This window comes from Cydia strobilella, chromosome 22 (genome assembly GCF_947568885.1).
Source record: "Cydia strobilella chromosome 22, ilCydStro3.1, whole genome shotgun sequence".
NCBI lineage: Eukaryota > Metazoa > Arthropoda > Insecta > Lepidoptera > Tortricidae > Cydia > Cydia strobilella.
This window is the reverse complement of record NC_086062.1, coordinates 9,557,442-9,627,761: the sequence shown is the minus strand read 5'-3', so window position 1 is coordinate 9,627,761 and position 70,320 is coordinate 9,557,442. Positions and strand designations below refer to the sequence as shown.

Genomic DNA, 70,320 nt, shown 5'->3' with positions numbered 1-70,320 from the left:
AGGTTTGGTAGTTACATAGAATTTTTGGTATATGCTAGAAATTGGCATAAAGGATTTAAGTGCCAGGGTCTAAAGCACTTAAGACCATTGTGTGTTTGTTGTGATAAGAACTTTTTCTTTTAAGCTTATGAAGCTTATTGCGAGATCTACAGCTCACAGAACCACTAGTTATATTTTAATAAGTGTGTAATCACTATTACTATGTAATAAAATACTCAATCAACAAGAATGTAGGTCTCTATAAAATGTAGACCAATACATTTAAGTACCAATACAAAAGTAGGTATTACCTACCTAATGTGAACCTAAATGATACATAACACTTCTAAATGATACAGCTCTGTATCAGTATTAATTATTTATTAATTACTTTTACGATAATACTGTACCTTAAACATTTTATGGATATCATCATCATCTTCCTCGCGTTGTCCCGGCATTTTGCCACGGCTCATGAGAGCCTGGGGTCCGCTTGGCAACTAATCCCAAGAATTGGCGTAGGCACTAGTTTTTACGATAATCATGATATCATGATACATTTTTAAAACCTATAACTGAATTAGAATATAATGAGGTTTGTGTGAATATGCACAAGTATGCAGTCATATCATATAATTTTAATGACCTAATATGGGTGTCGTGTAGGTTAACAAGTAATGATAATAGGATAAAACGTTCTACATACAAATAATAAAAAAATGTTATACAAAGAGTATCGACTCATGTACATCTCCGAAATTGGTAATTATGTTTCGTTTACTTAATCAAATAGCAATTAAACTGTTTACTATCACATACCAACGCGATATGTGAACCAGGAAACCGGCATAGCCTAGCTAGACAACGAATTTTTCTAGAAAATAGAAAGTTTACAAACATCGCTAACTTACCAAAGTGTTCTGGTAGCCCAGTCCCGCCTCATCGTCCGATATCTCCTCCTTCCTGTGTATTTCCTTCATTCTGAACAGTCCTGTTTATAGTTTTAACACACAAAACACTAGATTTGCGAAACAATGCGAACGAGATCCGTGGATCGCTCACTCGCGGATCAACTAAACTTTTTTTTAACCGCCGGCGTTCAGAGTCCGACCATGGTCACATGGTCAGCAGTCTCCCCGTGACTCAAATAAGCACCGGTCGTCTGTAATAAGTTTATGTAATTGAATAAGCGCGATTTAATGCAAATTGATGGCGCGCTCGGACCGGAAATGTTTATTTACACACGTTCAAACCGCCTGTCAACCAATGACCGACTGAAGTTGTCAAACGAGGTGACAGTTCGTAGTGCGTTTGAAATGTCCCACTATAGCACAACGTCCCTGAACTTGAACTTTATAACAGCTGTTTTTGTGCCTGTTTTCGGTATTATTATCACGTCATTGATTGATCTGTAAAGTCGGCGTTTAATTTGCTTGTGCTATTTACGGAAAATACAGTAAAAAAATGTCGCGACAACATACATTCATTCGTTTCAGAACGAGACTAGATTTGATTAACGCGTTTTATTCCGCGCGACGTGTAAGTGCGACATGACAATGACTTATTCGATGTCTGATAAGAACACTATACTATCACTACTATCAGTTACAGAAAGTTTGCAAAAAAAACATGTGACTATAATCCATCGGACTGGTAAAACAATAGGCAACTATGCCGGAAGGATAAGCATCGCCCGTTGCGTTGTGAAAGATTGAAACAAATGTAATTGCGACCATTGTTTTTGCGGGGCATGTTTTTGTAAATTAGTCACACAATTGTCGCACATCTCTTGTCTCGGAGTAGGTAATCGAGTCGTTATTTTAATGTTCACGGGCATTTAACGGGCTATGAATATTCATTCATGGTTAATCGCAGTTTAAATAGATTACTCATTAACGGTCGTTAACTCTTAAACATGGTCAGTTACACTTGCTTTTTCTTACACATTAATATTATAGAGGGGTGTTTGAAGGTGTCATTTTTCGGTTTTTCGCTTATATCTCGGAAACTATGCATCCTAGCGTGATCATTATACACAAAGAAAGCTGATTAAATTTTCTAGTTTTTCGATAACTTGTTTAGTTTTCGAGATATCCGCTCTTAAATGTCTGTAATTTTGCAATAATATTTACGGTGCTTTTTGTCACAATTTGCCGCCCCTAATATCTCGCCGCCCTAGGTCCGGGCCTACTGGGCGTTAGGACAAATCCGCCATCGCATGAACACAAACATTTTGTTCCCAAGTCATGGATGTTTTCTATGTATATAAGTATGTAAATCGTCGCCTTAGCACCCATAGTCCCATAGTACAAGCGTTGCTTAGTTTGGGCAAGTTTGGGGCTAGGTTGATCTATGTATTGTCCCCTTATATATTTTTTTGGGAACGATAGCTGCATATTACCTACCTACCTTTTTTTTTTTAAAAGTATGGTGCATTTTAAACAAACTGTAATATTGCAGAGAATGAATAAAGGTTTTTTATTTTACTTATTTTAATGACACCACCACACTTCGTTGTATTAAAGTATACTCTACATACATTCTAATGGATTATTTTTGCATTCTCGTATAAACTGCTTAAAGAACCACTTTAATTGTCTCTATTTTTATACTAGCACTAGTGAGCGTACCTACATTCAAGGTCGTAGGATTACAAACGATATTGCGTTGAATTGAATAGTTTATTTATATTCATTTTATATTACGTCGTGAGAGTATGTTGACCAGTACCACAATAGTACATTATTGTCGAGGCTCGGAAGTAGCCTTCCAGCCGAGTCATATATAGTGCTTTTCTCAAAAATGGCGCAATGAATACAAATATAATAGAAATATTTTACAGAAGCAACGTTCTTATGTATATATTTTCACAGAAAAAAGTAATAAGATTTGCTTTGCCGCCGTTTTATTTTTTTAATTAAAAATAGAAGTGTATTTTTCTGCTAAAAATACGCCAACCTATTTGAGACACCTAAATAGTCGCGGTACCAACATTATAATTATAAGTACTGATCATCTGTTTGGCTGTTTAATGGACCTTTGCCTGCATTTGATATGGCCACTTCAACTTTTAAAAAGTTTGGAACTCGACAAATAATGGAATTTGTATGCAACATTGCAGTCCCGAAATCGAGACTGCAATGTTTTTAACTTTTTAATTTTTTGACTGACCATAAACAACGCACTTCGCGACCTACTTTTTAACCGGCAACGTCGACTTTGCCGTCCATTTTTGAGAAAAATAAATAATAGTACTACGTACCATACAGAAAGGAAATTTCCTACAAAACCGATGTTTGACAGCGGTTCAGGGACGAATCATAGGTGCAGCGGGGCAATCCTGACTGCGGGAAATTTCAACTAATCGAAATATCTTCGATTTTTTTTTATTGTATTATGCGTCAAATGTTACAGTTTTTATTATGGATTCAAATATTTAAAACTATTTGTATTTGTATTTTTGTACTATTTAAAAAGAAAATAAGATCTGATAACCTGTAGATACATTATATTTATTACTATTACATTTATTATATTTATTATTATTTATTATTATTATGTGATACATTATATTGACTGATTTTTAATAAACACGAGTCCCATCACTACTTACTATGGAGACCAGTTGAAATTACCCCTCTAAGATCTAGTAAGTCTTTTTTTGAAAAAAATAACCTAGCTATATTCATATTCATATTCATATATTTATTGATAAAGTAAATTACACGTCCAGAGTACATAAAATAAAATTACAAAAGTAAACATCGTTTAAACAAATCATAGCGTACATATATCTTAAAGCGAAAACGGAAATACAATAATATATCATGTCAGTCGTAATTATAAATTCAAATAATTCTAAATTTGGTCACATAATTTTAAATAGTGTATAGTAATTCATATAATAATGAATAAATTAAAAATAAAGATTCACAATGAAAATAATGTCCCATGAAAACAGCGAAATTAGACTTTTACATCGTGTGTGAGGATCGATGACACCCTATATATATAAATAAAAGGCTTCAATTTAGATCCCTTACCCCATTACTAACCACAGGAGCTCAGGTTTAGCAGTGCAAGTTCACTGTAACGAAACGACGGGATAATTACAACTATTTTTGCCTTTTAATATAAAAAAACGGATTTTAAAGTATACAGACTCAACAATTTTGGGTGTAAATCTAATCAAAATAGAACCTACATAACTGTAGATAAGTAGTAAGTAGTTTTCGGTAGTCAAAGTTGTACTTTATAACTTAATAATTACCAGTCGAAATTGTCCCGCTGCACCTTACAAAAATAGACATAATTAACGCAAAGGAAAACGCTCGTCGTTACACTAAGGTTTTGTGAAATAAAACATTACCTCAAAACGAATCATTATTTATTTACTTAATTACAACAACATTTGTCATATTTCCATAGGAATGCAAATAAACAAAACATAAAATATTTCTTTACGCAAAACAATCTAATACGCTTAGGTATAGCAAATTGTCAGTAGGTAAGTAAATAAGAACAAAAAATAAACTAAGTACTGATCCTTTTCTTTTGGGTGCTAGTACTCAAAGATAGTATGATTCTCTCTGTCTATGTTTGAAATGAGACAGTCCTTTGACAAACTATATCTATTTAGGATGGACTGAAATAACCCGACCACTTCTTGATTTGCCTAATTAAGACGAAAGTGGAGGACCCGCGTGAAATCGCCTTTTCATACAAACGTCTCATTTTCCTCTCTGGATATTAACATTATTGAAAATATTTGGACAATTAAATTTGTTATATATTAACCACATTACGCCCGCATTAAGTACGCCATTTGTACAATTTTATATCGTGCAATAAAGTTTAAATAAATAAAATAAAACCACGGCTATACCCCTACGTTTGATTTTTTTCGAATTTTTAATTATTGTAAGAGCATATAAAAATTAGTTTGAAATCTGTTTTTCGCTCCTAATTTTTACCATAATAAAAATATCCAAAAAAGTCAAACGTAGGGTCTAGCTATGGTTAATATACATCCAATAATGTAAAAATATTTTTCATAATATGAATATCCAAAGAGGAAAATGGGGACTACGTTTGTATGGAGAAACGGCGGTCCCCTTTCTTCTTAATCTCTTTTTATATATATTTTTTACACTTCATTGTACATAAAAGAAACATAAAACAGGAAAAAACACAACATTAGTACAAAGGCGAACTTATCCCTATCAGGGATGTCTTCCATATACCTGTCGCGTCAAATGATGGTCCCTATAATATGACCTTTAAGACTTGGTTGGGCTTAATTTAAAAAATAATTGAACCCTTTCTACCCTTAAAAGAGCCAAGAACGCTAATAACGCATATCTGCGTCTACTAATAATATTTAACGATTTTCAAGTAGGATAATAGCGTATTAGTTAAATTGTTGTAAGGTGCGTTGGGGTAAGATTGAAAGGGTTTTTTTTTATTAAAACTTTATTGCACAAAATATATACAACAATGTACAAATGGCGGACTTAATGCCAAATGGCATTCTCTACCAGTCAACCATAGGGCCAAACAGAAACACTTACAATTGGTGCAAGGAGAGAAATAAAAAACAATGAATTGAAGGAAAGGGTTTTCATGAGGGGTAAGATGAAAAGTCATCCGTAATGCTTTAGCATACGGACAATTTTTTGTCTTACCCCTTACCCCTTAGCTTACCCCTCATGAAAAGCCCTTTCAATCTTATCCCAACGCACCTTATAGGAAACATCACGGTTAAAAGGTTATTTTTATTTTATTTGAGTGACGCATCTACTCTTACGTCTTATGTAATTGTGAGTGTCAACATTCTAGATAGAAACTACATAGTAGAATTAGTTATTATGTATTAGGTAGGATACTTAATGTAAGCAATTTCTAATACACTAACTAGAAAGAATAAAGAAAACTGCTACATTTTGTAAGCCCAATGTGGAGAAGACCAGCCTATTGAAGAGCCTGGAATAATAATTCGAATCTGGATTCGGATCCGCGGATCTTCCCATACATTTATACCTAATACTTACCTTTTTACGAAGTTTCAACTTCCTAGCTTAAACTAAGACGAACGCCATAAAAACTTTCATCCGCTTTTTAAGCCCCATAGGGGATGAATTTCGCAAAATCGCTTCTTATTTCTTTGTACACTTTATAAATGCAACCTTGTGTGCAAATTTTAACTTTATATGGGGCATTTTCTATGAAAAGGGACCTTATTGTCGATGGCGCTTACGCCGCACAGCGTCGCTCGGCATTGTATTTATATCGGAGCATGTTTATAATGGCGTAAGCGCCATCGACAATAAGGTCCCTTTTTATAGAAAATACCACATATCATTTGTAGTTTCGGCTCTGCGTTGATGAATCAGTCAGTCAGCCAGTCAATAAGGACACACACATTTATACATATAGAAGATAAAAGTAATTATGAACGAATGAACTAAACAAATAATACTATAAGCGCCTGATTATTTTTAATAGCTGTATCTATTCTAGCTTGCTACCGGAATGTAATAGATTGTACGGTCAAGTCGACTCGCCCATCGAGGGTTCCGTACTTCTTAGTATTTGTTCTTATTTATAGCGGCAACAGAAATACATCATCTGTGAAAATTTCAACCTTCGAGCTATCACGGTTCTAGAGATGGAGACAGTAGTGATAGACAGACGGACAGACGGACAGTGGAGTCTTAGCATGTAATAGGGTTTCGTTTTTACCCTTTGGGTACGGAACCCTAAAAACTAAGTTATTAAAGACACTTCGAAAAACGCCTTGCGTTATCCTTTTTTACACGTTATATTGGCTGTATACATTGATTTCTTAGTCTTTTTTAACATGTCTTTAAAAGGTATAAAACAATACAGTACCTAATTACTTCCCATCGCCGCCGCTATAGCGTTTACTTACTCAGTTTTGCACCGTTACGCCTTGGCCACAAAACATACGCTCGACACTAACGCCGCCATACATTTGTTTTAACCAACGCTCCAAACAATAACAATAAGTGCAACAGATAGACCTATATGTCATAGTTAGGTAGTCAGATGTACTGCGCGAAGTGGATCCAGTATGTAGCGTTAAGGACTGAGAAGAGAAGAGGGAAGAAGACGCGAGAGAAACGGTCTATGTTGATCGCGCGCATGCGGGCTTTGGCCGCCTCGGCTGGCTCCTGTAAGAAACACAATCACTGGTATTCATTTAGTTACTTAAAAATATAAAGTTCAATAGAGGCATTTTGACACTTGATTCTGTTAAAAGACCTAGCACAGACGTGCAGATTTAGAGTAATAGTGTCTATTAAACATACTCGGGTTTTAGTGTCACGCGGACCCTTGTCCGTTAGTTAGTTGGTCCGCACCGGACCAATATTTCAGGGAGCGTTTTAGAGTGGTTCGCGCCGACGACCGTCCGCGCGGACAGCTTTCTCATACAAGTTGGCAGAGCGGTGCGATCCGCACGGACGGTCCGCGTGACACTAAAACCCGCCTAACTACGAGGGTAAATCAAAAAGTTCTTAGAAAACGCACACTCCACGCTGACGCCAATCGCAACAAATGTGTTGCGGTCGGCGCTTGCGTTTCCCCTTTTTGTGGCTTTCCACCATAAGGACCCTCCTTATGATCCATATGCATAAGAACCTTCTCTGTGGAAACGTTCCTTATTCACATAAAACATAAGGCTTCTCTGATGGAAAACCACAATTAATGCTTAAACCTGTACCTTTGGTTTTCCTGCGCCGTCGCCGAGCACAATGTTCACAAGACAGTACTCCATCAGCGCCATGAACACGAACCTGTAACCAAACAATTTAAGTTTATCTTTTCTGTATCTTAATACTAAAAATGTTATATGTACAGTCTCTGATTGGACAGGACTCAGTCCTCATTGTCTTCACAGTCAACATAAGCAGTATTCGATCAATACGTCTTCTGCAGAACTCGTTTTTAGGGTTCCGTAGCCAAATGGCAAAAAACGGAACCCTTATAGATTCGTCATGTCTGTCTGTCTGTCTAGCCGTCCGTATGTCACAGCCACTCTTTTCCGAAACTATAAGAACTATACTGTTGAAACTTGGTAAGTAGATGTATTCTGTGAACCGCATTAAGATTTTCACACAAAAATATAAAAAAAAAACAATAAATTTTGGGGGTTCCCCATACTTAGAACTGAAACTCAAAAATTTTTTTTTCATCAAACCCATACGTGTGGTAACATGAATATGTCTTCAAAAATGATATTGAGGTTTCTATTATCATTTTTTTCTAAACTGAATAGTTTGCGCGAGAGACACTTCCAAAGTGGTAAAATGTGTGTCCCCCCTCTCCCCCTGTAACTTCTAAAATAAGAGAATGACAAAACAATGACACAATGACAAATGACATTACCATGCAAACTTCCACCGAAAATTGGTTTGAACAAGATCTACTAAGTAGTTTTTTTTAATACGTCATAAATCGTAAACCGCAATTTACCTTTCACTCACGTTACGGAACCCTCGGTGCGCGAGTCCGACTCGCACTTGGCCGGTTTTTAAGGTAAGTACGGTATAGTAAGGTACTTTTAATATTTGACTACTGGACCTTGTAGCTGTTTCAAAACGCTTCAGTCACGAAACACACGCTCCGAGCAAGCACGGTCACCGTTGACACCGACAGCCGTAAATTGGAACATATAGCGATCGGCATCAGCGTCGCTCGTGCCCATCCCGCACTAGCATATTCTGAGCGTTATGGAATTGCGTCGAGCAGCAGTCAGTGACTATACGGCGTCGCTCGGGAGACGCTAGTGTGGGGTGACCCGTAGTGTGTGATCCGTAGCCATCGGGTACGATGATACGATACAGTTTTACTCACACGCTGTAAGTAAAACTGTATCGCTGTGCTTACGACTTGGCGTGCTGTGTCGATAGAGTGAGGAGTGACGTCATAGTACTCACACAGTGCACACGGACATGAAGGCGTCCACGGCCTTCAGATATGACACGGGCGGTAGCTGTGCTTGCGACTTGGCGTGCTGTGTTGATAGAGTGAGGAGTGACGTCATAGTACTCACACAGTGCACACGGACATGAAGGCGTCCACGGCCTTCAGATATGATACGGGCGGTAGCTGTGCTTGCAACTTGGCGTGTTGTGTCGATAGAGTGAGGAGTGACGTCATAGTACTCACACAGTGCACACGGACATGAAGGCGTCCACGGCCTTCAGATATGACACGGGCGGTAGCTGTGCTTGCGACTTGGCATGTTGTGTCGATAGAGTGAGGAGTGAAGTCACGCCGAGCGTCACGCGCGCTGGCGCAGCGTCGGGCTTTATCCAAAAAGATACCCACTGGAAACATACAGTAAATAAAATATTTTTCACCACAGCAACTCGAACAAGGATACTTGGTTCCTTAAAAACAGTGAGTAAAATGCGATTTTGCTCACTGAGTGAGACAAAATGACATTCAAGTTACCTTTACATTCGAATGTCATTTCTACATGATGGGCCTAAAAATACAGAAGAAGGATTAAATTTTTTCAGGTTGTATTTTTCCTTCTAATATGTTCTCAACTTCTCACTGCTGAAGGTGAAAAGTCGTGTGTTCTACACGAGTTGAAAGTTATTTACATCTCGTGCGCTTTTGAATCCCTTACTAACGCTTGCACGGGACTTAAAACACGCACTTGAAGAAATATCAAATTTTGCTCTCTTGTCATACAAATAACTTTATTAAGGATCGGTTTCTTCAACCACAAGAATTGATACAAGAGGTAGAGGGTCGGTCGCTAAGACAAAACTGTGACTTCATGGCAAGCAGATTTCACACGAATAATAATGTTTATTTATTTTGCGTCATTCAGCGCTAGGCCCATAACATGGAGACTAGATAGATAAAATTGCAATACCCTTACAGGGTGTCATGTTGTGATACATTATCGATTAAGAACATCTGTAATTTTACCAATGTGAAATTAATAAATATATTATTATATTATTATATTATTCTCTTTATTTATTATTTTTCTTACGTTAGGTTTTTTATAATATGCATATAAAAGTAAAATATAAAAACACTTACAAAACAGTACAAAATACATATAAACAAATTATAAAAAACCTAACCTAGGGTGCCGCCAGCAGCGGGGCAGGGCCCAAGCTGCCGGTGGTCAGGGCCGCAGAGAGAGGAACCGGCGGACTATCCGCGCCGTGTCCAAGATCACCGCCTTCTGCATCTGACCCTTGATCCAACCACCTAGCGAGAGTCTCTCAAGGTGTTGGTCGAGACTCTTCGCTATGAGACCGTTCGCTGAAACGACTATCGGGACAATGATCGTCGAATCAACATCCCACATGGCGGTTATCTCGTGAGCCAAGTCTAGGTACTTACTGGACTTGTCCTTCTCGGCTTTCACGAGATTCTCATCATGGGGGATGGTGATGTCGACGAGCACGGCCCGGCGCTGCGATCGATCTATTATCACAATGTCAGGCTTATTGGCTACAATAGTCCTGTCAGTGATAATAGATCGATCCCAATAGAGCGTGGCACGACCATTCTCGAGAACTGGCACAGGTAAATACTTGTAGTACGGTACTTCGCAGTCCACAAGGCCGTATAGAAGAGCAAGCTGCTGGTGAATAATCCTGGCTACGAGATTATGTCTGTGCAAGTACTCGCCGTTAGCAAGATGAGAACAACCGGAAATTATATGCCTGAGTGACTCTCCGGGACGGCGGCATGCCCGACAAATGTCGACCGTACCGTCCTTCAGGATATATTTCCGATAGTTGTTCGTCATCATAACTTCGTCCGCAATTGCACAGGCAAAACCCTCGGTTTCTCCGAAGAGGTCCCCGAATCGTAACCAGTTCACCGACGCGAGCAGGTCTACATCGGGTCCCGTGAGGGCCTTGTAGAACCGCCCGTGTAGCACCTTACTCTCCCATACCGCCTTGCGGCCCGCAGCACTTTGTACCACAGGTTTGTGCCAGTTCTCGTTTGCCAAGGAGAGCGGCGTGAAGTGCCCGTCCACTGCCACCACATCACGATGCATCCCACACTCGTTGTTAAGGAAATAATTCCTGAGATTGCACACCTCGCGGTTGTGGAGATCTTTGGCGTTAAGGAAGCCTCGACCTCCACACTTCCGTGAGATGTACAATCTCATAACTGACGAGCGTGGGTGTAGCATACGGTGTGTGGTGAGTAGTAGACGGACCCTCCGATCCAGCCGGGCTATGATGCTTTGTCACCATTTCATTTATCATTGTATAAGTGAAAAGACGGCATATCTGATAAGTGATTTAATTCGGTATAAAGTCGCGAGGATAACGTATAAGTGACAAATGATAGCGATAAGGTTTTGAAAAATCAATTTTAAGCTCGATGACTTAAGGTGTATTTTAAAGAATAGATTGTTAAATCACATTCTACCACTTATCCATGTACAAATGACATAGACAGTTATAAATTATCCATGGTTTGAGCTTTTGAAAAATCAATTCCAAACAAGTTTACTTAAAGTGTATTTTAATGAATATTTGGCTAAATGACATCCTATCACTTATCTATGTACATGTGATATTGATAGTTAAAAATTATCCATGGTGTAAGCTTTTGAAAAAATAAATTCTAATTGAGTTTATTTAAGGCGTTTATTAAGTATATATAAATATTGTTTAGTTATACATAATTATATACTGTGGTTTGTGTTTGTTATTTGATAAGTTTCTCATTTACTATGTTACTATTTTATGGTGTTAGATGCAATGAGTCGTCGCGAGTGTTCACGTCCCGAGGTCTTAAGTCGCATATTACTCGTAAACACAAAGATGTTCCCCACCTTAAGCCTCCGCAACCCGCCGGCGAGGCCTCTGTTCGCTTTAATATCACACCACCAGCTCCAGCTTCACAAACACATAGCTGTAGCCTGGACCAACTTGTTTCATTAAGGGTCAGTGCGAGTTTTTCCCCACATTCCAAATGGGGCGAGGAGTATCGCCGCTAGTAACTGATGTAGTATCATTGATAATTGCATTACAATTAATGGATTGAACGAATGGTTCGCCCTCCTATCTTTTTCCTACAGAGCCCTACGAACGCCTGTATCAGAAGAAGCAGGATTTCTTACCGCCATGCCATTTTAAATGCGTCTATCTTTCTCAAACATGCATGAATTAGGTATTTTATTTAGTAACTAGCTTTTCCATGTGACTCTGATCCTATTAGCAGATGCTTTTAGGGGTAAAAGCTATCCTATATGTTAATCTTATGAATGATACTTTTTGTTCCGCCATGTAAACAGTAATCTTCATTTAAAGAGTCCCGGGCAAGATCGGCCGAATTTCACCTTCCCATACAAGCGGAGTTTCGTTCTCATTTTAAAACTAAGTGTTGGATTTTAATCAAACCTTGCATATTCGATAACATATATATATATATCTAGGTCTGTAATTAGTTTATATAGCTCTCGTAAACGTAAACGAAATAGAGCAAAAACAAGTTTTCTATAAAAAACTTTTATTCGCTGTATTTTTTTTACTATGGTATCTGAAGCTACATAAACTAATTACAGCCGGGCTAGCACATGTTTGGCGCGAGAGTATCTCGTCACGACATAGAATACCCGACCCCCTTTAATTCATACAGAAAGACGGGTAGTCTATCTCGCGGCGAGATACTGTCGCGTCAATCATTAGGTAAGGGAAATTAGCTAAAATTACGGCATAATTAATGGAAGACTTTTTTAAATTGGGATATGTACGTTATGGACCGAAGTTATTTTTCATCAACCCTCCCCATCCCTCCCCCCTCTGCGTCACCCCCCCACCGGGCCCGTAACCCGGTTTTTCTCAATTTTTAAGGAAACCGTTCAAGATACAGAAAAGTGTGTAGGAACGAAGTGATCCTTAATAAATTTGCTATTAATCTCTCATACACACCACAGTGCTATCACTTATAGTTTTTGTGCAATCTGTCACCAAAGATGCAAATTTTCTAGCATTTAACGTTTTTTTCTTTTTTAAGATAACTTTTCTCAAAAAATACTCACGATATCGCCCAATTTTGTTTTATTTAAGTAAATAGTTAATATGTTCTTTAAAATGAAGTATTATTTATTATTAAACTCCTTCATTTGATGATTTTATGCCATTTTGAAAATACATCCTCGTCAAACATATTCAAATTCAGCGAATATCCTTATTAACCACTTGTCTGTATGAAACGGACCCTAAACGAAATTCATACCTAAAGCACAACCCGAGGGTGAACCCACGATTTTCGACCACCACATACATATGAAAAGTAATGAGCGAAAGAGATATAGATAGTTGGATTTTGCTGTTAGGACACTCTTTACAAATGGGAAACGTAAACATTTCAAAAGTTCCCTACGTGTGTCCAATGTATATGATTCCGTGGTTACTTTTTAGGTTTCCGTACCCAAAGTGTAAAAACGGGACTCTATTACTAAGAATCTACTGTCCGTCTGTCTGTCACCAGGCTGTATCTCATAAACCATGATGACAACACGTGCGCTTGTTTTTTAAGAAATTCAGCACCTGAATAGATATTCAGGTCAATTTGGTATAAATTCAGATATTCTTTGTCAAATAAACTGGTCGAAATGTCTATCCTACCTATTCATAAACTTTGTCTTAAACTGAAACTGAAAACTTCAGACTCAAGGTTTGTCAGAGAGCAATGGAACGCAGCATGCTGGATGTTCGTAGAACCGACCAACCGAGCATATTACATATAAACACCGCACTGCGATCCAAAACCGGTATTGTGGATGTGGGCATGAAGGTCGCAAAGCTATAAGTGGGCTAAATGGGGCTGGGCAGGGCTCGTTGGCCGAATTAACGAACTAGCCACATACTGGATCCCACAGGATGGACCTCGGAGCAGAGGAAGACCAAAATAGAGATGGCAGGACACTTATTTAGAAAAGAAGTGGGAGTGTGCATTGGACAATTTGGATAGGACTAAATAGCGGTGAGAGGAAAGGCCTTTGCCGAGCAGTGGAACACTCTTATATATGTATAGGCTAGTAAAAAAATACACAAAATAGGTGACATAGACAATATCTAAATTAATTCCGTGACCATAAGAGGTTCAAGTGCTGAATATCTAAAAAAAAGGCATAGAGCATGTCGGGCCATGCTCATTGTAGGGCTCCGTAGTTACCCGTCCGTCACAATAGGCTGCCTTGAATGGAGCCTATTAGTAAGTAACAACATAACATAACAGGCAAAAGGGAGTAGGTAAGAAGGGAAGTTTTAGCGATAAGTCAAAAACGACTTTTCATTGAATGTCTTTCTACAGCTCTACATTCACGATAATTTTTTTTGTTTTGAACGCACGGTTCAAATGATAGACTTATGTACGAAATATAATTTGATATTTACCAGTCGCTTTTCGGTGAAGGAAAACATCGTGAGGAAACCGGACTGATTCTAACAATGCCTAGTTCCCCCTCTGGGTTGGAAGGTCAGATGGCAGTCGCTTTCGTAAAAACTAGTGCCTACGTCAATTCTTAAGATTAGTTGTCAAGCGGACCCCAGGCTCCCAGGAGCCGTGGCAAAATGCCGGGATAACGTGAGGAAGAAGGGGGTTCAAATGTTAGAGGCACACATTTTTTTCTTTTTGTGCGATTACTTCCGAAAAAATATCAAATGTAACTATAGACACACAGACACCATGCATAAAAGAGTAACCACAGTCCATAGACACACACCCACTTTTGAAATGTTCACGTTTCCCATTCGTAGAGATTTACTTTACTGTCACTAAAAACAAAAATCTACTATTTCTATCTCTTTCGCTCTTATAACTTTTCATGGGTGTGGTAGTCAAACATCGTGGGATCACCCTCGGGTTGTGCTGTATAAAATTCGAAAATAGATAAAATAGATCTTTACCTATGGATTACAGGAAAACCCACTAGAAATGTGCAGTCAAGCGTGAATCGGGCTTAATTACTTAGTTTTTGATCCTACCCCTACGGGTTTTTTAAAGACATTTCACTCACGTTTCACATAAAAAATACATTGTTTAAATTGTAAAATTGTGTAATGTACGGAACCCTTGGAACGCGTGTCCGACTCGCACTTGGCCGGTTTTTTTTAAACCCATCGTAAATTTGAATGGTTTATGGTGGGCTACTCGACCAATCATATTGTCACATTGCGTATGTTCTATCCCTCACGCGCGCACGCGGTAGGCCACTTCTATTATAGTACGATAACTTTTATTATTCGATGACAATACAGCCCATGAGAAAAATCTAAGATCATCAGTATTTTTGTTAAAATGTTTTCAATCCTCGATTTATCGTAGGAAATGTCAGAAACTGTTTAAAAACCTAATATAATATTTTTTTTCGGTTGATTTATATTTTATATATCCATGCCAAATTTCAGCTTTATAGCACTAACGATCACGGAGCAAAGCCTCGGACAGACAGACAGACGAACGGACATGGCGAAACTATAAGGGTTCCTAGTTGACTACGGAACCCTAAAAAAGAAAAATCCTAATTCCCAACGATAGGCTACTCGCAAGCATGTAGACATCTCGGAAACCCCAGTATAACGTGACCGTGAGATTCGTAACAACCTATGCGTAATCGGAGAGCTTACTTATACCGGTTTCTTTAGCCATTGACTCGCGTATACACAATATTTGGTTGTATGAAGTAACATTGAGAAGGTTGCATATACCTACCTAATTTTTCAAGCCCATTCTTTATTTATAATTTATAATTGATATAAAGTACATATTAATTACTTTCATTAGCTTTATGCATACTTACCCTTTGAACTTCATCTTTAAGTTCCACATTTATTTCTATTAATACAAAAAATACCAAAAAATTAATTAGCTATATGTGTATTTATTTATATTAAAAAGTATACAGAAATTTACAAACTTAAAACCTACATCTAAAAATTATGGATACTATATACTAGGGTCGACTCGACAGGTACCCGGGTAAACCTCTGGCGATGGATTGCCGGGACCGCTCGTCTCCTGGGAAGAGATATCCATTTATCCTTAAGTCTGTAAACAACCCACCACTTTTATGATTTGGTACCTTAGCTACACGTAGCTAATATTGAATAATACTTCCATAAATATGGAAGTACAAGCTTCGAAGAGTCCTAAAGAAGTTGCATTTAATAACAAAAGTTAGGTACATATGAATATGAATATGCATTGAAATATTTAGAAACACTTCAAATTACCTTTAATTTTCAAAAATACACATTCAAGCCTTATTTAATTTTCATAGTCCTCAAAATTATACGTAAGTATGTATTAGGAAAAATGTATAAATATAATGTTACTGACTACCTATGTATGTGATTACGCCGTATAAAAGGAACATCATTATAGTTCTTATCGCCTGCGTCAGTGGTGTTCAGTACCAAAATGGACATACCTTCTATTCACCGCAGTCACAAATTGATCCAGGTACTTGCTGGCGGTAGATTGAGCAATGGACAAGCCATGGTCTTGTCCAGTTCCCCTTTGGTAACGTGGTGATGTTAGAACCTAAAATAAAGAGTTGTAAGTTGGTATGTCATTATTAAACAAGTATTAAGATCAAGGTGGTGGTAAAGGTGACAAGAATGATTTGAGGAATAGTGCAACATTATATCTTTACTTTAAGATGTGCCGGCAATCCATCGCCATGTTGAGGTTACGCCACAAATAGAGTGCCAATTTTTTGCGCACTCTATATATGTGACGAAACTCCTTGTTAGGCATATCGAATGGGTTGCATGCATCCCTTATGGCCCGTCGTTGCAGTTTTCTTTCCTCTTTTTCTTCAATAGCAGCAGCTGCCAAGAAGAAATGGTATCTTGCCATCCCTACAAAGAAGGTATTGATAATATTATATGTAAATAAATGGAATCCAAATTGTATATATTATATTGAAAAAAAAAACGGATACTTACTGATATTTAACTCCAATAACTGGTATATTTCACAATTTATATTCCACAAGTCTTTTTCGCTGATCTTAGCAGAACAAACGAAAGATGTACTATCCTCACAAAAAGACCTTAAACCAAACTTCACGGTAGAATATGGTGGAACTTGCATTAATTCTAACTTAAGATCACATCAATGTTTATATTCTGACAAATAAATACTTTTCATTTCATTTCATTTCAAATCCCCTTCTAGTATTCAAGTCCATGTGTTTCCACTTATCGTGCCCAGTGAGCACTACGATAAATTAATCAAAGGCTAGCCGTCAAAAATCGACTATATGTCTAATTATCCAACAATCGTAGCCATTTACCGGCTATTGCTGTCAAAGTGGACAAAAGTATATAAAAATGTATAAATTTGGACAAGTGTCATATATATCATTTAACTTATCCACTTATCATCAAATTTTAAGGTGGAAATTTAGACAAATGACATATTATCCAACGACCATGTTATGCAGTATATCATTTACCGGCTATCGTTGTCAAAAGTGGATAAGACGTCAAAACTGGATAAAATGTCAGTTTTATCATCATTTATACAGCTATATCATTTATACAGTCGAGCATCATAGCCCGGCTGGGCGTTATTATTATTATTATATAAAGGAGCCAAATCTCTATGTATGAAAAGTGTCCATCAAAAAACAGTAATTAGGCGGCGCCACCATACACCGAAATACTACCAAAAACAACCTACGTAATTTGGTCGGGTTATTTGTTGCCTTATGTCCCAGAGCCTAACTAGCGCTACCGGAGAGATTATTAGAAACTATTATTTAAAGCTGAAAGCGATCACTTTTGCAACAATTCTGCCTTAAGAGATTGGCATCCTTTCTATACCATCCATAGCCCATAAGTTGTAAAGGAAATGGGTGTGTTCTAAAATAACGGTTTCGGCTTAGCGATCCTACCTCAGTCTATTTTTCAACTCTACTAAGTCCCTGCTAAAATAAACCCAAATGTTCAGAACTCAGAAACTAAAGCTATGCGATTAATTACGTCAATTTTTTTTGTGAATCAAACGACAGAACATCAGTCACGACCAAATTTTGCCAAATGCATAAAATAATGAATAAACTTACCGACATAATTACGATGAGGCAAGTAGGTATGTAAGTGTTGAACAAGTGGTACCCCAGCCGCCGCTTCAGCTTAAAGATCACCTCCAGACACGTGAAATTGCCTGAAATTAAATAGTTACAAATGATTGACACGTCACCAATGATTGTATGCGATTTGCCTTAAGTAGGTAAATAGGTAGTTACACAAAGAAAAGTCTGCAACGGTTTTGATAGCACACGCAGTCACAGAATAAATAATAGTACTACCGTACAGAAAGGCAACTTCCTACAAAACCGAAGTAAACTGAAGTTTGACAGCGGTTCAGGGTCGAATCATGATGTCCCTTTCTAATATATGGCACTATCCCTTTCGGCTATTTAGGGTTGTCAAAATTCAGGTCATTATCTTATCTGTGGTCGTGCACGCAAAGGGGCGTCAAGTTGTGCCAACCCTAATAATTTTTTGGAGCAATGCTGAGCCGAACGGAGCCGAGCTTGCTCGAAGCTAGGAGTTTCGCACCCCTGACGCAGTGCAAGTGTTATTTTAAACGTCAATCTTCTATGAAATTATGACGTATAAATAACACTTGCACTGCGTATGCTATCAAAATCGTTGCAGACTTTTCCTGATCTAACTCTAAGTATATTGCGGCATTTGATCAATTGATTATAGTCGTTACACCTTCATAGCCGTCAATTAAGGTAAAATAGCATGCAATTTATTGCAACGTGAGTGGAGTCCTTTGATATTAATTTTTTAGCAGTCAAACACTAAAATTTCCGAAAGCCACATATCTAGTGTGCCAAGTTTCGTAGTTATAGAGTCCGCCTACTTTTACTTTTATACTTTACAACGACGCGACTTGGCAGTGACAATGGGAGCGCCATTTTTGGCGAAGCACTATAGGCCTGAAAACAGCCTGGTGATCATTAGGATTCCGTACCCAAAGGGTAAAAACGGGACCCTATTACTAAGACTCCGTTGTCCGTCTGTCCGTCTGTCACCAGGCTGTATCTCATGAACCGTGATAGCTAGACAGTTGAAATTTTCACAGATGATATATTTCTGTTGCCGCTATAACAACAAATACTAAAAAGTACGGAACCCTCGGTGCGCGAGTCCGACTCGCACTTGGCCGGTTTTATTTTATTTTTTACAAAGCTTCTGGAAACGGGTTCAAATAATCTTTTTCTGCATGTATTAATTACAAATACAGACGTAAGTAAATACAAAGATAGATATAACTCCGTAATAGATGGATACAGTCTAAGGAAAAAACGTGCCTCGAAAATCACGAAAATTTGATTCTCGATCAGATGGCGCCACTAGTTTTGGCCTACACTCGTATAGAGGGCGTTGACTGTTTCGTTTGTTATTTATAATTTTAACGCATACCAGTGAAAGAACATGGGTCAAAATCATATAAAAATAATTCATGCAAATAAAAAAATCAATAATCCATATTTAAATACATTTTATCGTATTTTTATAAATATTTATTTTTAGTTTTAAAGTGTGTCGACAGATGGCAGTGAATTTACTGGGGTTACAAAATTTACTATGACAGTACCGCTCTAGTATAAGTTACTCTATGGTAAATATAACGCATCTAAATGATCGTATTAAACACAACGGCCAAAACTCTGCCATAAACCAATTTGATACAATTGTTTGTGAGCATTGCCCTCAATGGATAAGCTTAGGTTAAACCAGTGGAAATATACATAATCTTATGATTATTAGGATTAAATAGTCCGGAGTAGATAAGCCAATGTTACACAGCTATTAGATTAGACCTAAGTGCACCGCGTACGATTGTGTGCTGTCTCTAGCTTCGGCAAATAGTTGCCGAAGCTAGAGACAGCACACAATCGTACGTATAGACGTTCTTATCCGCCATCGGGACATTGGGAAGGCTTTGGCACTGAAAGCTGAGACTTAAGGATGACTCACGTTAGACCGGGCCGTGTCCGGGCCGGAACTTCCGGCGTTTCGTTTTCTATGGAAAGCACCACGTGATCACCTGTCATGTCATAAAAAAGTAAGCGCCGGAAGCTCCGGCCCGGACACGGCCCGGTCTAACGCGAGTCATCCTTTACCACTCTAGTAGATCTGAGTACAAATCGGTTGCGCAATTTAGCCTGTAGCTGCTACAGCTGCGACAAATCAAGGTTCTTAATATCCACCAGCGAGACATCCGTATCCCATTGGAAGACTATCTCTGAAAGAAACTTACAACTCTAGTAGACTTGAGTACAATCGACTGTACAAATTTAGCCTGTAGCTGCTTCAGCTGCGACAAATTAAGGTTTTCATCCACCAGCGAGACATCCGTGTTCCATTGGAAAACTGGCTCCGAAAGAGACTTACCACGCTAGTAGACTTGAGTACAATCGGCTGTACAAATTTGGCCTGTAGCTGCTTCAGCTGCGACAAATTAAGGTTTTCATCCACCAGCGAGACATCCGTGTTCCATTGGAAAACTGGCTCCGAAAGAGACTTACCACGCTAGTAGACTTGAGTACAATCGGCTGTACAAATTTAGCCTGTAGCTGCTACAGCTGCGACAAATTAAGGTTTTCATCCACCATCGAGACATCCGTGTCCTATTAAAAGATTGTTATTGAAATAGGCTCACCACTCAGTGTTTTGTCCAACTAGACTTGTGCCTTAACATTAATAATGTTGCGGCAGGCTGCATAGGTGGCAACTTAAAGACTGACTGGAGACAATTAAAAACTTACCAGTACAGTAGACTCGAGTGCAATCCGCAGTGCGGTTGTGGACAATCTCCAGTTGCGGTAACTCGTGTTTTCGTCTACCACAAAAGGGCCATCAGGGTCCTTTGGGACTGGCTAGCCCAGGCTAAGACAATGGGAACCTCACCTGTAGAGTAGACTTGAGTGCAATCCGCGGTGCGGTTATGGACGATCTTCAGTTGCGGCAGCTCAATATTTTCATCCACCAGAGGGACATCAGAGTCCCATGGGACTGGCTAGCCCAGGCTAAGACAATGGGAACTCACCAGTAGAGTAGACTTGAGTGCAATCCGCAGTGCGGTTGTGGACGATCTCCAGTTGCGGCAGCTCGATGTGTTCGTCCACCACCAGAGGGACATCGGGGTCCCATTGGAATATGAGGTCGTCTGTCGTGTGCGACACTGGAAAAATACACACATAAATTAATTAGAATGGAGTGTCAGTTCAACAGAACATGGCGAAGAGTTCAAGAAATGTTGACGTCATGCTTAGCTTTCTACGCTTCCTAAGTAGTAGTTAAACACTTAAGTTTAGCAATGTGCAAGATAAGATAATATTTATTGAATAACTGTGTACAGAAATGTTGACAATAATACATTTAGGAAGCAACAGTTTATCCATCACGGACGTTGCAAAACATTCTCAAAAATGCAGGAATATTGTCGAAAGTTTCTACGCCTTTATTTCTACTATTACTACCTTACAATAAATTAACTTACAATTTTATTATGTACTTACTTTATAATTAAACAATTCTAATTACTTATATTATATGATTGTTCTTTAACAATTACATATTTGTAATAGTAGACGCCTCTGTGGCGTAGGCCTCCCCATTCGCGTTTCCACATTTCTCTGTAGCGGGCCTTTTGCATCCAGTTGTCGCCAACTATTTCGTGAAATATATCCCTCCATCTTTTCCTCGGATGTCCACGATTTCTATTTCCATCACACGGAGACCATTCTGTCAGCCGTTTGGTCCACCTATTATCGTCCATCCTATATATGTGGCCTGCCCATTGCCACTGCATGGATAATTTATATGATAAAACAGCTGCGTTCGAAGTTAACTTTGCTAGAATTTTAGACAAGTATACAATCAGAGTTATCTAACATAAGTATTAGGGTATCATTGTAGGTTTATTCTCACTGAACTGCTTGCAAAATTCGTGAGCAATCGCAGTATTGCGTTCAATGGAATGTTGGTATGCCTACCAACATTCCATAGCAGTAACGGCTAACAAAATATTCGATTTACCCCTTTTTCGGGTTCCATACCATGGGTACCATACATACTAAGACTCCGCGGTCTGTCTGTCCGTCTGTCACCTGGCTGTATCTCATGAACCGTGATAGCTAGAATTCTGTTGCCGCTATAGTAGGGCTCCCATACAACAAACGTGATTTTTTGCCGTTTTTTGCGTAATGCTACGGAACTCTTCGTGCGCGAGTCCGACTGGCACTTGGCCGGTTTTTTTTACCTAATGCGCCGACATTGCGGGAGATCGACTTAAAATTTTCGCAAAATCCGCAAAAAGCAACTAGTTCAGAATTCTATCCCAATGAAGCAAGGCAGGCATAACCTTTTGTACCTACCTTAACGACCGCGACGAAAAAATGATGGCTGCAATTGCCATAGCTTACATGCTCATCGCCTCAGGTCAACCACTTAGGCATAGGTCTTTGTACTCCGTATAAGATGAATACAGCCTAGTCTAAGGAAAAAACGTGCCTCGAACATTAAGAAAATTTGACTCTCGCATAGATCACTACCACCATTACCTTTGGCCTATTTTCGTTTAGGTGGCGTTGTTATTTAACAATTTTAACACATATCAGTGAAAGAACATGGGTCAAACCCATATAATAATAATAAATACAAGTAAAAAAAACGTTTATCCATCATAAATATAAGGCTTAAAAACTATGTTAATACTTAAAAGTTATAATAGGTAATAAAGATAAAATAAATCAAAACTTACTTAACAAATAAGTACCTAATTAATTATAATAAAATAAAATAAAATAATAAGTAATTAATATAATAAAATAAGTATAAAATAATAAGTAAAAGCTATGCCTTGATGAAAATGCGTTAATTTTAATTTATGTACCTAGTTATAGTTTAGTTTTAAGAAATACTTGCTGTGCCCTAACAGGGTTCATGTGTGAACGTACCCTAATGTAACATCTGTTTGTACCACATGATAATAAGCAATAAATTATGAATTATTAATTAAATATATATAGGGTGGGCCAATGATAAATGCATTTTAACGAAATACGTCAGTCCATACGAAAAGAGAATTTATCACTGGTCCACCCTATAATATTTTTTTTGTTTTATTCGTGTGTCGATAGATGGCAGTAAATTTACTGTGACTACAAAATTTACTATGACAGTACCCCTCTATCCTATATATTCTCTTTGACATAGGGTAGCCATTTTTAACCCCCTAAGCAAAAAGAGGGGTGTTATGTTTGACGCCAATGTCTGTCTGCTGCCTATCTGCCTGTGGCATCATAGCTCTCAAACGGATTGACCGATGGGGTTTTATTTACGTGAAAGCAAAGAGAATTAAGAAGACATGTCATAGAGACCATAGAGCGCTCACTCCATACATCAGTTTTGTTACCAAAACGATTATTATATAGTGTCGTAGTCTACATCTAGCGTCAAGTAGCGGAACTCTCAGTACTGCTACTCGACAATAGATGTCGCAGCAAACGGAAAGTTTAATGCTCAACGATTTTCAGCTAATATTATAACCGGATTAACCGGAAACCTTTTTTAACTTCTACTAATAATATTAGTTACAAATTGTTGAGCAATATACTTTTCGTCAGTCGCGACACATGTGACATCTAGTGTCGAGTAGCAGAAGGTACTGATAGTTCCGGTATTTGACGCTAGATGTAGACTACGAAATGCCATAAACAGAGAGCGAGACAATTGCCCAGCAGTGGGACATTACAGGCTAATAAATAATAATTATGGATAACTTATTATGGAAGGTAGAAGAGGAAGAGGAAAACCACGAGAGCTATACACAGCAACTAAAAGGAATAGCATATGTCTTGTCTTACAGGGACCTAAAGAACTTGGCCAAGGACCGCGAAAACTGGCGTCTACTCCACCGACAAGAGCCAGGCTCTTAAATTATGATGATGATGATAGATGACTTAGTCACTTTCCTGCTCCAAAAATTGTGCAATATTTTTCATTTATTGGTCGTTATGAGGCGATAGCGTGGTAAGATTTGGCAATAACTATCTGAATCCTCAGCAAATGGCGTAATCAGGGCGAAAGCATTCCCCTCGACTCGACCGCGCTGATTGGGATAGTGCAAGTGTAAACCGCCGGCTTTAAGGCCACGCTTTTTGATGGAGTTTCAAAGGCTTTTTCGTTGCCCGATTGTATTTTCTTGGCGAGAAAACTGAAAAAGAGGAATCTCGAGTGTCAACTATAGAAACTAACATCGTACAGAGCGTACGGTATTTACTTTGGTCTCCCAGGCGTCTTTGGTCTATCAACTCAACTCCTTCCAGGTATAGATTTCCAGTAATCCCATGTCCATCTCCAGGGCTAAATTTAAATCATTAATTTAATCGTGAAAAGGTAATAATGTAGAGTTGCTTTTAATACTAGTATGGATAGAGCAAGCAGTCGCATTGCGGCAGATAACGCTTTAGGTAGAGGTCATGTCGGTAGGTAGGTACATACTTACGCCGCGTAATCCAAATATAAACCCACCCTAACCGTAGCACACATTCTTTGCATACGCCAAACAACCCATCAACCACCAATTCCAAAATTACTAGCACTCAACACGAACGCTCCAAAACACTCGAGTCAAGAGCCGCCGATACAGCCCAGAAATTGATGTCGAAGGGGCCTCTGAATGTGGGGCAAGGGCCCTCGGTGGTTCTCGCCGTCTGTGAAGTCAGCAGGTTTTATCGCGAGCCTCACTTAGGCAATGTATAGATCGCCAATATTAGATAGGGGACGGAAATAGACGCTTTGATTTTTAGATTTAAGGAATACCTAATTGGCATGCTTTGAGGCGACCGCGCGGAATAAATCTAGATATACGCGTACAGAGTTGTCTGTCAGGTCTCCCGTAGTTCCAGTCTGCCTAATTAGCGCCACACTGACACATTTGTCCGCCAGACAGATCTGACGAACGAATCTCTACATATGTACATATAAATCTCTAGCTTTTACTCGTAGGTACACCGCTGGGTTGCACTACACTTTAGTGAGGATACTTTATAAAGGTATCAAGGCTGTTCCAGGCTGTGAAATTAGCAGGTTTTATCGCACGTCTCAATTAGACAATGATCACATATAGATCCACCGGTTAACTACAGTTTCTAGTGCGTCTCTCACGACTGTTTGTTTTAAAAATGCGTAAGTTTGTAACAAATAAATGCCCTAAAATTCCTTAGCCCCACATCACAATCCAAAGGGCATAACTCAAAATTCATATTCTCCTTTTTGTGTGAAAAAGCAGTTTTATTTTGGCGACGAACCCTCGACAGATTCCAAGGACGCTCTGAGGGCCCTCGGCGTTCGTTATATATTCATTGTGGAGCCCCACGGACTAATTATAACGCTATCTTCAGCCGATAGTTAGAGGTTTTAAAAAAAATTGTGAAATTAAAAATGAAACTATGTTTACGTTATTGCGACAAAGGTAAAAAAGTCGAGGCGATTCAGATTCTGTGATCAGATTTATTCGTCATTCTATAATTTCCAGAGAAAATAAAGGTTATTTCAGATCACATGACCATGTAAAAAAAATTTTTTTTCGTCATCGCCTCCCGATTGATACTGTGTCAGATGATAGTTTAGAAGCTATTATAAATAAAAAAACGTCTGCCGGTTGTATTGTATAGCGGTGGAAAGACCGTCAGTTGATCGCAAAAACATGTAAAAAATACGCGCACCTTACCATTTATGTCCGCAAAGTATGCGTATTCCGTAAGGCGTTTACAACGCCTTAGGTATTTTCAGTTGCAAAAATTCCACCATTCGGCAATTGAATGAAAAGACATCACTTAAAAAGAGAGGGAATATAGTAAACTTACGGCTCTCCATCTGCAGCTTGCATTCCTGTGTGTCGTGCGGATAGATGAGGAAGTTCATGGCACACGACAGCCGGAGGGTCAGCTTCACCTGTCAGTATAAAAAATACATGGAAAATTGAAAGTGAACGGGAAAGCGAATTATTAGACTTATATTGACCGGGATATAGACCGTGATTACCTTTTGTATTATTTGTGAGCTCCCGATATTTCGACGCAGTTACATGCATCATGTTCACGGGTGACTGAAGATAGCGGGTGGGTGTCAAAGTTGTGTAGACAGCGCTCGGTCTACCCTCATAAGTCTAGTGAAACTAACCGTGAATCATTCAAAACTCTAAGCGAATTATTGTTTTACTAATTAAGAAAACTGGACTTAATCGCATTTATTATTGTTATTATTTCGTTTAAGACGGGCAGCTGATACTGGTACGTCTAAATCATAGTTCAATTAGCACGATTTCACAGTTTAGATAGTATGTCTATAGTCTATTTTTAAATTGATTCACACTTAAATTAAGTTTTATAATCCGATTTTTTAACCTCTGTCGTTACGAGAACAACGCCGTCCTCGTAACGTCGGAGACAACGGCGGCGGCGGTGAAGTCTTCTCCGAGATCACTGGGACTACGCCGTCCTCGAAACCCCAACACGTAGTGGTTGGGGATGGTCATGGTCTGAAAGGTCACGGACCTGGCGTTTTTGCAGTCGAGTGTACATTTGTACCAACACACGTAGTATTTTGAGTCGGTTATTTACAATAGATACTTATACACGTACCATGTACAGAATAGTCTTATCCTTGTACAACCATACGTAGTGGTTGGGGATGGTCATGGTCTGAAAGGTCACGGACTTGGCGTTTTTGAAGAATGAGTCCGGTCGCCACATGTGTTTCAGCCAATCCACTTCTAGAAGCCTGGAAAAAATAATAAGTACAGCAAAAGAAAAACAACAAAAAATTACAATTTATGTTATCTCTGCTGAGGTGAAAAGTTGCATGTGATACACGAGACCCAAGTTATATATATCGTGCTTTTGATTCCCTTTTTACGCTCAAGATTCTAAATTAAACGTGTTCTGATTTGGAAAACGTAGAAGAATTTTTTTATGAAGCTACATAAATTTTTGGCCTTTGTATTATGGATTGTGGAGTGTTGGCCGACTGCCCCATGCTTTCTTTTTGTGTATTTTTTCTTCTACTTTTTCGATCGCGAAACCGAACATTTCCTAAAACGGATCACCCCTATTTTTGTTACACCTTGTATAATAGTGTAATTACTTGGAAAAACAGAAATCAAAATATTTGATAAATATAATTCTAAATTGTAATTACTTGCTACTTTGCTATTGTAGAATCTTTCGCTAGCCCGGAACTTAAAATAAGCACTCGAAGAATAAAGGACTCTGTCTGACTCACGTTAGACCGGGCCGGAGCTTCCGGCGCTTACTTTTCTGTGAAATGACAGGTGATCACGTGATGCTTTCCATAGAAAACGAAGCGCCGGAAGCTCCGGCCCGGTCACGGCCCGGTCTAACGTGAGTCATCCTTAATCGGACTTTTCTCTCTTGTTGCACAAATAACCTCCCGAGTCCCGGAAGCCGTTGTTTCGTGTTTGAATTTGGAACTCTTTCTAAGTTACTCTACAAGAGTTCAGAATAGCTTGCAGAATATGTATGTACGCGGGGTCCCAGGAGGATAGCTATGTAAATATTTTCTTACAATGTTAACAATTAAGCACTTAAGGGCGTACAATTTTATCATAATGTTACCTGTATTCAGAAGTCATGTTTTCAGGCAGTTTCAATCTGAAGTCCTTCCATGTTTGTGCAAAGAAAATGTCGGCGGCGTATGTCTACAACAGTTTTAAAAGTACTATTAGTACCTACAATAGTAATAGTAATAAGGCACTCATCCCATTCAAGTAGTGTCACTGCGTTCGAGCGCCAATAGTCCGAGGCTGAAATGATGCCTTTCACCCGAGTTGAACACTAGGTACTTTTCATTCCAAATACGAGGAAAGTAAACACCATGTGTATCTAAAAAATATGACTAAGCATAAACTTACATAGTACTTAGGGTACTTTCAATTAACAATTTAGGTAAAAGTATCGTTATTTATGGAATGGAGAGTTAAACATAATATGAAGATTGTCCAATAAATACATATAAAATCAAATTGTAATTGCTTACCGTAAAAAAATAAAAATAAAAGGTACTTGTTATGAAAAATGCTCTAGTGCAGAAACGTGTAAATTTCGGTATTTTAAGGAGTCAATTCCCATAACAGTGACATGAAATAGAACACTATAGTCGGCTGATCGTTCTTCTTGGGCGGTCGCATCTTGTCGTAAAGCCGAGGGTCTTGGAAGGTCCCACTTACCATAGAGTCCTCGTAGATATCCCTTGAAACTTACTATAGAATGCTCAATGGAGTCACGCCCCATGATAATGACATGGAACTTTATGATCGGCCGGTGGTTCCTGGGCAGCTCTTTGAAGGAATCCTGGCATCACTTACCATAGAGTTCTCATCAATGGAGTCCAGTCCCATAACAGTGACATGGAAGAACACTATGGTCGGCTGGTCGTTCTTCTTGGGCGGTCGCATCTTGTCGTACAGCCGAGGGTCGTCTGGCAGCAGATCTTGGAATGTCAGGCCTGTTGACCTAGAAAAAAGCATGGTGATAATGTTGGAAAAAAAAAACGCATGAGGTCAGGTGTTTATTTTGCTTTAGTTTATTTTGCTTGGGGCAAGAGAAACATAGTTTATTTTGCTTGGGGCAATAGAAACATGGTTTATTTTGCTTGGGGCAAGAGGAACATAGTTTATTTTGCTTGGGGCAAGAGAAACATAGTTTATTTTGCTTGGGGCAAGAGAAACATAGTTTATTTTGCTTGGGGCAAGAGAAACATAGTTTATTTTGCTTGGGGCAAGAGGAACATAGTTTATTTTGCTTGGGGCAAGAGAAACATAGTTTATTTTGCTTGGGGCAAGAGAAACATAGTTTATTTTGCTTGGGGCAAGAGAAACATAGTTTATTTTGCTTGGGGCAAGAGAAACATAGTTTATTTTGCTTGGGGCAATAGAAACATGGTTTATTTTGCTTGGGGCAATAGAAACATAGTTTATTTTGCTTGGGGCAAGAGGAACATAGTTTATTTTGCTTGGGGCAAGAGAAACATAGTTTATTTTGCTTGGGGCAAGAGAAACATAGTTTATTTTGCTTGGGGCAAGAGAAACATAGTTTATTTTGCTTGGGGCAAGAGGAACATAGTTTATTTTGCTTGTGGCAAGAGAAACATAGTTTATTTTGCTTGGGGCAAGAGGAACATAGTTTATTTTGCTTGGGGCAAGAGAAACATAGTTTATTTTGCTTGGGGCAAGAGAAACATAGTTTATTTTGCTTGGGGCAATACAAACATAGTTTATTTTGCTTGGGGCAAGAGAAACAGTATGAGGAAAGTCCCTCTACGTAAGTATATTTGAGTTAATTTTATTCATTAATTAGTTTTTTTGGCGGATCGTACTCCAGACATTCTTATTTATTTTTTGCATTCTACTATTTAATATTTTGATAGGATATTATGCAGTGAATGGCAAGCGCAATGTGTTCAGTTAATGAAGAATTCTTCTGGAAATACGAATAACTAATTATTTGGACATCATTCGGCGGTTCGTACTGCTGCTCCAGCTAGGATTTATGGGGCCTAGCCGCTGACAGGGACAGACCATTCCTCATACAAAAGAAAATTATAAGGAAAATGGCACGGGTGGCCCCTGACGCGCCAGCTCGTCAGTTATTTATAGACTTACATATTCTAACGTTACCTTCTTTGTTAATTCTAGAGGTAGTTAAATATGTTCGGCTAAATTTAGAAAAGTTTTCAAAGAAAATATGGACCAGCAATCGCTTCCAGGACCAGAGGCGACACGACCTAGAGTTGCCGAAACATAGATTAAGAAAATCTGCTCTCTGCTTACACATATCCTAATCCAAAAGGCCTTTTATTCCGTAGCTGAATTCTTGGATGAATAGCTCGACGATTAACTATTACTTTTAATTTTTTTAATGACATTCTTAAAATTTTATTCTTGTAATTTTCCTTGTAATAATGTATTTATGTTTTGACATCCATCTTCCATACCTATGTACCTAATTGTAACACTGACAATGTATGATTGATACAAATAAAATAAATATGAATATAATATGAATATCCTCCAGTGCATCGTGAAGGCCTCGACGGATGACTGAATATCGCCAACTTACTGTTTTATAATATATCTAAACACTTGACATTGGCAAAATGCCCTGGTAGCAGAGAAGCTATTATTACCTACATAAATAACAATAACTGGACGTATTGAAACAAAATAAGGAACTCATCGACGACATATATTGACCGCAATTTAAGGATGACTCACGTTAGACCGGGCCGTGTCCGGACCGAAGCTTCCGGCGCTTACTTTTCTATGACATGACAGGTAATCACGTGATGCTTTCCATAGAAAACGAAGCGCCGGAAGCTCCGGCCCGGACACGTCCCGGTCTAACGTGAGTCATCCTTTAATGTTACCTTTTTTTATATAATTCGACTAAGATAATATACACGACCGACCGCTCTAAAGTCATTTTAAGATTAATTAAATAAATGAGTATGAGTATGAATAAGAGTTTACATTTATGGCAAATGTCGACTCCATAGCTTGCTATTAGTCTTACCATGCGACAAAAACTCCGATGCCTGGTGATAGCTAGACAGTTGAAATTCTCACAAATGATGTACTCGTATTTCTGTTGCCGCTATAACAACTAATACTAAAAAACAGAATAAAAATATATTTAGTGGGTTCCCAACTTCCCATACAACAAACGTGGTTTTTTGCCGTTTTTATAGATAATGGTACGGAACCCTTCGTGCGCGAGTCCGACTCGCACTTGGCCGGTTGGTTTTTTTTTTTCAAACTAAAACGTAAGTACCGTCACGTTTTAGTTTAAATGAAAATTAGTTTAAATGAAATAGTTTAAATGGAATTTACATTTCGTATTTTAATTGTTGGATAGAGAATGCTGACAATTCTGAGTAGAAAGCCCAAGAAAGTCCAGATTTGTTAAAATCAGGTCTTTCAGGTTTTTTTGGAAAACGCTCAGCATTCTTACTGACAAGTTTGTGCAAAGTTAGCGTGGCCAGGCCAGATGCTGAGTGAATAAAATATTCAGACGACATACACAAATCTGAATTGTTTGTGATACAACATTCGTTGTCGCGACATCGCTTTATGTATGTTGTCTTTATGTATGTAGGTATGTAAATGCTTTATAATGTGAAAAAGGGCTCGTATGCCGTCCCTATTTAATTATTCAGCCTGTTAAATATTGCTGTTTGAAAAGCTACTTTTATATACGTCTTTTTGAAGAATTTCTGGCGTTTACTTGCTCTAAAATAAGTATTTAGCCCTGTATCTATAGTGTGACATAAAATAATAGGAATTAAATAGAATGGAACTAAAAAATTGTTGCCATGTTAAGCATTTTACGTCAAAAATGTGACAGTTACGTGGGAAGTGGCGCCCTCAATAATTTTTCTACAACTTTTTGTCAGACATTAAGACTTCCGGTTCGATCGCCATCTTGATAGTAGCCTCGTGATTAATTCCTTTGTTTTTTGCTCATAAATATTGTTTAATGTGTAATATCGATAGCTTTATTATACAGTAATCTAATGTGGTAGTGTGCAGTAAATGGAGAATTAATCTCAAAGCGTGTTTAACCACCATTTTGGAGTCAACGGCCGGTAGTCCACGTGCTTCTCGTAAAATCCAGCTATCGGTTTTACGAGACAACTACAATAACCACCGAACAACGTCGTGCTCTAAGAGCATTTGGTATTTCTACCTCTAACCGTGTCTGGCTAGAGCCCTAGAGGCCCATAATTTTTTAATCAAGAAATATTATGAAATAAAACTATGAAAACGGATTATATCGCGTATATTGAATTTATAATACATCCCGACGTTTCGAACTCTTTACAGCGTTCGTGGTCAACGGGTGAAATATTAATTCGATCCCACGTGGATCCCACTTTGACGTTGGCGAAATCATCGACAGTTTCGATGGAGCCATACTACTTACCTGAAAAATTGATTGTCAGACATTAACGGGTCTGGGTTCCATTAATAATGGTCACATTGCTCGAAGATTTCTTCAGAATGTGACCCAATATCATGCTCCAGCTAGGTAGCTAGAGTAAAGTAGGTACTAAGCTGTAGCTCTATACCTGGGGCCCGTTTATCAAAAGCTTGTAGCTTGTAATACAAATGGAAGTCCCTTTCTAACAAAAGCTGTCAAAAAGTGACATCCGCTTGTATTACAAGTTACAAGCTTTTAAGAAACGGGGCCCTGTGCCCTGTTTATCAAAAGCTTGTAGCTTGTAATACAAGCGGAACTTACTTATTGATAGCTTTTGTTAGAAAGGGACTTCCACTTGTATTACAAGCTACAAAGCTTTTGAGAAACGGGGCACTGGTCCAAAGAAAATTTATGACGGGAATAAAAGAACTCCATGTCGAAGCGCATAGGAAATTAATAGGTACTTACCTCAGATTCAATTAAAATGTTAAAATTTTCTAATTGATCTAAATAAGTACCTAATTTTATTTAGGTAAGATACTGCACAGCATATTAAAGCTCCACTAGGAATCCTGTCCTTATAAATGTCCATTGCAATTTAACGCGGCAACGCAGCGAGTGAAATGGGCATGGGCACCTTTGCGCCAGGGGTTACGTGGGAAGGCCTTATATATTAGTTATTTGTGCAACAAGTGAGGAAAGTTGGTTTTTCTTGCGAGTGTTTATTTTGAGTCCCGAGAAAGCGAAAGATTCTATAATTGAATCACGAGCGAAGTGAGTGATTCTAAGGTAGAATCTTGAGCGTAGCGAGGGACTCAAAAACACGAGATGTAAAATAACTTTGCTCTCGTGTTGCACACATAATTTTTCACCTCAGTAGTGAGAACATATTAAAGGTTATAATGTATATCGAAAAACACAGAATAATACAGAGAAAAAAAAAGTTGTAATAGAAGTATGAAGTGGCAGTTCATGGCCTTCACTAAAATAAAAAGCTACTTTGTTTTACTCCCTGGAGTGAGGAAAGTCGCACTTTCCGAACGAAAGTAGGCTTGTTCGAGCTGCTGAGGTGAAAATAGGTATGTTTTTAATTTTACTACTTGTTTGTTCTCCTCATTTTAGTGTGTTTCCGATTGAATTCCAAATCCTGATATCAGCTTTGGCTATTAATGTGCCGTCGGAAAGTTTCCAAAATGGCGAAATTTCCACGCGAAAATAAATTCTAAGCTTCTCATGTTTTTGTATGGGGATGGGGTCGAAATTTTACAGCTCCAAAATGAAAGTTTCCTTTGTTACGTGTATTTTTTTTCTAAAATTTCCGATTTACAACTTTTTGGAAATTTTCCGCAACTTACCCATCTCGCTTGGCTAACCCCAAGAATTGGCACAGGTACTAGTTTTTACGAAAGCGATGGCAATTTGATTAGTACCTAGAGGGAACCTGCGTTATTATTGGGATTAATTAGGCATTTTCCTGCACCGAAAAGCGATTGGTATTGGTAACTTAGGTATTGGTTGGTAGTTTACAGTATGTAGCTATGAACGGGGGTTCGAACCCGCGACCTTCTGTTTAAAAGTTGAACTAATTCCGTGAACCCTCTAATTTTAAAACTAAATCTAGTTTAATTATTCAAATTACTTACTGTGCATAACACAAATCAGTCGCGCACAGCCAAACTCTCAGCCAAAAAGTAGTCAAACTCAACAACTTAGCAGCCATCTTTAAAAACAAACACCAATTTGTACTACATAATTCAGGTACTCGATTAAAAAGTTATCTACATTTTTTATGTAACTTTTTGGCGGCAACGTTCCGTTTGCCGACGCGACGACTGTGTAATGTTCGCGGACAGTTGTCTCCGCATCCGCACTTGACCAGATGACATGCGCAGATGATTTATAACTGTTTTTTCGCGGGATTACCTATTTTACCGACTGCGGTGAAATAAAGGAAAGTTATGCTTTTTAATAGGGTTCCGTACCCAAAGGGTAAAAACGGGACCCTAGTACTAAGACTCCGCTGTCTGTCTGTCCGTCTGTCCGTCTGTCACCAGGCTGTATCTCATGAACCGCGATAGCTAGACAGTTGAAATTTGCCGCTATAACAACAAATACTAAAAACAGAATAATATAAATATTTAAGTGGGGCTCCCATGCAACATACAACAAACGTGATTTTTTTGCCGTTTTTTGCGTAATTGCACGGAACTCTTCGTGCGCGAGGCCGACTGGCACTTGGCCGGTTTTTTTTTCTCGTCATATGTCTGCTCTAATCATTAATAGTAATTTGAACACCCGCCAATCTTATTGATAGATATAATAGTAATTGGGGATCACTGAAAACCAGCGCTGTGGCTGCCAGTCTACACTGCACCACAGCAAATGCTGAGGTCATCCCTTTTGTCACACTGCCTGTTATTTTCTTCTTTAGTTTTAGAAAACCCTGTTTCTTTTTATTTATTTATTCTGTTTTATCTTGTGTATGACTATGTGAGTGGCAATAAATCATTTTTCTATTCTATTCTATTCTAACTATTTTGGTGACGGAACTCTAAGGAAAAGCCTTCCTTATTTCCTGAACCCAAGAACATTCGGCATGAGCCGAAAAAGAAAAAGTTCAATAGCGCATGAAATCTGTCTTGCAAACACTTTTTAATTTGACCCACTTCTTGATTTCCGATTCAGCTGAAATTTTGCATACATATGTAAATCGGATAACAAGGCAATATTATGATGATCGAATCAGCCAAATTGACAATCAAATAAAAATCGGGGCAGACATGGACACACAAGCTTTAACTACACGAGCTACATACAGTTGATACAGTACCTAATGACTTTTATTTTGTTTTAAAATCTGTCATATTACCCGCCAACACTCGAACATTGGTCACTGGAAATTTCTTAACAAAGTAATCCGATTTCTGTGCACTTGAGTGTAGCGAACAGATCCTCTTAAAGAACATTGCAAGTTCTAATAAAATTGCTCTGCGGATTGTAGAGCAGGATAGACGTGCTCAAGTGGGCGGTAAGAGCGAGCGCGAGGGAGGGCTGGGTTCCGTGCGTACGCATAAAATGTTCGTTTTTTTAATGAAGTGCGGATAAAACACGTTACACCAGTTTTTAGTGTGTCCTAATTCAGAAAAAAACTACGGAGCGAATAGCTGTACATTGTGTAATCATGAAACCCTATCTATCGCAACCTCATAGGGAATCCAAACTTAATCGTTGGTGCCCACATCGCTCAAAATAACATATATTAAAATAATAATTTTCCTATAAACAGATATTCTTAGAATTCACAATACATCTATATGTAAAAAAGCTATAAAAATAATGTTAAAGTAAAATAAAAAAAACATAAATCTTACTTTAGAAACCATACTTCGCTATCCGTCCCCAACTTCGCCTAAAGTTATAGATCATAAATCATAAATATAAAATATTATATGTCTAATAATAATCTATAATAGTTATGTATATTCTGTCTATATTGTTCTTCACTTGTATGCTTCTGTTTTATCTCCTTGTAATAAAATCAATAAAATAAATCATTTTTTAATTCTTTAAAATAAATGTTGAATTACTGAACGCCCATGATACAAGTTACAGTGGAATCACGATTTAATGCTATAGTTAAGGCAAAGTTATTAAAGGCGTATTTAAATAGGATACGTATTTTTGACAACTGTATTTTTTGAATGAACTGCAAACAAGACTGCAACATTCATACATTTCATAACAAGGTTTGATAATTCAAATAAAACATTTTAATTTGAATTTGATAATAATTCACCTCAACTCTCCTGCTATGCCTAATGTTTTTGATGGGACCTATAGGTTGGTATAGTTTTGCGGATCCCTAATAATCGGTTCGTGCTCGAGGGCGCGCGACCGAGCCAATAATAGGACGGACTGCGGCTTGTACTATGGAGCACCCTCCGCAGTACAGCAGTAGGGTCACAGGGACTAGTCTAGATCTGACGCTATTCTAGGCTCCCTAAGTATGTATACCTAAATGCGGCATGCTCGGCTCGGCATTAAACTACAAGACCGAGTGAGTAATGTCGAGATCCGATGTCGCACTAAGAGGCGAGACGTAAGACGTGGGTAACGACGTCATTACCAATGGTGGATTGGTGGCCGCTTTCGAATGAAAGAAGCCTTCTTTAAGTGGGTAATGACGTTACCCACGTAAAGAAGCGCCTGGCGGCCGTTAGCTCGTTGGTTGGACGCTGGACAAAATGGAATCGGGCTGGCGGGACCGCGGGACATGATGTTGCCAGGCAGAGTGATGGCAGGTGGATAAGTGTTGACGGTTTAGTGGCCGCTTTCGGATGAAAGAAGCGCCTGGCAGCTGGCGCAGTGTTGTTTTTAGTATATCTTTATTCATTTTACTTATAAAGGATGGCTAAAAAATAAATGCATTCCCGTTGCGGAAAGTTTTGGGGTTATACTGAGCAACTTTTACTATGGGATCAACCACGAAATCGTGAAAAAAACTGGCAACGGGGATGCACCAATTTTTTTGCGACCGTGTATATATCTTAACTTTTTTTTTATACTACGTCGGTGGCAAACAAGCATACGGCCCGCCTGATGTTAAGCAGTCTCCGTAGCCTATGTACGCCTGCAACTCCAGAGGAGTTACATGCGCGTTGCCGACCCTAACACTCCTCTCCCTCGAGCTCTGGCAACCTTACTCACCGGCAGGAACACAACACTATTAGTAGGGTCTAGTGTTATTTGGCTGCGGTTTTCTGTAAGGTGGAGGTACCTCCCCAGTTGGGCTCTGCTCTAGATCTGGAATGACATCCGCTGTCCTGTGCCCTACCACACAAAGCGAGATGTCATTCACAGTGCCCATACCTCTCTTAACTTGTAGTAGTGTTTTAAGAGTCACTAGAAACCGCCACCAAAAAGCTGCTCCTAGTCATTGAACGATTAAAATAATTCAATGCTCCTAATGAGTAAGACTCCTATAATAGGTAATGGAAGTTAGGCACTTAAATCACAGGACACTGGCATTAACATTTACGTGACATGTCTGGTAACTAGTTTTTGTTGCTAAAACTTATTATACATATAAATAAACTTCGGAGGAATATTAATGAACTCAAAACATGTTATTTTATGACAAGCGCGGGGAGCCCCCTAATATAAACGCGATGTTTTTTTTAATGTGCTCAATACAGATTGATACAGAGAACGAGAACGCACCACAATATCTTATCTGTGACATCGCTTTTGTCAACTTGCTGTCAATGTCAATCTGACAGTGACATTATAATAATTTATAATGTAATTTGCCTTAAAACTATTTATTGTTGGTTCTTACCTTTTAACTGTATATTATTGTCAACATGTTGCAACCGTGATTGATTTAGTGTGTCTTGTTTCCATCTCGTGTAAACATCAAAGGCTTACTATGTTCGAAAGGCAAAACGGTGAAAAATGCGAAATGATGTTCCCACACAAACTTGCGATTCTCGTCGTCAGCGCTCTGCTGATTTACGACTTCTATAACAGCTCTACGCCTGTAGAAATCCGCATTCAGAACCCTCAATTCGCTTTACTAGGCCCATATAATACTACAGAACCAAGCCCGATAGTAGATGATGTTTACGATCAACTTATTGATTTAAAAAACTTCTCTTTCAAAGTTAATCCTCTACCTTGTCAGAACTACGCCGCTGGACTGCTACTGGTCATAATAATATCTTCAAATCCGAGTAATTATGACAACAGGATGGTTATTCGGAATACATGGGGGCGTTCTGTAGATTCAACTAAAGTTGTGTTTTTGATGGGAGAGTCAGAAAATGCGACATTGTCTCAAAAGATTCAGAATGAATCGGCCATATTTGGGGATATTGTGCAAGGTAGCTTTACGGATGCTTACCGTAACATGACTTACAAGCATGTGATGGGTTTGAAGTGGGTGTCGCATCATTGTCCAATGGCGAAGTACATTTTGAAGACGGATGATGATGTTGTGGTGAATTCTCATGCGTTGAGGCAGTTTCTGGCACGGGAGCTGTCGCCGTGGGGAGCGAAGGGGCTGATTACATGTCAGGTTTTGGAGCATGCTTTGGTGCAACGGTCACATCGTTCTAAGTGGAGAGTGTCACCAGCCGAGTATAAGCCACATTACTATCCAACATACTGTGCAGGTTTGTTTATATTTTGATGTAATCTTTTTAAAACTAAACAATAAAATTTCATTGATGATTAGATAAGTATTATCTAATAACTATAGCCTCTTGAGGTTGGTCTAATTATTATTATTATTATTTAGCTTTATCCCACATTAGTGGTCCCCAAGGGTATAAGCCTCCTCCATCTGTCTCCACCTCTCTTTGTCGGTGGCAACATCCATCCATTTTTTTCCCGCAGCCTGTACAATGTCATCTGCCCATCTTTTTCTTTGCCTTCCCGCTCTTCTCTTTCCAGCTGGGCCTGGCCATTTTGTTACAAGATTTGTCCACCTTTGATCCTGATATCTTGCTACATGACATGCCCACCTGCTGCACAGTAAAATTACTTACAATGAAATTTAAATCATTAAATGGAGTAGTTGCTTTTTTAATTTTAAAACGAAACACCTAACATATTTTCTAATACATTTCTTATACATTGATTTGAATTTAACTGCCTATTTTTCTTGTATGGAGGACTGCTTGAGGAACCTATAGGTTATTTAATTATCAAATCAGCAGTGTTTTAGTTTAGTTTTTAAACCTGACTAATACATGAATTAGCTGTGGTAGTTACAATATTTTCTCCGTTAGAATATATATTATATTATTACACAAGGTGTATTTCGATAATTATGACTACTTCAAAATGTTGCTTAGTTCCGGAAATTATCCATAATTCCATTCTGAACTTTCGGAATAATCAAGGTGTATTGTTTACTTCATTTTAATAATGGAAATAACATAAAAGTAAAAAAATATGCTTATTTGTTATATCCGGTAATACGCCATACGGTAAATAAATAAAAATGCCAAAACAGAAAAATTCTTTAAAAATTTACTAATGCTTTCAGGTTGGGCCATCCTCTACTCCCAAGATGTGGTGCCCCGACTGCTGAAGACAGCCCAATCTACCCCCTACTTCTGGATTGACGATGTCCACGTCACCGGCGTGGTGGCCCAGCAGATCGGCGTGGCTCGCACTCCGCTGGCCAGCCTGGTGCTGTCTCGGAACCGTGCCACGATGCTGACCTCACTCGGAGCTGATTATGCTGGGAAGTTCTTGTTCGGACCACCCGATATTAGTGTTAGCAAGATCTCGCAGATATGGAAAGCTATTCCTGAATAGATTTTGAGGGTACATACACAACTAAAGGCCTGTTGTAAGGTGAGTGCTATTGTTATTGGCCACTCCACAGTAATTGGCCACTCTTAACAATAAGACTTCTATTGCCTTGTTTCTTTCTGATTTGTTAAGAGTGGCCAATTACTATGGAGGGACCAATAAGTGTAGCAGTCACCCAATATAGTAAAAACCGGCCAAGTGCGAGTCGGACTCGCCCACCGAGGGTTCCGTACTTTTTTTAATATTTGTTGTTATAGTGGCAACAGAAATACACCATCTGTGAAAATTTCAACTGTCTAGCTATCAGGGTTCATGAGATACAGCCTGATGACAATCAATCAATCAAATGTTTTATTCGTGATAAACTTAAAACTAAAATTACATACAAAAGTATAACTAAAGCTATAGGAATTTATAAAATAGGTAGGAGTTGAAGTTTACCACGAAATGGTCTCGCCTCAGCATAAATGCTAACCAGAAGGTCAGCGCTGATCTTCCGGCGGGACCATTTTGGGTCACGATCGCAGCCGTACGACACGGCCCAACCATTAGCTGAACGCAGCCTTTGCAGCAGCGACCAGCGCCATCTTATGTACTGTCTATGGCAGTACTTGACAATGTCATTATTGACAACAACAAGTGTATAAGAATAAGAAATGGATATGAGACTTCCGGTTCGAGCGCCATCTTGATAGTTAGCATCGTGATTAATTACTTTGTTTTTTGCTTATTAATATTGTTTAAAGTGTAATATCGATAGCTTATTATACAGTAAACTAATGTGGTAGTGTGCAGTGAATGGAGAATTAATTTTGAAGCGCGTTTAACCACCATCTTGGAGTCAACGGCCGGTAGTCCACGTGCTTCTTGTAAAGCTCTATCGATTTACAAGAGCTAACAAATCACCGTACACTGTCTTGTACAACCGTACAATTTTTGTCGTTTGTAAACCTCTCAATACCTTGATACTGGCGAAATAGTCCCACTGGGCTGAAGCCATAATTTTAAAAGAAGAAGAAGAAGAAGAAATGGCTATGCCGTACAACGCGATAAAATATATTTTTTGCCTTTCATCCGTTTAAATTTACAAGTAGCAAAAGAGATAAAACAAATACAACAGAACAAAAGTGGTGACAGACAGACGGACAGCGGAGTCTTAGTAATAGGGTCCCGTTTTTACCATTTGGGTACGGAACCCTAAAAATTACCTTATTGCAATGGATTAAAGTGAAGAAATGTATTCATTTATGAACTCGACTGTACGTACAGTCTCTTGCAGTAATCACATTATCATTATTGACTTATATAGGTACTTAGTAACCTATTAAAAATAATGCAGGTAAAAACATTGTTAAATTGCAAGTGGCTCTAAAAAAATTTCAGACATTCTTCCCTACAAGGTAACAAATAAGCCATTATTTTAAGTTTGTCAACCAAAGATAACAAATGAACTATAATCGAAATAAGTTAAGAAATATACTTATTTTTATGACTGCTTATAACTTAAAAGATCTGTATTATTTTCAATGTATAGTGTTTTTTTTACTCTGCGAGTGCATGAGAACGTCATATACACCATCTCACTCTAGCACTGGTTTATCCAAACTACAGATGTAAAAGTTGCGTAAAGTTTCCTAAAAGTTTAAAAAGTTCCCGGAAATTACAGGAGTTAAAGGAAACTTTCATTTTGGGAATGGAAAATTTCACTGTCTATTAATATGAGAAGTTTCCGAAAATTTCCCTTCTAGAAATTTCGCAATTTTGGAAACTTTCCTACGGCACATTAGGGGGGCTAATAAAACTACGTGTTGGATTGTAATGAAACTTTGCACATAGTGACATGAGGTATATCTAGGTCTGAAATTAGTTTACATAGCTCCAGTTTATAAAACACACGAAATAGAGCAAAAACAAGTTTTGTATGTAAAACTTAAATTCGCTGTATTGTTTTAACTATGGTATCTGAAGCCACATAAACTAATTACAGACCTAGATATACCTTATCCTATTGTAAGTACAAAGTTACAGAGCAATCTAGCTAGTCGTTTTAAAATGAGAGCGGAGCTACGTTTGCATGGAGAACCGAGCTTGCCGGAGACCCTTAAGGGCCTTAAGTTAAGGCGTATTCTCCCATTCTGTCTCAGTAAAAAACAGTGCCTAACTTAATGTTATTATTAATAAAAAAATAAAAAATAAATAAAAAGCTTTTATTTCGGATTAATTACATCCATAGAATTACATATTATTAAAAAAATAATAATAATAATAATAATGTTAAACTTAAAACTAACTTAAACTAAACATATTAAAAAAAAAAAATACTTTTTAAAATCTGCACGTGGCGCGTGCGATTTCGCCCAGTGGCCAAATATCGGGCTGTCATATGCCCCTGCGACCGCACTCAGGAGCCCTTAATGCTTTAATGCTTTGTATGTTTTAACTTAAAAATATTTATGTATTTAGTTAATCAGCAGCTGAGGTAGCTAAGCTAGAATATTATAAGATAAAATAAAAATGTATTGAGAGTGCGTAGCCATCATGCAAATCGTTTACGGTCCGTATCGAACAAAACGCAACTGTCACTGTCGCACTAATATGTCTAATATGGAAGAGTGATAGAGAGACACAAGCGTTTCGTTAACTTAGCGCAAACGATTATCACCTTGGCTAGGCACCCAGGACGTTTAAACATTAGGTATCCATTGAGGAAGACAAAATAAAGTGTGTGGATATTATTGAACGCTTCGTTTGCTTAGAAACTTTTGCTGCTGACTGTGTTTTGACGAAGTAATGATCTGGCATTTTGAGCTTAAGTATCTAGAATTATCTTAGTATTTTATTGTATCATCTAATTAAGATTTCAAATATTAAATACACTTAAATTAAGGGCAATGAATTAAAAATGTACAGAAAGGTGTGTTCCCATTTGTTCCCGCCTCACGTAACCCCCGGATTGAATCATTCCCGCCGGGGACAAATGGACCTACCTGTTCTCTTGCACCTGGGCCCAAATTTGACTCGAGAAATTGAATGGCTCTTAACGAATGACTGTTTCTGTGGCGGCAACATACTTGCCATCACACTTAAAACAAAAACGCATCTATACTATAAGAATTACGGTTCGAAACCGAATGACTAGAAAGGAATATCTACTTGTTAATGGGTTAGGTCAAGAAGTCTATAGGGGCCAGCAAAAAAAAATTTCTAATCATCGACTGTAATGATTGAATTATGATTTAGTATACCAAACTATAATTGCGTACTTTTCATGTATGGACTCCCAACTCAACTATAATATTCATTTCGATACGCTGTAGTCAACTATAAAAGAATTTGCAAATCACGTGCCGCCGCGCTCCCATAGAAAGGACATAAACGCGCGACTATTTTTGCCTACAGAGATACTTACCAATTTTCATTAATTATTCGGTTTTATAGTAAAAAAGTATTATTTTAGATCGTAGAAAAAGTATTGTATACAATAGTGATATAATCAGGCTTTTCAATCTCGTACCTTACTTAGGCTACTCAGTAAGCTTCGTTGGCTAAACACGGTGCTCGACTGAAAAGCTCTATTATATCACGATTGTATAAAATACTATTATGATGTAGGTAGTAGAGGTACCCAAAAAAGACGTGTAACCTTAACTCGTAAAAAAAAATTTTGGCCATTGTGATGTTGACTGTATAAAAATTAATTTGGTAGCAAAAAACACCATAGTACCTACCTACACAATTATTTGGTGCTTATAGGGTGGTATTCCACCTATAGTTGTGCCATTCTCGAGAACGTTCTCCCTTTTATATGGGCAATGTTCTCGTTCGAGAATATTTCCCATAGTAAATTGAGAACGTTCTCGAGAATGGCAGAACTATAAATTTCCACCTGTCTAGTTTCTTTGGCCAATGTGTATTTGCGTCTCACATTTTGCTTACTTAGTGAGACAGGAATATCACCCTTACGTCACTTTCTCCAGTCGAATTGGGTCTTTATTGCCATAATATATTACATCAAGTATGTTAGTAAAATATAAGATACCTATTATATTCGATGTGCCTTCATTGTTTCGAATAAATAAGCAAAACAGAATACCGATTTTTTGTTTATGAGGGACAGTAAAAAAGAACGACTCAGTTTAGGGTTTTCTAAGAAAAAACCCAATCACAAGTGTTACGTCATAAGATGTTATGGTTCCAATAGAATTCATAGAAGTCAAAGGTAAGTTTTTTTCCCCTCACTAGCTCGGAAAGCCGTCTATTATCCTTTAAAACAAGCGGGGAAAAACGCATTTTATCCACTAGTGGGGAAAGTAATTTGACCTTGGATGGAGCGTGTTTAAGTAGCTTTACAGATAACAAAACGTAAAACGCTCATAATAATGGTTCGTTCGATATTAATTATCATTAAATAAATGGTTTGAGAATCTAATAAAAAATACCAAATTTAGCTTTATTTAATAATTTTAAGTCATAAACCTTAAAATTCCATAAGAAACGTTAGATTTTTTATAATGATGTTAAATATAATTCTGAACGCACAAGTTGAGTCGATGCAATTTCAAAACGCATCGTTGACATTTCATACGTCAGAACAGAAATGTCAACATTGTCAACAAAATTTTTACTGTTCTTCTCACCGACTCACATAAAAATCAGAATTTCTAGTGTTTTCTGTTATAATATCGTAAAAAAATTAGTGATTCCAGAGATGAAGATGATCTAACGCCTGTGGATGTTGCACTTTCCTCGCTATAGTGAGGGGAAAAGTTTTGTGTTACACACGGGTGCAAATGTATTTTACTTCTCGTGTGTTGAAACACTCGCTACGCTCAGGATTCTATTTTAGAACCACTCGCTTCGCTCGTGGTTCAACTATAGAATCCTTTCGCTTGCTCATGTTTCAATTCCACACTCGCGGGTAAAATACAACTTTGCACCCTTGTATAACAAATAACTATTTTGCAATGGTGATTGACTTTGACCGAGATATGTATGTTTATATAAATATCACAATAATAGATGACGCAACTCGGGTTTTTGATGTGTTAGAAGTTAGAAGGTTTTTCCTCGCGTTCTCCCGGCATTTTGCCACGGCTCATGGGAGTCTGGGGTCCGCTTGGCAACTAATCCCAAGAATTGGCAATGGACTAGTTTTTACGAAAGCGACTGCCATCTAACCTTCCAACCCAGAGGGTAAACTAGGTCTTATCGGGATTAGTCCGGTTTCCTCACGATGTTTTCCTTCACCGAAAAACAACTGGGAAATATCAAATGATATTTCGTACATAAGTTCCGAAAAACTCATTGGTACGAGCCGGGGTTTGAACCCGCGACCTCCGGATTGAAAGTCGCACGCCCTTACCGCTAGACCACCAGCGCTTCTTTTAGCGGAATCCAATGTAATGTAAAAAAAAAACTTAAACGAATATAAACTCAAAAGTGAAGGTGCAAGACGTCGGATACGTCATTCATTACCAAACTTAAGTGGAGCTGGGTGCGACTATGTTGTCAGGCAGAGTGATGGCAGGTGGACCAAAATGTTAACGGAATGGTGGCCGCTTTCAGACGAAAGGAGTGCCTGGCGTCCGTTGGCTCGTTGGGTGGACGACATTCGGACCCCAGTAGCATTTATACGTCATTATGACGTCAGCGACGTCATTATGACGTAATAATGCCGTCACTATGACGTAGCTGACGTCATTTTGCTACCTGGGGAAGACTGCGGGTCACTTCTGGATGAGATTGTCTCAGGACCGGGATAAGTGGCGTACTCGAACTAGGCCTATACTTAGCAGTGGGCGATAAAAGGCTGATATGATGATGATGAAATTCAAGAATGCAGGGGGGGCGATTTTTTAATTTCGAGCTTTCGATTTCGTACGTGTGGCTCCCTTCAATATATCTTCATCTCCACTAACTAAGGCATTTAAATTCTACTAGCTAATAGAATTGAAAACGAGTGGTTAGTACTAGATTCTCACAATTTCTATTGCTCGTATTTCAAAAATATCAATTCGCCGTTTTCCACAGATTTTCTAGTGACGAAATCGAGCACCCGAAATTCAAATAGTACATTACGATACAAGTGCGAAAAATAGGAAATTCGCAACGAGTGGCGATAAATTAAAACACGACCGAAGGGAGTGTTTTAAATCGACACAAGTTGCAAATTACCTATTCGCACATGTATATGTATCGTACAACGTTTTACAGCACATATGGCCCTTAAAATTTTCGACATAGTTACGTAATGTGCTCATTATCGCACCAGTGCGGTAAAGTAGCCCTATATGTACTGTAAAATATATACGTACAGTGAGGTGAAGGTGTTGTACGAAACGCATGCAACTAAAAATTTAATTACGCTTACTTTTAAGTTTTATAAATTAGATATTCATATTAGAAAGTTTATTTTTATTTTAGTCACATTACATACAAAATTATTATCACGCATAGCTATTTACATTTTTGACATTCTTACAATCTACATCTCGCTCATTCATCTCATCAAAATTACATAGACAAAGCTCTCAATACATTTTTGACTTCAAAAAACGGTCCATATGACTGACGCTTATCTTATCTGATACAAATCACTAAAAGTTATGATTATCCTTTCTCCATATGGACCCCGCCAGCAGTTTTGAATATCCCCTCAGGCGCAAAGCAATATTTTAACTTTTAAACCCAGTACACAATTTCCGGGGACATGTTTTTAGGGTTACCATAGGGGTTACGTACCACTTGTCATGTATCAATAAATTTAATTAATGTATATAACTAGGTAGGGACATAGTCTGTGTATCTCACAGAAGACGTTATTAATTTTTGTCTGTGGTGAGACCTATTTATACGGTAAGAGCATTTGTAGTATTATTGTTACTATTTGTTTCTTATAGCTTCTCTCTCACTAGAGCATATCTTTGCCCATAAGACTCATTTCACACTCTACGTCCTTTTCCCGTTTGCCTTTAAAGCTATCTTCAATGTCTTGCAAAGTCCGATCTTTTGTCTCTGGCAATAAGGCATAAATTATAATAAGGCACACTGATAATAGAGCTGAATATACTAAGAAAGCTCCTTGAACTCCAATCGAGGAATACAGATGAGGAGCAGTCTTCATAGAGACCACAAATGCTGGAGTCAAGAATGACGTAGATAACGTAGATCCTAAACTTCTATAAGCCAATGGAAATACTTCACCGCATATAACCCAAGTTAATGGAACTAAACCTAAACAAAACGATAATGTATAAAGAAACATTAATGTCATTGGAGCTGCGTCTAAAAATAAAGAGCTTGAGAAGACATCAGCCTGTCTCAAATATACAAATACTGATATTAAAGTTAAAGATAACACAGTCATAATCCCACTGGTAAAAAGAATAGTTCTTCGTTTAAAGATTTTCAAGAGGAATATAGCGAAAAATGCACACACTGTTCTAAGTAAATCGATAACAGTGAATTGCCAGACTACCTCGCTAGCGTCTTTCTTATCTAAAACTGCTTTCAAGATCTCATTTCCATATGCTGGAATCATATGAGCTCCTCCGAACTCAAATACAATCAACATGCTTATAGCTATTATTGAAGGTTTATAAAACTCCACTTTCCTGAAGATCTTCAACACCTCTTTTAAAGAGTCGACGAATCTCTTCAAAAACCGTTTCTCCACACGTTTCTCTTCTGCAACTAACGTTTCTCTTTTCTGTGCCTCTATCATGGCTTCTAATTCTGCTTGTTGCTCCACCCCATTGCCTCTTAACCACCTGAATGCTTTCTTCGCCTCATCATATTTTCCCTTCGACACCAACCAGCTTGGTGATTCTGGTGACAAACTAATAATTCCTAAAGCTATCACTGGGAAAACAGCACATACCATAGCAGTCACCTTCCATGTCAAATGAGCTCCCCAAAGATGGGATAAAAATATCCCTAGACCTAAAGATATAGCGAACGTTCCTAAGAAAGCGCCTCTGTATTTCGGGTCCGTATATTCTGCTACTAGAATAGCTGCCAGAGGAGTCCTTAAGCCTAATGCTAGACCATGTAGGAGCCTGGCTATAAGGAACATGGGAACACTGTTGGCTAAGACGAAAACTATCCAGCCGAGTAAAGCAGGTACGATGGAGATCAGGTTCGCCTTCTGTCGGCCGAAACGCGACATCAAGACGGGTGATATGAAGTTGCCGACGATACCCATGGCGCCGACCGCTGAGGCTGAAATTGAAAAGGTGTTATGTTAATATTTACGACTGTCACGACTAGGAAATACGTTATAAAAAGTGTTGTTTGGTGTACAGAGGAGTGTTCTTCATTTAATGTTAAAAATGCTTTATTCCGATGTAGGTGATGGGGATGGGGGCGATAGTAACATAGAATAACCTATTACGTTTTTGGTAGAACTATTCAAGGCACTTGATTAAATGGAAATGGTTAAGCTTTTAAAGGCAGGTCTTAAGATCATCACTTACCAAGGTAGGTGATGATCTTACTAACCTATTCAGGCTATGTAGACAATGTACCAAGCATTCAGCAGTAAGTGAAGATAACATAACTGTAACAAGGAATAGAATGTTACATCTGAAAATGTTGAAAGAAACGATCTTTTGTCTGATAATACTTAATTCTGTGACCAGAGACTTAACAGTGTCGAAGTAAACTTGGCTTCCTAATAATAATTAGATAAAAACAAAAGAGTAGCGTTTATTTCTGCAAATGTTCTCCTATAACTAGGAAACCATACCACCGTGATCACTATAAATACAGACCTATCCAATAGTATCCATGATATCTAACTTAAGTGAGTCGTCAAGTGCAGTGGTTGCCGCATAACGCCGAACTGGACAGTGCTGCGCGATCAGCTAGGAAATCATACGGCTGCGAAAAATGTTCAATATTGACCTATCCATGCCATGAAAACCATATAACTGCGATAGATGTTCAATACTGACCTATCCACGACATGTCGTGTGCGGTAAGGTGCAGTGGTTGTCGCGTGTCGCTAAGTTGTGCGAACAGTACAGCTGGAAAGCCATGAGCACAGCCATGACCGGCGATGTTCAGCGCTGCTCCGCTTACTACGAACGCCTGTCAAGTTTAAATAAGATTATTACGTTCACGTGGTAGTTTATGTGGAGCTGGGCAGGACACTTTCTTCCGAAATGCACCCAGGACACTGGGCCAAACTATAGCCATTGGCTGGATCCTACAGGATGGATCTCGTGGCAAACGAAAACCAAAACGAAGATGATGGGAGCTTACATTTTGTAAAGATTGGTGGGAGTGTGGGGACGCCTTTGCCTAGCCATGAGACACCAACCCTACCCTCAAAGATAGATATAACTCCGTAATAGATGGTTACAGTCTAAGGAAAAAACGTGCCTCAAAAATCACGAAAATTTGATTCTCGATCAGATGGCGCCACTACCTTTGGCCTACTCTCGTATAGAGGGCGTTGACGGTTTCGTTTGTTATTTATAATTTTAACGCATATCCGTTGAAGAACATGGTTCAAAATCATTATAAAAATAATTAATGCTAATAAAAAAATCATTTATCCATATTTAAATACATTTGAACGTATTTTTATAAATCTTCATTTTTAGTTTTAAAGTATGTCGATAGATGGCAGTGAATTTACAGTGGTTACAAAATTTACTGACAGTACCGCTCTATCTTATTATATCCTCTTTGCCTACCCTAGAAAAGGGAACCCATTGGGCTGGATCCGACCCGTGAGGCCTTATTGACCCGTGGAAAGGAAACGACGGAGCCAAATGCCATATACGAAAGCGGGAGAGCGGAATGCCTTGGTCGTGACCTTCTGGGCAAAAAGTTTAGGGACCCCTAGGGGACTTAAGTCTTAACGGCGTCCTAGCCTAGTCAGTAGTGACTCTGCCTACGATGCAAGAGGTCCCGGGTGCGAATCCCGGTAATGGCATTTATTTGTGTGTATATCAGTTTTATCACGAATGTTATGGATGTTATCAATAGTATCCAAGTACTTATACCTATATAAGTATTTATGTATATCATCGCCTAGTGCCCAAAGTACAGTCGCCATCAGATATATCGCAGCGGCCAATGCGGTCACAAATATCTGAACACGCCTTTATTGTCAAGGCGTTAGAGTGCGTGTTTAGATATTTTTGAGCACCTCGGCCGCTCAGATATATCTGATGGCGACTGTACAAGCTTTGCTTAGTTTGGGGCTAGTTCGATCTGTGTAAGATTGTCTCCAAATATTTATGTATTATTTTCTTACTGAAAGTATTAGGTACGTACCTGTTTTAAAAACTGTTTCATTTTAGCGGTGTGCCAGTGTCATGAAGGGATCTGAAAACAAACGTACTAAATTAAAAATAATGTATTTACCCCCTTATGAATAAAGGATGACTCACGTTAGACCGGGCCGTGACCGGGCCGGAGCTTCGTTTTCTATGGAAAGCATCACGTGATCACCTGTCATGTCATAGAAAAGTAAGCGCCGGAAGCTCCGGCCCGGTTTAACGTGAGTCATCCTTAATTTAACAAATCTCAAAAAACAAAGTAAATGGAGGCGCACAATTATCTTCGTATTGATTTGTACTCGTTACATTTATTTCGGAGCTTAGATATACTAATGCTTTTTCTATATTAGATACTCAACATAATTTGAATAATATTTATACATATTTTACTGGATCTTTAATTTGGACCATAGTTGTAAGTTGTTTACTAAATAGTAATTGAAAGTAGATTTTAAATTAGCTATAAGACATGTCCAAATATTGTACGCCTTTGTAGGGTAGTAAAGCATAGTTCATGTAGAAATGGCACGCGATCAAATGCATATAATTTTTAAATAAAATAGATAACAATATTTTTAATTCATTAATATGAAAGATCATTTATTCATTTAAGCATGTTACATAAATTTTAATCATTTACTTTTGTTATGTATAAAATTACGGACTCTTTTCGAAATAGTCTTCATCATCCTCTGAACAAGGCCACTGTCTACCTTTTTTGCCTGTAGATTCCATGTGGACCGCAAAGAGTTGATGTCTTGGACTATTCTGCCAGTTTTATTTAATTTTCCTTTCATAATCGCCCAGTAGTTCTCTATGGGCCGAAACTGGGGACAGTTGGGTGGGTTCAGCTCACGTGGTATGAAATCAATGTGATTTGCTGCATACCACTCCAAAACCTTTTTGGAGTAATGGCAGCTAGCCAAATCAGGCCAGAATTTTACAGGACCCTTGTGGTTTTGAATGAAAGGCAAAATTCGTTTTTTCAGACACTCTTTCACATAAACATCTGATGTCATTGTTGCCTTAGTGACGAAAACTTTGGTCTTAAGACCGCAACTACATATACCCTGCCAAATCATGTGTTTTTTTGCAAATTTCTCGAGTTTGTGAAATTTGTATTTTTCATCAACATTCCCTCTAGCATCGGCCTTGTAAAATTTTGAACCTGGGAGTTGGTTAAAGTCGAGCTTTACGTATGTCTCATCATCCATCAAGAGGCAGCCGTTGTATTTGGTGAGAATTTGGTCGTACAGCCGACGAGCTCGATTTTTAGCTACTTCATTCTGTTTTATGGTTCTATTTGGCTGCTTGACGGCTCTATAGCTCTTATAGCCTGCTCGAAGGCGAATCCGTCTTACTGTACTCCGGTTTTTTTTAAATTTTCGAGATAAATCATAATCTGAGAGCACTGGATTCTGTGCCACTGACCTTAAAACATTCTTCTCCAAAATTTTATCTGTAGTCCCAGATCGTCGGTTGATTTGAGGCTTCCTATCGAAGGACAGAGAATCCTTGTATGTTTTTATGACTCTACAAACAGTTCTTTTGGGAAATTTTAACGATTTAGCGATCATCGACCCAGACCAAGAGGGATTTTCCAGGTATTTGTTCACAATAGATTTTCGCCGTTCAACTTCCATCCTCGATAATTTACAAACGCAAAAAGTCAGACCAACCAAATTTCTAGCATTCTCTCTTTAATATATTGACAGCGAATTGTGATTGTCATTTTTTTTGTTTTTCGAACGATATATTTTTTATTTTATGATAATCGCGTGCCAGTTCTAAGTGAACCATGCTTTATATGGCGAACGTTAACCTGTTATTACCTAAGACCTTTTTGTAAACCCATAACCATGCAATAATAGTACATTTCGATGCTAGTGCGGAAAGTATGTCATTACTTCACGAGTACCGAGTGAAGAATGACATTTCCGCACGTGTATCGAACGACGTTTTTTAATACAGTTGCGAAAAAATAAGAAAAACATCAAGTAAGGAATTCCAAACTTTTATATTATTAATTCTGTGACATTATTGACATTGACATTATAAAGAGGTGTTTTTTTAGCTGGGTGTTATTATTATTGAACCCACTTCAAAGATTTTTTTAAATGCATGTTGTATAAGACAGAAACAATTGTAAATATAAAACATTGTACTATTATTACCCAAATATCGTTAATTACGATTATTTGTGTATCGTACATTTATAAAAACAATATCGAATGTTGCCTTTGGAAACTTAAAGCAGAAAGAAAAAACGCCTCTTCTTTGACAGGCGTTCCGTTCTATTCAGACAACTTATTAAGAACGGTTTTTCAATATCCAATATAAAAAAAATAGACGTGTTATAATGATGAAGAGGTAAGTAATAAAATATGAAATATGCATATTTTTCGTATTCTTACATTAACAGTAGGTTTTTATGTTGATTACGACGTTTAAAGGAAACTAATATTAACACTCATCAATAAGTAGTCATGAATTGGAACAAGAATAAATTTAAAAAAATTGGAAAATTAAAAAGCACTAGTTCGCGAAAACCAACTTTCCGCACGCTAAACAGCTACGTAAAGTAGCACTTTTTGAGCAACTGTATTAAAAAATATTATGATTTGATTTGGTTTGATAAAGTTAGGACTGAGTTTACGGTACCTAATACAACTTAAAAAAAAACCGGCCAAGTGCGAGTCGGACTCGCGCACCGAGGGCTTCGTACTTTTTAGTATTTGTTGTTATAGCGGCAACAGAAACACATCATCTGTAAAAATTTCAACTGCCTAGCTATCACGGTTCATGAGATACAGCGGGGACAGACAGACGGACAGACGGCCAGACGGACAGCGGAGTCTTAGTAATAGGGTCCCGTTTTTACCCTTTGGGCACGGAACCCTAAAAAATGCCCCAGACCGAGACAAGGAATTGAAAGATTTAACCCAATTAGGATTAATGTGTGAATGTTAACAGCAGACACAGCAAGGTGATCCTATAATATCAAACAGTAAGTTAACCTTGAAATATCGTAATTAACATGATAATATATTGGTATTTTTATTTTTATTTTATTTTATTTTATTATATTGTGCAATGTGCATGGCTTATTAATAAACAATCGAGTAAAGACACATAAGCAAAGATAGATAAAACTCTTATTATATCCTCTTTGATATAAGTAATTTTAATTACTTATTAGCTGTCGACTTACCTATACTACAGAATAAGTAATAGTATTACCATACAGAACGGCCACGCACCGCCCCGCTCCGACTCGAATTACCTCGCCCTGCGACAGCAGATTGACGGCCGTTTGCCGGCCGCTCGTCACACAATGACGCATAACGCGTGTACAGACGTGCCGTTCACACATAGAAACGCAAGTGATTATTGATATATAGCGTGTCCGCCCTGTGCCTATACCACTAAACTGTATCCCTAGTGTAGTACGATTTTGTATGGGATGTTGAGTTTCCAAAACGTCCCGCTTGGCGCGCTGTGCAAAATCCCAGACAAAAAGAGACTGAAACGAAGCCTGTGCTGTGGATTGATATTGTGTTTAATTTGTTTTATTTTCTTGCTTAATTAATAAAGATCTGTATTTAAAAAAAAGAGAACGTATTTAGTTAGGAGCATTTAAAACTTTGTATGAAATCTGTTTACACCCTCAGATCAGGTTGAGACCGCTCAACCGATCTGCGCTGGAGCGAAAACTCTTTAGGAGTATTCCAGCGTAGCAAAACCGTCTTGTGTGATGCGGAAGGGTCCTGGATTTTCCCCAGGCTACCCCCCACACAGTCCTACCGCTCTAATTGCCCTAGGCGCAATAGAGCCCAAGTCAGGTTAAAAAAAAAAATGAAATCTGTTTTTCGCTCCTCATTTTGCTATAATCAAAAAATCCAAAAAAGTCAAACGCCCCCTGCGTAGCATAGCTAATACAGACTAATACTTCAGATTATGTAAAAATATTTTTCATAATGTCAATATTAAGAGAGGATAATGGGGACTACGTTTGTATGGAGAAGCGGCCGCCCCCTTTCCTCTTAATGCACTAGCTAAATAAAAAAATATGAGAATATGACTAATTGAGTTGAACTTTAAAAGTAGGTACACTCGGTCACAATTAATTAAACTTGAAACTTGGCCGAGCCTTCGTTACAAATCGACAATGAAATATTTTGCATGACTGTACTTGAACCACTTAGTAACATATTATTCTGCCTAGAGATTAAATTTGTTCCTTTTTTCTTAGAGAAACTGGTATCTGGGTTCCGTGATATAGTGATATATTTTATCTTAGTGGAAACGTTAAAAAAATATTCATTATTTTTTAAAATTACGACTACGAATGTATCAGAATCTCATAAATCAATATTCATTATGATCGGGACAAAAATGACGAAATTCAAGATGGCGGCCAATTTTAACAATGTATATTAGAGTTAGAGCAAGATCGAGTGATCTTGACAGCACATACTGTGCAAGTGTTATTTATATGTCATAATTTCAAAGAAGTTTGAAGTATGGATATCAAAGTCGCTGCAGACTTATCTTGGTCTAACTCTACGAATTCATATTAAGAGACCTTTCGGATCCGGAGGTGGGAAGAATTGGCGGTATTTGCCCAAATATCAAGGTGTATCTTTACCTTTATACTGCCAACGAAAATCATGCAAGCAAAAAATTGCGATATTTATAACCTAAGCAAATACCACATAAAGTACGTGGGCCATAAGCGCCATCACCTCGCGCCTCGCTTTCAACTCGCTCGCAAATCGCTAGTGTGAAAGGGCCCTTACGTGTATTAGTATTTCTTGCTTATTCTCCGCTACTAGGTAAAGATATGTTAATTTGTGTACTTCGTTACGAAGTATATAGGTAATATAGACAAAGAAAAACTTCAATTAACATCACAGTTATTGTAATGATACCACTATAAACATAACAATGAGGGGCAAACGCGTAATAGCTTCGATTCCATCTTCCGTGTGTTCAAGTTTCAGGTTAAGAAATAATGATAAAAATCTTTATACAATAAAAAATACCCGGCGACTTGAAAAGGATAAAATATCCTCCTTCCAGAGGGCTCACCACGAACACCGAAATTTGCAAATCTTTCTCTGTCACTCTAATTACGCCTTAATTGTAGTGTATGAGAAAGATGCCCGCATTTTGCGAACTTTAGTGTTCGCGGTAGGCCATCAGATAAATTTCCTTTGTAATATGACAATTAGCCACTTTCAGTGTTTAACAGTAACACTTTGGTTTACTGTGACCAATGTGACATAACACACCTTTCGACACCCCTGAGCCGCTCACACCGGTGTTGCCCTTGACCCATCCTAGATGTCGCTTTTTGTGTGGGGGCGTTGTGAGGGCGAGTCACCGTCTGCCGGAAATAAAATTGCATACCGTTTTATTAGGCAGGCGTCCGGTTTTTTATCCCATAGCTCAGTACTTAATCAATTTCAACCAATAACCTAGTTCATTTTACAGCCTGGAGGGTGCTGCCTCTGCGTGCATCCCATGACACGGGTAAGGGCAGCATCCGCTCGGTGTACCCCTTACATATCATTAAAATGTCAAAAGGGCTCTACGTGTCGGCTTCGGCTCCGCGCACGCCTCCCAAAGGTCCGGAACATCGTGATGGGAAAGACATCTAATAATAAAATCAAAGCTAAGCTAAATAAGTAATCTGGCAAGCCAATTATTTCAGTAGAAAAAGGCATAAAAGGCGTAAATTTGAAAAATATTGACGCGAATGATCGATTCCTAATTTTTTTTTATTTCGTTTGTTCCACGGATAAATTGGTTCGCCAGACTTTTATCACAGACTACAAATTATCGTGGGTACCAGTTGTAAAAACGGACAATTTTAGGTATTATAAACACATGCCGTAAAATGGGGTGAGTAGGATTCGCAGGGAGATTTGGGTTATGAATGGGGAGAGAAGGGATGAAAGGGGGGTGAGATGGGATTTTAAGGCTACTGCTACAAAAATAATGTATTCCAATTTAAAATGGAGCTATAGTAATACTCATAATAAAAAAATCGATCCAACAATCTTCCAAAATCACCTTTGTATATGAAAATCCACCTCACCCCAATTACGAGGGACTACGGGGTGAGGTGGGATTTCCTGTTTATCGTCAAAGTTATGAAATGGAACTACCCAAAATAAAATAAAAACTAAAATACAAACGTCCGGAACGCTTATTATATACACCATTCAGTTTGCACATGTGAAAATAAAATGTTATCGAGATTTGAATGTCAGTTTTGCTCCTACTCACCCCATTTTACGGTGCACGAGTTGTGAGTATCATCGCATATTACCTATCATAAAATAATGTGATGTTAAAAAGCTCAACTCAACATACAGTAGCTGTAAATTTGTTTTAATTAATCTTGTCGTGTCTTTTATTATTTGTTTTATATTGTGTTAGTATTCTTGTGTTGTGTTGTGTTGTGTTGTCTTGTGTTGTGTAAGCGCTGGTGGCCTAGCGGTAAGAGCGTGCGACTTGCAATCCGGAGGTCGCGGGTTCAAACCCCGGCTCGTACCACTGAGTTTTTCGGAACTTATGTACGAAATATAATTTGATATTTTACTACCAGTCGCATTTCGGTGAAGGAAAACATCGTGAGGAAACCGGACTAATCCCAACAAGGCCTAGTTTCCCCTCTGGGTTGGAAGGTCAGATGGCAGTCGCTTTCGTAAAAACTAGTGCCTACGCCAATTCTTGGGATTAGTTACCAAGCGTACCCCAGGCTCCCATGAGCCGTGGCAAAAATGCCGGGACAACGCGAGGAAGATGATTGTGTTAGTATTCTTAATGCACACGACGGAAGATTCAGCGCTAGTCCAGCCAGGCTAGCACCATGCTGAGTCGGGAACATATCGTGGCTTATATTATAAGTAAGTATGTTGTGTTACCTATGCACGTGTTTTCCTCTTTTTTGCCACGAATAAACGCTATCTATCTATCTATCTAAATGTACTGCAACGTTGGTTTTCAGTATCGGAACCCTTTATGAATAAAGGTCAATACTTTTTTAGGCTTATCGAAGTATACTTTAAGTCTCATTTGTTCATACCTGTTCATTAGCAGCCAAGTTGGCTTACACGCTTAAGTCAAATAAAATAATAAGAAAATGACAGCAAAATGAATGCTAAGTGGCAAGGCGCGATATGTTATCTTAATGAATAGGTAAATGGTTCAATATAGGTACCTATACGAGTACGGCGAGTAGGTACCTATGGCCTTTTTGTGTAGGCACTATCTAATTGGCTTTTGGCTGAATTCTTGAAGATCTAAGTCTTCAAGAGAGATAGGAAAGATTTGATTATAGGTAGAGAGATGTGATTATAATAAAATAAAAAGTATAATATTGTCTTCAGTTACCGCGATAGTTACTCATGAAATAAAACTATGAAAACGGATTATATCGCGTATATTGAATTTATAATACATCCCGACGTTTCGAACCCTTTACAGCGTTCGTGGTCACCCGTTGAATAAAAAGTAATTAATATAATACAATAAGTATAAAATAGTAAATAGTAGCTTTTAATCTTATGCCTTGCACATAAGTATCAAAATGCGTTAATTTTAATTTATGCCTGCATGGCGCACTGCACTGCAGATTAGTTTTATGAAATACTTGCTGTGCCCTAACAGGGTTCATGTGTGAACTTAGCCTAACGGAATACTTATCTGTTTTGTACCACATTATTAATATTAGGGCTCGCGGTCGCGTCCGGTTTTCGTGTAGGTACCCTTCGCCGGGGCCCCGTTCTCGTGTAACACGAAACCGGATTTTTGGCCCGTTCGGAACGGGTAATTAAGGTCCGTGTACCCGTGTTACCCGTGTGTCCGGATCCACGGATATTAATTCTCGACGTATAGTGACGATCGGACGCGTTCTTTAAAGGGGCCCACTGACTATCGGTCCGCCGGACGATATCGGCCTGTCAGTTATAACAAAAATTTGACAGTTCCGAACAACTGACAGGCCGATATCGTCCGGCGGACTGAGTGGGCCCCTTAAAAGAGCAAAGAATCAAAAGTTTAATATCGAGCACTTGGATAATTGCGACCATCATAGCCTTATAGGACTTGATGATTGGTGATAGTGATGACAAAAAGTATAATGCTAAGAATGTTCCCGAGTTGAATGGTAAATATTGCCGTGCCAGGAATAATATTCAAAAGAATGGGGAATATTGCTGTGAACACATCAGCAACATCACTGACAAAAAATACAGTGCCTGGCTTTGATTTAATTTTAATTACGTTAATATAATAAATAATAATAAAAATAAAATAAAAAGCCTCTTTATTTCCCTAATTTTTTAAACACATGCATCATTTCATATTTCAGTTTGGTTTATAATATTATTATTTGAATTTAAATGAATTTGAATTTCAATATACATAATAATTTTATAATTTTAATTACGTTAATATTAAATATATATTTTTATGGTGTGGTTATTAGTTTGTAGATAGCATACTGGTGGCATAGAGTAACTTAGTTATATCTATCTTTGCTGGTGGCAAGATAAATTATTTATTTATCTACGTAGATGGTGGATATTCATCCTGGATAACCAAAATTTAAGTTCTTTTTTAACTTCCTTAATGAAAAAAATGGAACCAGGCATTTTATTTCTTATAATTATTATATTGAAAAATAAATTGTATAGTCAGACCGAGATGAGTCTGCAACCATTTTGATAGCAGACGCAGTGCAAATGTTATATTAAACGTCAAACTTCTATGAAATTTTGACGTATAAATAACACTTGCACTGCGTGTGCTATCAAAATCTTTGCAGACTTATTTTGGTCTAACTCTAGCAACTATCTATATCTATAGGTATAGGTACACGAACGATAGGTACATCTAGCCTATTATAAATAGATATCCATTGCCTATGCGCGAAATCCGTGATAGGAAAAATACAATCGACAACAACAAAAAACTGATAGACTTCAATAGGCACATATATGTAATTGTAATGGTTTTTGCAACAGTCTCGATCAAAGGGTACAAAAACGATACGGCATGAGATTTAACTTGTCGAACGTTTTTTGTTTCAACCGGTTTGGTAAACAATCAGCTACTTTTGTTAACTCCATTTCCTGACATAATGTTTTGAGAGCTCTATACCAGTTCCTGAAGACATTAAAAAAATTGCCGGGCCGAACTGGCAAAAAACTGCTCAGAACCGAGAAAAATGGCTAGCTTTGGAAGTTCCTGCTTACTAGACTAAGATTTAAACAAAAATACACAATACTAAAAAAACAAAATTAATTAAAAACTATAATCTAACTAACCAAACATACATCCATGTAACATACTTATAATAGGAAATAAAAGGCTTTTTTTTTTTTTTTTATTTATTATACCAGTTCCTTGTTCCAGTTAAAGTTTACTTACTTAATTGGTATAAGAGGTGATATTTTAAGATGGTTTAAATCATACATAAAAAATCGATGCCAGTCGGTGGTGATCAATAATATATGTCAAGCTAGGTACCTATACCAAGCGGAGTGCCCCAAGGCTCTTTATTAGGTCCACTTCTATTCAACATATTTATAAATAAATGACATTAGTACCAGTTTCCAGTTTTCAAAATTACTTAGCTTTTGATATATTATATATATATATATAGATTAGCTGATATTAGATTAGAGATATATATTAGCTGATGATATGAAATTTTTTGCTAAAATTGATACGCTTGCTGATGCAAATGCATTACAATCCGATCTAAGTCGACTAGACAGCTATTGTATAGAAAAAAAGCTAGATTTAAACCCCTCTAAATTGTTCACTGTAACTTTTTCTCGTAAACGTAATATACTTAATTCCTGTTTCATATTCATTAAAAGGCGACATACCTACTACAGCAAACAGAGAGCATGGGGGATTTAGGTGTTATTCATGACTCCAATCCAAAAGCTTATTTTTAGTGACCATATTGACAGTATAGAGTGGGTAAAGCAGCTAAGTCACTTGGGTTTATAATGCGTACGACCCTTAAAATCCTGTATTGTGCTTATGTGAGGAACAAGCTGGATTTTGTATCTCAGATTTGGCATCCTCAAGGAGTAGACTCCGGTTGGAGCAAAAAGCTTTGGAAGCTTAGCAAAGGACAACTCCAAATAATAAATGGGGTGTTTACTGGCCTGGTAATTATTCTTTATGTGTATTTTTGTAATGTTTTAATATGTATCTTTGTGTGTTATCTGTTGTGGCATCACCGAATGGGCCCTACGGAAGACCAGCGCTGGCTTTATAGCTAGCATTATGCTGAGTTGGGTCCATTTCGTGATGCACACTTGATGATCTCTTCTTTTCTTGCTGTTGTTGTCTGTACATGTTCGTACTTGTGTTGTGATCGTCACGAATAATAAATATCTTTTATCTTTATCCATTATGCTTACACGCTGACAACACCGATTGTCGTATGTGTGGCGAAGAGGAAGATACAGTAGAACACCATGTGTGAATGTCACGCCCTCGCCAAACAAAGAATGAAGGACTTTAGAGCTGGCTATCTGGAACCAATGGAACTCAAAACGCTACCCATGAGCTCCATCATCCGGCACATGGGGATAGTGGAAAAAGCTCTTGAGTTGTTGACAGATCCTAGGGGGTAACTGCACAAAAGATCCCTATGTGTCGAAGTGTATCCGCAAGGGCCCCCGAAAACCATAAGATAAGATAACCTAGATCTTGGTTCTAAAAGCATTTGTATCTTAGACGATTGGCTGCTGCTGCTGCTATAATTTGATTGTTATAATGATTATAAATTACTGCTAATTGATGTGATTAAATAACAATAGAATGACGCCGCGCGGCTGCCGATGAACAAGATTGTGAAAAAATTATTAAACAATTATAGCATTGTCTACATGCTATTCATGTTTTCCTATAGGTGTATAATGGACTAAGTTATCCACGCGACAAACCGGGCATCACTTTTTAACACAGCGCATTAGAAAAGGACGGGCACTGTCATTATCACGCTATCACGTCGATAAGCCCGACCATCCTAATCATGCTAGTAGTTTTTTCTATAGATAGGAAATTAAAAGGCATTTGACCTGCTCTTGACCAGCTTATGTCATTATAGCGCGACCAGCTATAAATGGTCATTAGACTTTAGACGAAAACAATTTAAATTAGTAAGTAGGCGATTACAAAAAGGCGACTAAGATAATAACCATACATCGGGGTTTTTGGTGCGGGAATGATTTGAGTAAGAAGAGATAAACAGATAGGTTAGTCTGAGAAAACATCATATTATGCCTAATGAATAACGACCTCTCTGAGAATTTTATACACACTACGATACAATTTTTTATTTTCACGACACACACTCGTAAAGACCCTCTGTATCTTTCAAAACCCTAAAAACAGCTAGAAATTCGCATTTCATCCACAAGAGTGGCAAAGTAATTTTATGCAAATTTTAAGTTGATTTCTGATGTCGGCGAGTAGCATTGATGATGATTTTCAATGATGACCAGTGAACTGAGTGACCATTAATTTCTACATTGTGATAGATCTGTACATACAATGTATAAATAACAAAAATGCATTCAATGATTATTAATATTATATTTCATCTAATAAAAAATATGACGGTACGGTACAAATTCTTTTTTTTTTAATGTCAATTTCCTTGAAATATTAATTAAAATTTCGCGAATGCGCTTTCCTTTCCCTTCGAAGGCCTGCCTAATAATATAATATATATTCCACGATAGAAGGGCGTGCAATTTGCTTTTCCTACTAATATGTGGGGTTTTAATTCTTTTTTATATACAGTTATATTTTTTTTGCAATACAGTAATTAATAAAAAAACGGAAGTATTGCCCGTGATCACTTTGTTAAGACCGGGAATATTGCCAAACCTTATAACCTCAAAATAAATAACTCAATCACTCACAAATTGTCCCATCTGATTCACTTCACTCACTGGACACCACTGCACTACTAAACCAGAACAAACGGCTCGTTTCTGTTATAAACTTCTTCAGCCGAACTTGACCTTGGATGCTAGACAACACCACCTTATCGTGACCTTTATCTACCAATTATTAGCACTTAGTTATAGTTCTAGGTAACCTGGTGGTAGACTGTTAAGTTCAACAACCGTGACCATGATATCTTAACCTTTCTTCACCAATAGTTTGAACTCGGAGAAGGACCTAGATTTCCTGGTTTTTGTCTACAAATAACATCACGTCGTGTTTATGGGAAATCGACAAAAGCTTTTATGTTTTTCAGGAAATAATTATTATTAGAGCAGGAAAGGTTTTGTTGCAAAAAATTGGCAATTAATTAGATTCAGTAAGACTAATTCATTTGTGTATAACGTAGTGCGTACGCATTATTGCCAATTTAAAATAACGATATAAGGCGTAGAAAAAATCATAATAATATACACGGTGGCTAAATAATAAGTGCATTCCCGTTGCCAGAGAGGTTTTGGGAATATACTGAGCAACTTTTACTATGGGATCAACTCCGAAATCGTGAAATAAAATTTGGCTGTTTCATACATTTTGGCTGGTCCATTTTCTATGGGAAGGTAAATTTTTTTGTTGACAGACCCAAAGATCAAAATGACACTGTCTCATAATACCTAAAATTCTCGATTGTACAGAATAAAAATAGTAACAAGACGAAATTGGGATGCCGTTGATTTAATTTAAATACTCATTGCTTAAAAACTGTAAACTTCAACTGAGATACTGAATTTTAGATATTTTGACAATGTAATGTTTTTGTACCTAGTTAATTTGTGTTTTAGACATTTTGGGAAATGGTAGCATTGAAAATTTATTAAAACGCGATAGAGTCTAATTGAATTATAGTCATATTTGTTCATTTTTAGGGTTCCGTACCTCAAAAGGAAAAAACGGAACCCTTATAGCAGTGTTTTTCAAACTTTACGGTGCCACTGCCCTTTATGACCATTAAAATTCTTTCGCGACCCGAACACTCTGTTTCAAAAAACCATGTTTAAAAAATCTGGAACGCACCTTTCTATCATTCAATCAGTTACATAACTTACATATGCGTTTTGGTACACATACGCAAGCTACTTTTATAGGAAAGTGCTGGTGCGTGTGAAGCTTTCTGTTTCACATACTACCAATTTTTTAACTGTCTTCAAGATTTCAAAAGGAGGAGGTTCTCAATTCAGTTGTTTTTTTAATTTAAAATTTTGTAATTTTATAACCGCAATTTATTGACCGATTTTGAAGTTTTTTTTAAATTGAAAGGCAGATTTTTTTATAATGTAATCCGGAGGATTATACGATCTGACTGCGACATATACATATAGATAGATAGTTCCATTTTGATAATGGGATCCATGAGGAATCGAAGGAACTCCTTGAATCTTAAAGGCATAGGTACACATAGTGAGTTTTGTATTTTTATCAACAAATCAAGCACTTGCATTAAAAAAGTGACATTTGATGAAGCGGAACTGCTGCTGATGAATCCGAACGGAAATCTTCAACGACGAATAGTTCACGTTTGGCGATTTGTTCTCTTCGCTATGTTTGTTAAGCAAGTTAGATTTTGAAGCCACATTTTTGCCCAGAAGAAAATAAAAACTAGAAAATATTACCATGACTATTTTAAATACGATTTTTTAATAGGTACGTTGAGGTGGCTGATCTCAACTCGACTGAAAAAAAAAATACTTTTGGAACTTGCAGGAAGGGAAGGATGCTGAAATTGAAGTCTGTATCCATCTCGATTGGTGCGTTCTGGGTTTAAAGAATGGCTAAATATCTTAATTTAGCAAAATAAGCCCTTAAAATTTTGATATTATTTGCTACTTCTTATTTATGCGAGCTGAAATTTTCAACAAAGGTAAATCAAACAAGCTCTTTCTGAATACAGACACTGAATACAATTAAATAAATTCAGTTTAGGTTCCTACCTAAAAAATTATTTGTTGTAAGTACATTTAAATCCTTTAAATTTTAAAGGATTTACAAAAATTTAATCTTCTCTCGAAGCTGAATTTCGCGACCCCCTTGGATAAGTGCCGCGACCCCCCTGGGGGTCGCGACCCACAGTTTGAAAAACACGTTGCCTTATAGGATCACTCTTGCGTCCGTCTGGCTGTCTGTCCGTCTGTCACAGCCTATTTTCTCCGAAACTACTGGACCAATTAAGTTGAAATTTGGTACACATATGTAAGTTTGTGACCCAAAGATGAACATGTAACGTAAACAAATTAATTTTAAACACGGGGGCCACTTTAGGGGGGTAAATGAGAAAATTGAAAAATAATGTTTGTCAAACTATATCGTGTTACATATCAAATGAAAGAGCTCATTGTGATAATTTTAAATATATATTTTTTCTTATTTTAAGATAAACAATTTAGAAGTTATTAAAGAAAATGGGCAAAAAATGACCATTCTCCCCCTTTATCTCCGAAACTACTGGGTCAAAAATTAAAAAAAAAAACACAAAATAGATATTTACCTATAGATCACCGGAAAACCTATTAGAAATGTGCAGTCAAGCGTGAGTCGGACTTAATTACTTAGTTTTTGATCCGTCCCCTACGGGTTTTTTAAAGACATTTCAAATAAAAAATACATTAAATTGTGTAATGTACGGAACCCTTGGAACGCGAGTCCGACTCGCACTTGGCCGGTTTTACATTTGGTATTATTAAAATATTGGTATGCTCATAAATCATAATGTGTTACTTGAGTTTTGCATGCTGGCAACTCGCTCTATTCCCTTTCAAAAGCCGAACTGTAAGCATCCATGTTTTCGTCTCAATCTCTAATTAAGATATATTTCCATAATCCAGTGTTTGATCCTAGTAATTAAACTGTGCTTTAATCTACGACTGATCAATAAATGAATAAACTCAGTGCTAATAATATTTCCTTGTTTTTCTTAAGACTTCACACAAATAGAGATCACCCACTGCCAAGCCCTATACAGGCTTTTCTTTTAATAATATTAAGAATACGGTAATTTAGAAGTAGGCGTAAGTCATTTAGAGTTTTAGACATTATGAGAATAATCTGTTTTGACATTCTAGGAACACTTTACTATGATATTTGGCTGTAACGAACCGGAACCAAAAGAAAAGGACGAGTATAGTTTTTTTTTTGTTCTTATTTGGGTGAATCAACTTATTTGTGTAACTCGTTGCCATGGTTACGTTCCCCTGGACAACTCTTAAAATCCTAATTTTATAGTATTTTTTACCAAACACGCATGTTTGTGATAGTTATAAGCCATTTTCATAAATCATAATGGACCATCTGTTAAGCATGTTAGTAGAAGGTCATAAAGGTTCTTATAAACTGTAACAATATTGTCCCTTGGACAACGGGACAGGATGACTCCACAAAAAAGTTGATGCACCCATTTACTGACAATTTGGTTTGGGTTTGACCAACTATAATTGCTAAATTTCGATTTGTGTGCCGTAGTAATATCTCCAATATCTCTCATTGTTAAGTTTTTCGGGGCTATAACTATATTTAAGAATACCACTGTATTTTATTAAATAAATAATAATCATAAAAAAAAATAAAAGGCACTTTTGGTTCTGATAGCCGCTTACAAAAAGGTGGTAAAAAAAGGCCAAAATAAGAATATTTCCGGCAATACTGCCTATGAAAATATTGCCGAAATTTAAAAAATATAAAGGCAGTCAACTGCTTTTTATACTCGATTAGAAATAGTTACCGATTTGTTTTATAAGGGGGCAAAGTTGTTGTTGTTGTGGGGTGTTTGAGTGACCCGTTTTTAAATAATTTGTGACGTTTTCAACCAAAAGGTACCACATTGTCGCTAGTCGATAAGGTTGATTTCAAATTGAGGCTATATGGAAATATCGCATTATTGAAAACCGACAATAAGTACCCTTTTGGTTGAGAATGGCAGATTTTAATATGTTTGAGTCTCACGGGAATTTTATAGTCAAATAGGGCAAAGTTGTTGTTTAATCTCTCGTGCTAATATTGATACCTCGGGTATAGCTCAAGCGAAAGATTCAAAAATTGAAAACGAGCGTAGCGAGGTTCGAAAAATGGAATCTTAAGCGTTGCGAGGGTTTCAAGGCACGAGGATTAAACAAATTTTGCCACCGAGTTGACCGAGTGAACCATAAAACTTTTCTCCACACCAAACAAAGGAAAATCTGTAAAATATCAAAGAAAATCTAAACAAATCGATTCTAAATGAATGTTATTAAATATTTATCAATCAAAATTATCATTTCAGTCACTTCTACCAGCAAACATAAGAAAACAACTCAAAATTTGCATTTTATTACTTTGCCTCACATGTGAATAAAATGCAACTTTCTTATCAGTTTTTAAACAATCAAGAGAGCCTTTACCAGGTGGTGTGGTGAAAAAAATCTATAATACCTTATTAGGTAGGCATCCTATTGCAAAATGCTCTCGTTCTCCTGTTTATTTTGTATTTAAATTAAAACCATGCTTACAGTTAAAATCACGTTGTAATATAATCCATTGTTTCCGCCTCAAGCACTACATATCATGATATCAGTCACCAATTAAAATTAATTTCACAATAAAATTATTCACTGAATTGATTTAGTCTTATTTAAAATCACGACCACAGACAAAACATCAAATTCGCGCCAAAATAGTGAGGGGAAAGTAATCGAGTCGGTCGATTTCTCCCCGGCGTACTGGCGACTGAGTCGGTGCATCGATGGTGGTTACGTAACGCTAGTGATGTGACTTACGCGGTCATAAGTTAGTCACGTGTTCTTTCTTTTTTCACTTTCCATTTTCTTCAAGCTCATTTACTTACTGATTTATAAGATAAGGGACGCAATTGAGCCTTTTTTGGGAAATTCTTTACATTGATATTAATGTTAAAATTGACTGACACGCTACTACGTTCCGCTTCCGAGTGACTTATGTATGACCCCCCCTGCAGAGAAATTTGTTTGCAGGGGGAGGGCGGGGTCACCTCTCTCTGCAGCTGGCTGTACATAATAATTATATTCATGGGTGTCGCCAAGAGGGAATAAAATTTGTAACTAAATGTATGCCCGTTCCCTCCCCTTGGCCATCGCCTGGCGACGCCCTTGAATATGTTTTAAAAAATATATTGGGACCTACATCAGTTTAAAAAACATTTTTTTTATTTACTTGTGTTTTCTTATTTAAATAATAAATAAGGAACATGGAAAAAGTATTATAACAAAATATGGTAATATAGTTAAATAAGTATTACTTTTCCTTGAAAGTTCGTTACTTGAATAAAACCTTGATACTTAATTTGTCATCGTTCGTCGCACAGTTCGCAGTTTTGTTCATCATCATCATGATTTATAGTAAAAAAATATATGAAAGTTAGAGAGTTTAGGTATAGAAAAAACTATACAAAAGTGGAGTTATGTGAGATATCCCTTACAAGTAGGTTGTATGTACCACGTTGGTGGCATGGTGGCAAACAAGCATACGGCCCACCTGCTGGTAAGCGATCACGGTAGCCTACTTTACATATGAAATTAATGGTTTTCTGTCAGGTATATGCATATTCATTAGTTAGTTGAGCGTTAAGAGGATAAATAAATATTAAAAATCTACTGACAATTTCTTTACTAGCACTATCCTTCTTTGACCGTCAGAAACCCACTTGAAGAAAGCAAATACACTGAGACTAAGTACATCAAATTTGGTTTTCTACGCATTTCTTAGGCAAACATTATGTCACCTTAACGCTGTTGTCACATTGATGCGGATCTGCATGCAGTTTAGGTGTAAGCGAGACAAAGCTATGCACGTATGTACTGACGACCCGCTCTCACACCGGAGCGATGTGCGGACCCGCATCCAATGTGAAGATCGCCTAAGTTGTTATGGCAAATGTCTTCAACTTTGTTTGCTCTGTTGCCTCGAGGCAATAATTTTTAGCAGTCTGATCAATTATAACATGCTCAATGTGCTCATAAAATTTGAAGTATATTAAGCCTTTTATATCTTCTGTACCCTTAGGCAGTGTCACAATAGATGTTTAAGTTACAACAGTACATAAAATTACTAGTTTCATTAGGTACTTGGCCAAGTTACAGTTATTAGTAGTTACCTAGGCTTTTTATTTTAGCCTGAAGCATACGACGCAGGAATCGTTTTGAGACAATTTTCGCCAATTTCCGATCAAATCAGGCCGTGCGGACGCAAACGCCAATTTGGCTCGCCGATAATGACCGATATATGTGGAGTATGTGGACGCAAGAATACCAATTTGTGACACTAGTATTTTCGTTTAGTGGCATTTTAATAATTTAGAGCTCTCAAATATCCCCATAAATCTAAAATTGGTGATAAAATTGGAAAATGACGCCAATTTCATTTCTGATCAAATCGGTCGATTTGATCATCCCGTCTGGACTCCACTTTAATTTTTTATGCATTTTTGTCAGCCAGTGTGTACAACTTTGAAGCTTGTTTGGTATGTTAATGACCTCCTAGCTCAGTCGGTACTCGGTACTGAGTAGGAAGCAGGAGTTCTCGGGTTCGAATCCCGGTCAGGGCATTTATTTGAGTGTCCATCACAAATATTTATTCCTGAGTTATGTTTGTTATCTATGTATCTAAGTATATATTTATTTATATAAGTATCAATATAGTCGCTTAGTTCACACAGTACAAGCTTTGCTTCGTTTGGGGCTAAGTATATCTGAGTAAGATTGTCCCCAAATATTTATTTTATTTATTAATGTAGGATTTATCTTGCCAAAAAAATTAGGTTTATTTATATTATTATAACAATTAAAAAACTAAAGGAAATTCAGAGCAATCTAATGTCTATTTATAAAATTGTTACATTATTACCTACATATTATTATTAAAAAAATAGTATCCATTCGACTAGTCCCTCAATCACCCATCCTCAACGCTGCAGTATCTTGTGTAAGTGCCTTGGACTTCTATTTCTCATATTCGCCGCACTGCTTTTAAGCAAAAAAAAATATTGGCAGTAGTAGTTTTTCTCCCGATACAATAGTTTTGTTTTGCAATTATTTTAAGTTACTTTTAGTATCACAGCTAAAATTTTCCAATTAGTACTTATTTATTAATTATTTGTATTGAAACGGGATTGCTGAATTCTCATCATCGTAATTAGTACTGGCTCACAGAAGCAGTACTTAAACACAATTCAAAACTACATCAGCTTCTCCATTAACCTATCGATTACATGCAATTAATCCGTTTTCCCATCACTACGGCTCTATTATGCACATTTTGTTTATCCGGCACGTCACGTCATTGCATTGTGCAACTGGCAGCGTCATAATTTTTGCAACGACACTAGTGATATAACAGAACTATGAAATACTGCCTCTTTAGATGCGCAAACTTATAAAGAAACTATGGGTAAATGTGGAACTACACGATAGCTTAGGTACTTATTCTATTTCTTGTTGGTTTTTCCGTAAGAATATACTGCAGCAAATTTCCTTTTTTTTTTAAATCGATTACCAATTTGGCCTTTATGTAAAAATACGCTAGGGTTTTTTTGATAATTAGGCCTAAATACATGTAACAAAATTACCACCTACCGTTGACAGCGCCAAGTTTAACAGAAAATACAACTTTGTCTATAGATGGGCTGAGACATGTATTGACTGCTTTATGGGCGCGTCAGTCAAAATGTCGGTCAAGAACAAGACTGGTAAAGAATTAAAAATACTGGTTTACGTTTCCGCAGTTTGCAACTGTTGCTATCTGCGAAATCAATCGAATCGAAACCCTTCGTGACTCTCGTGAGTCATAATTACAACATAATTATTGGACTGAATTAAAAATACGTGTGTAAAACCTGCAAAATCAAGTTTATATAAAGCTTGATCGTATTTTTTATTATATCACGAAAAACCAGCGTAGGCTACGTAGGCTGCGTAGCATAAGCGCCGTAAGCCGGCACCGAAACTTACGGACGTTTACAACAACAATGTTGTCACACTCACAAAAATGTTCGGCAAAATTGATAGGAACAAACAAAAGATTTCTCCCGGAAATATTGCCGGTGGGAATATTACCGAAAATTGGTAACGGTAAATTTTTATAAGGTAGAAAAATAAAGTTCGAAACCGCACACGTTTCTTTCTTTCAGCCATTTCAAGAAAATATAAAAATAAGTCATTAAGTTTGCTTGTTCCCACGGCTGATAAGGTTTTTTTCTGTTATTCACTATTATTATTAAAATGAGACCTATGAGTAAATAGTGATAAAATTGCTATAGATTGTCAAAGGACTGTCTCATTTCAAACATAGACAGTGAGAATCATACTCTTTGTCTTACACTAGTACTAGCACCCAGAAGAAAAGGATGAGTATAGTTTTTTTTGTTCTTATTTGGTTCATACGTTCATAGAAAAGTCCAATCAAAACGCAAAAGTAAAAAACCGAAATTTCTTTATCATCCTCTATCACTATTGTATATTCGGGCAGTAGAGAGACTAGAGAGCCAAGCTAAATAACAAAATTTCGATTTACGCGGTAGACCCTCGGCTCCTGAGGTTCTACCGCGAAACTCGAAATTTATTATCTGCCCCTTCTATCGCTGGCCTGCACAATGGAGCATAGAGGGGAAAATGACCA

General features: G+C 37.7%; 3 protein-coding genes across 3 annotated transcripts; 1 reads left to right on the top strand and 2 right to left on the bottom strand.

The window, feature by feature from the left end:
• Positions 1 to 4,566: 4,566 nt before the first annotated feature.
• LOC134751457 (glycine receptor subunit alpha-2-like) lies at positions 4,567 to 33,808 on the bottom strand. Its single transcript, XM_063686865.1, has 10 exons — positions 33,685 to 33,808; positions 28,429 to 28,576; positions 27,680 to 27,762; positions 26,687 to 26,825; positions 25,910 to 25,997; positions 21,085 to 21,219; positions 18,080 to 18,180; positions 9,172 to 9,332; positions 7,724 to 7,796; positions 4,567 to 7,172 (listed from the first exon to the last, which is right to left on the bottom strand). Exons 1-10 carry the CDS (start codon positions 33,759 to 33,761, stop codon positions 7,044 to 7,046), a joined length of 1,134 nt encoding a protein of 377 aa, XP_063542935.1. The 5' UTR covers positions 33,762 to 33,808; the 3' UTR covers positions 4,567 to 7,043.
• Positions 33,809 to 37,364: 3,556 nt separating this feature from the next.
• Positions 37,365 to 43,438, top strand: LOC134751608 (beta-1,3-galactosyltransferase 5-like; the record flags this gene model as incomplete). The annotated part of the gene is made up of 2 exons (XM_063687085.1): positions 37,365 to 38,214; positions 39,093 to 43,438. Coding segments are annotated over 2 exons (1,125 nt in total), but the record flags the coding sequence as incomplete, so codon positions are not given.
• A 2,819-nt stretch (positions 43,439 to 46,257) lies between these two features.
• LOC134751418 (facilitated trehalose transporter Tret1-like) lies at positions 46,258 to 66,206 on the bottom strand. Its single transcript, XM_063686821.1, has 4 exons — positions 66,183 to 66,206; positions 49,652 to 49,702; positions 48,319 to 48,454; positions 46,258 to 47,584 (listed from the first exon to the last, which is right to left on the bottom strand). The coding sequence occupies exons 2-4, from the start codon at positions 49,670 to 49,672 to the stop codon at positions 46,275 to 46,277; spliced, it is 1,467 nt and encodes a 488-aa protein (XP_063542891.1). The 5' UTR covers positions 49,673 to 49,702; positions 66,183 to 66,206; the 3' UTR covers positions 46,258 to 46,274.
• Between the last annotated feature and the right edge of the window lie 4,114 nt (positions 66,207 to 70,320).

What these genes read in the sequence shown, in the direction of transcription:
- LOC134751457 (XM_063686865.1), bottom strand. Translation starts at nt 33,761, where the DNA reads ATGGCTGCTAAGTTGTTGAGTTTGACTACTTTTTGGCTGAGAGTTTGG. An exon ending in CAAGCTGCAGATGGAGAGCC is followed by an intron (nt 21,220 to 25,909) that starts GTAAGTTTACTA and finishes GTATTTTTCCAG; the next exon opens with TGTCGCACACGACAGACGAC. An exon ending in TTCATGTCCGTGTGCACTGT is followed by an intron (nt 7,797 to 9,171) that starts GTGAGTACTATG and finishes GTTTGGTTACAG; the next exon opens with GTTCGTGTTCATGGCGCTGA.
- LOC134751418 (XM_063686821.1), bottom strand. Translation starts at nt 49,672, where the DNA reads ATGAAACAGTTTTTAAAACAG. An exon ending in TGAAACAGTTTTTAAAACAG is followed by an intron (nt 48,455 to 49,651) that starts GTACGTACCTAA and finishes TAAACTTGACAG; the next exon opens with GCGTTCGTAGTAAGCGGAGC. An exon ending in ACACGACATGTCGTGGATAG is followed by an intron (nt 47,585 to 48,318) that starts GTCAGTATTGAA and finishes TTTCAATTTCAG; the next exon opens with CCTCAGCGGTCGGCGCCATG.